Source organism: Trichophyton benhamiae (assembly GCF_000151125.1).
Source record: "Trichophyton benhamiae CBS 112371 chromosome Unknown contig00209.0, whole genome shotgun sequence".
NCBI classification, from domain to species: domain Eukaryota; kingdom Fungi; phylum Ascomycota; class Eurotiomycetes; order Onygenales; family Arthrodermataceae; genus Trichophyton; species Trichophyton benhamiae.
Genome location: NW_003315086.1, coordinates 1 through 65,821, shown reverse-complemented (window position 1 = coordinate 65,821; position 65,821 = coordinate 1). Strand labels below are relative to the sequence as shown.

General features: G+C 49.7%; 26 protein-coding genes across 26 annotated transcripts in view; 12 read left to right on the top strand and 14 right to left on the bottom strand.

Annotated features, from left to right (window-relative positions):
* The window catches only part of ARB_02486 (chitin synthase 1), a gene marked incomplete at both ends in the record, with an annotated part of 3,003 nt that extends 1,143 nt beyond the window's left edge, over nt 1-1,860 (bottom strand). Inside the window, 2 exons of the mRNA XM_003011160.1 lie at nt 1-1,643; nt 1,717-1,860. The exon at nt 1-1,643 is cut by the window's left edge and continues 52 nt beyond it. Of these exons, the coding sequence (XP_003011206.1) occupies nt 1-1,643; nt 1,717-1,860 (1,787 nt within the window). The remainder of the gene's footprint in view (nt 1,644-1,716) is intronic.
* An 812-nt stretch (nt 1,861-2,672) lies between these two features.
* Nucleotides 2,673-3,155, top strand: ARB_02485 (low molecular weight phosphotyrosine protein phosphatase, putative; the record flags this gene model as incomplete). Its single annotated transcript, XM_003011159.1, has 1 exon — nt 2,673-3,155. The coding sequence occupies one exon, from the start codon at nt 2,673-2,675 to the stop codon at nt 3,153-3,155; it is 483 nt and encodes a 160-aa protein (XP_003011205.1).
* A 72-nt stretch (nt 3,156-3,227) lies between these two features.
* Nucleotides 3,228-3,947, bottom strand: ARB_02484 (uncharacterized protein; the record flags this gene model as incomplete). The annotated part of the gene is made up of 1 exon (XM_003011158.1): nt 3,228-3,947. One exon carries the CDS (start codon nt 3,945-3,947, stop codon nt 3,228-3,230), a length of 720 nt encoding a protein of 239 aa, XP_003011204.1.
* A 55-nt stretch (nt 3,948-4,002) lies between these two features.
* Nucleotides 4,003-4,221, bottom strand: ARB_02483 (uncharacterized protein; the record flags this gene model as incomplete). The annotated part of the gene is made up of 1 exon (XM_003011157.1): nt 4,003-4,221. The coding sequence occupies one exon, from the start codon at nt 4,219-4,221 to the stop codon at nt 4,003-4,005; it is 219 nt and encodes a 72-aa protein (XP_003011203.1).
* Nucleotides 4,222-4,544: 323 nt separating this feature from the next.
* On the top strand, nt 4,545-6,741 carry ARB_02482 (uncharacterized protein; the record flags this gene model as incomplete). Its single annotated transcript, XM_003011156.1, has 4 exons — nt 4,545-4,789; nt 4,958-5,718; nt 5,781-5,920; nt 5,974-6,741. 4 exons carry the CDS (start codon nt 4,545-4,547, stop codon nt 6,739-6,741), a joined length of 1,914 nt encoding a protein of 637 aa, XP_003011202.1.
* A 717-nt stretch (nt 6,742-7,458) lies between these two features.
* Nucleotides 7,459-10,529, top strand: ARB_02481 (uncharacterized protein; the record flags this gene model as incomplete). Its single annotated transcript, XM_003011155.1, has 2 exons — nt 7,459-7,494; nt 7,674-10,529. 2 exons carry the CDS (start codon nt 7,459-7,461, stop codon nt 10,527-10,529), a joined length of 2,892 nt encoding a protein of 963 aa, XP_003011201.1.
* A 213-nt stretch (nt 10,530-10,742) lies between these two features.
* Nucleotides 10,743-11,914, bottom strand: ARB_02480 (uncharacterized protein; the record flags this gene model as incomplete). The annotated part of the gene is made up of 2 exons (XM_003011154.1): nt 10,743-11,661; nt 11,727-11,914. 2 exons carry the CDS (start codon nt 11,912-11,914, stop codon nt 10,743-10,745), a joined length of 1,107 nt encoding a protein of 368 aa, XP_003011200.1.
* A 505-nt stretch (nt 11,915-12,419) lies between these two features.
* On the bottom strand, nt 12,420-14,721 carry ARB_02479 (dynamin GTPase, putative; the record flags this gene model as incomplete). Its single annotated transcript, XM_003011153.1, has 3 exons — nt 12,420-12,659; nt 12,712-14,188; nt 14,258-14,721. The coding sequence occupies 3 exons, from the start codon at nt 14,719-14,721 to the stop codon at nt 12,420-12,422; spliced, it is 2,181 nt and encodes a 726-aa protein (XP_003011199.1).
* A 2,960-nt stretch (nt 14,722-17,681) lies between these two features.
* Nucleotides 17,682-19,715, bottom strand: ARB_02478 (uncharacterized protein; the record flags this gene model as incomplete). The annotated part of the gene is made up of 7 exons (XM_003011152.1): nt 17,682-17,817; nt 17,882-18,092; nt 18,151-18,631; nt 18,681-18,793; nt 18,848-18,982; nt 19,032-19,183; nt 19,246-19,715. The coding sequence occupies 7 exons, from the start codon at nt 19,713-19,715 to the stop codon at nt 17,682-17,684; spliced, it is 1,698 nt and encodes a 565-aa protein (XP_003011198.1).
* A 665-nt stretch (nt 19,716-20,380) lies between these two features.
* On the bottom strand, nt 20,381-21,617 carry ARB_02477 (uncharacterized protein; the record flags this gene model as incomplete). The annotated part of the gene is made up of 3 exons (XM_003011151.1): nt 20,381-21,269; nt 21,332-21,490; nt 21,523-21,617. The coding sequence occupies 3 exons, from the start codon at nt 21,615-21,617 to the stop codon at nt 20,381-20,383; spliced, it is 1,143 nt and encodes a 380-aa protein (XP_003011197.1).
* Nucleotides 21,618-21,991: 374 nt separating this feature from the next.
* Nucleotides 21,992-23,188, top strand: ARB_02476 (RNA binding protein Rnp24, putative; the record flags this gene model as incomplete). Its single annotated transcript, XM_003011150.1, has 1 exon — nt 21,992-23,188. One exon carries the CDS (start codon nt 21,992-21,994, stop codon nt 23,186-23,188), a length of 1,197 nt encoding a protein of 398 aa, XP_003011196.1.
* Nucleotides 23,189-27,785: 4,597 nt separating this feature from the next.
* On the bottom strand, nt 27,786-28,904 carry ARB_02475 (uncharacterized protein; the record flags this gene model as incomplete). Its single annotated transcript, XM_003011149.1, has 5 exons — nt 27,786-28,061; nt 28,259-28,421; nt 28,481-28,578; nt 28,639-28,806; nt 28,881-28,904. 5 exons carry the CDS (start codon nt 28,902-28,904, stop codon nt 27,786-27,788), a joined length of 729 nt encoding a protein of 242 aa, XP_003011195.1.
* An 839-nt stretch (nt 28,905-29,743) lies between these two features.
* On the top strand, nt 29,744-32,205 carry ARB_02474 (uncharacterized protein; the record flags this gene model as incomplete). The annotated part of the gene is made up of 2 exons (XM_003011148.1): nt 29,744-30,444; nt 30,513-32,205. The coding sequence occupies 2 exons, from the start codon at nt 29,744-29,746 to the stop codon at nt 32,203-32,205; spliced, it is 2,394 nt and encodes a 797-aa protein (XP_003011194.1).
* A 172-nt stretch (nt 32,206-32,377) lies between these two features.
* Nucleotides 32,378-32,560, bottom strand: ARB_02473 (uncharacterized protein; the record flags this gene model as incomplete). Its single annotated transcript, XM_003011147.1, has 1 exon — nt 32,378-32,560. The coding sequence occupies one exon, from the start codon at nt 32,558-32,560 to the stop codon at nt 32,378-32,380; it is 183 nt and encodes a 60-aa protein (XP_003011193.1).
* A 1,948-nt stretch (nt 32,561-34,508) lies between these two features.
* Nucleotides 34,509-36,835, top strand: ARB_02472 (ZZ type zinc finger domain protein; the record flags this gene model as incomplete). Its single annotated transcript, XM_003011146.1, has 2 exons — nt 34,509-35,372; nt 35,459-36,835. The coding sequence occupies 2 exons, from the start codon at nt 34,509-34,511 to the stop codon at nt 36,833-36,835; spliced, it is 2,241 nt and encodes a 746-aa protein (XP_003011192.1).
* Nucleotides 36,836-37,793: 958 nt separating this feature from the next.
* On the top strand, nt 37,794-38,891 carry ARB_02471 (uncharacterized protein; the record flags this gene model as incomplete). Its single annotated transcript, XM_003011145.1, has 1 exon — nt 37,794-38,891. The coding sequence occupies one exon, from the start codon at nt 37,794-37,796 to the stop codon at nt 38,889-38,891; it is 1,098 nt and encodes a 365-aa protein (XP_003011191.1).
* A 211-nt stretch (nt 38,892-39,102) lies between these two features.
* ARB_02470 (uncharacterized protein) lies at nt 39,103-40,371 on the bottom strand (the record flags this gene model as incomplete). The annotated part of the gene is made up of 1 exon (XM_003011144.1): nt 39,103-40,371. The coding sequence occupies one exon, from the start codon at nt 40,369-40,371 to the stop codon at nt 39,103-39,105; it is 1,269 nt and encodes a 422-aa protein (XP_003011190.1).
* Nucleotides 40,372-41,405: 1,034 nt separating this feature from the next.
* ARB_02469 (uncharacterized protein) lies at nt 41,406-44,046 on the top strand (the record flags this gene model as incomplete). Its single annotated transcript, XM_003011143.1, has 2 exons — nt 41,406-41,723; nt 41,779-44,046. 2 exons carry the CDS (start codon nt 41,406-41,408, stop codon nt 44,044-44,046), a joined length of 2,586 nt encoding a protein of 861 aa, XP_003011189.1.
* A 680-nt stretch (nt 44,047-44,726) lies between these two features.
* ARB_02468 (uncharacterized protein) lies at nt 44,727-45,329 on the bottom strand (the record flags this gene model as incomplete). Its single annotated transcript, XM_003011142.1, has 1 exon — nt 44,727-45,329. One exon carries the CDS (start codon nt 45,327-45,329, stop codon nt 44,727-44,729), a length of 603 nt encoding a protein of 200 aa, XP_003011188.1.
* A 1,276-nt stretch (nt 45,330-46,605) lies between these two features.
* On the top strand, nt 46,606-48,066 carry ARB_02467 (uncharacterized protein; the record flags this gene model as incomplete). The annotated part of the gene is made up of 1 exon (XM_003011141.1): nt 46,606-48,066. One exon carries the CDS (start codon nt 46,606-46,608, stop codon nt 48,064-48,066), a length of 1,461 nt encoding a protein of 486 aa, XP_003011187.1.
* A 1,159-nt stretch (nt 48,067-49,225) lies between these two features.
* ARB_02466 (uncharacterized protein) lies at nt 49,226-49,654 on the bottom strand (the record flags this gene model as incomplete). The annotated part of the gene is made up of 1 exon (XM_003011140.1): nt 49,226-49,654. The coding sequence occupies one exon, from the start codon at nt 49,652-49,654 to the stop codon at nt 49,226-49,228; it is 429 nt and encodes a 142-aa protein (XP_003011186.1).
* Nucleotides 49,655-51,788: 2,134 nt separating this feature from the next.
* Nucleotides 51,789-52,486, top strand: ARB_02465 (uncharacterized protein; the record flags this gene model as incomplete). The annotated part of the gene is made up of 2 exons (XM_003011139.1): nt 51,789-51,797; nt 51,860-52,486. The coding sequence occupies 2 exons, from the start codon at nt 51,789-51,791 to the stop codon at nt 52,484-52,486; spliced, it is 636 nt and encodes a 211-aa protein (XP_003011185.1).
* Nucleotides 52,487-53,440: 954 nt separating this feature from the next.
* Nucleotides 53,441-55,244, bottom strand: ARB_02464 (uncharacterized protein; the record flags this gene model as incomplete). The annotated part of the gene is made up of 4 exons (XM_003011138.1): nt 53,441-54,106; nt 54,172-54,716; nt 54,802-54,910; nt 54,990-55,244. 4 exons carry the CDS (start codon nt 55,242-55,244, stop codon nt 53,441-53,443), a joined length of 1,575 nt encoding a protein of 524 aa, XP_003011184.1.
* A 2,105-nt stretch (nt 55,245-57,349) lies between these two features.
* Nucleotides 57,350-58,775, top strand: ARB_02463 (integral membrane protein Pth11-like, putative; the record flags this gene model as incomplete). Its single annotated transcript, XM_003011137.1, has 4 exons — nt 57,350-57,532; nt 57,569-57,643; nt 57,796-58,284; nt 58,365-58,775. 4 exons carry the CDS (start codon nt 57,350-57,352, stop codon nt 58,773-58,775), a joined length of 1,158 nt encoding a protein of 385 aa, XP_003011183.1.
* Nucleotides 58,776-59,831: 1,056 nt separating this feature from the next.
* Nucleotides 59,832-61,253, top strand: ARB_02462 (FAD-dependent monooxygenase, putative; the record flags this gene model as incomplete). Its single annotated transcript, XM_003011136.1, has 3 exons — nt 59,832-60,215; nt 60,278-60,905; nt 60,973-61,253. The coding sequence occupies 3 exons, from the start codon at nt 59,832-59,834 to the stop codon at nt 61,251-61,253; spliced, it is 1,293 nt and encodes a 430-aa protein (XP_003011182.1).
* A 1,689-nt stretch (nt 61,254-62,942) lies between these two features.
* On the bottom strand, nt 62,943-63,806 carry ARB_02461 (uncharacterized protein; the record flags this gene model as incomplete). The annotated part of the gene is made up of 2 exons (XM_003011135.1): nt 62,943-63,430; nt 63,458-63,806. 2 exons carry the CDS (start codon nt 63,804-63,806, stop codon nt 62,943-62,945), a joined length of 837 nt encoding a protein of 278 aa, XP_003011181.1.
* Between the last annotated feature and the right edge of the window lie 2,015 nt (nt 63,807-65,821).

Here is a 65,821-nt window from a genome sequence, read left to right as displayed (position 1 = left end):
ATGAGCATGAGTTTGCGAGTGAAAGAGTGATTACTCCTGCCGACCTGGTAGAAATGCAGGATAGCATACACAGCAGCAAAGAAACTGCCGTTAAGCCAACGTCTTCGCTGCAGGATGAACTCGGGCATACGATCCGGCACGTCAGTCTCACCAGTGGCACTCTTGACGTACTGCAGGATCCACTGGCAGTTACGCTTGGTGACGAGCTCGAAACATAATATTCGGTCTTCGGCGAGGTACATGTTTGCAGTGAAGACGCCTGCATTGGCGCCATGCATCTTCTCGCCGGCAAAGTACTTCTCCAGTGGTCCCTGACCGTTCTTGTCATTCTGTAGCGCAACATATCGGTACGCGGAGAATGCACCGGGAAGGACAGAAATAAAGCCAAAGGCAGACTCGAGTGGCTTGTCGAGAATATTGGACATCTTGTACTCAAAATTTTGACCGGCAACGAGCGGGTTAAACAGTTTCTTGCCATGGGACAACATGACCTTGATTTCACCGCAGGCACCACCGCACATGGGCTCGAGGTCAAAAGCACGCCAGAGCTGGTATATACTTCGCCCGCCTGGTTTTGTTCCAGCGTCGATGAGAACACAGATATTGGGGTCGAGGACCCGACCAAAGGCTTGGAAGAACCATCTGTGAGAGTTGATCTTCTTCTGGTTCTTCTCTTTGAGACAGAAGAGGAGCTGGACCGGCATTCCCGGCCGCGGCTTGAGGATGACCTGGGTGCCCTTGACTTCCATGCCTATCTGGGTGGTATATTCGTAGATGTGAGCAGTGACGTCTTTGCCGTTAACCTGCTGTTTGGCAATGCCGTCCTGGTAAACACCTAGACCGGCAAGGACAGCTCTAGTACGTGGATTTATCTTTGCACGACCGTCTGAGACGATACAAACGACAATCTTCTTCCAGGCTTCTTTGCCCCATGTCTTGCTGCTGGTGCGCGAGCACATGTACTCGATGTTCTTGAAGACACCGGCCATTGTTCGGGCGAAGAGGAACTCGTCTTCATTGTACATAGTGACAACGATGAACAATTCGGTGTGTCGTGGTTTGGCAAACAGCCGCTGCCGCAGTGTGAACCGCTCTTGGTAGAAGTCTGCCGGGTCGCAGGTTGCAGCCGAGTAGCGCATATGAGTGAACTCGTCTCTCTCCGGGGGTTCAGCATGGTTTATCTGGCTGAGAAGCTTTGGTGGGATGGGACAGTCGAGGACAAGGTTACCGTTGAACAGCTGGACTTCTCGAACGGTCTTCCACCGTCTGATGGGCGCCGGACTGGGCGTGGGAGCCACATTCAGTGCCATGTTGGGGTCGTCTGTGTAGCCATCTGTGTCTACCGGGTGAGGGGTATGCGAGAGATCGAAGTTGCTCGGTGTGTATGAGGGTTCATGGTGCAGGATAGGCACATGGTCGTCGTACTGTCTGGGAGGATAGCTCTGGTGCTGACGGTCGTAGTCGTCTGGGGGAGTGGCCGCGGGCTCGTACGGCTGCGTATAGTAGGCATCATGATGGGCCTCCGGGGACAGGGCCAGGGGACCCGTACCTGCAGCAACCGGCCTGGGAGACGGTCTGTATGGATGCTGCTCTTCGTAGGCTTCGTTGTGGCCGTATGAGTTTTGTATGTTTTCAACGGAGTACTATATAGAGCAGCAATGTCAACATCACGAACTACCAACCATGATCAAAACCGGCAAACGAAAACAAACTCACGGTAGGCTGGTACTGCAGTCTATCCGCAGAGGGCATCTCTAGGTGTGTCATGGGCTGCTGCACCGGCTGATGAAAGGGGTTGTCTTCGAGCTGGTATCCGCCCTGGTAACGCCTCGACGGCGACGCGGGCTGGTGAGGATTCATCGAGGGCGACAGCGGCTCCTGCTCGGGCTCTGGAAATCATGTCAGAGAAGATGAAGAAGACGAACGAACGACGAACGGGAGATCGCAGGCCGTTAAATACGAAGCACCAAGCTGCGCGAAACAGCTTGCGACGACTTTGTTCAGGGATTTGGGGCAAGGGAGCTCACCGTGAAGCCGGTTGTAGGCCATTTTTTGCCGGTGGTGCAGATGTAGCTAGTTCAGCAAGACAAAGCAGACAGCTCGGAGGAGAGGAGAAGAGAAGATCTATTTAACGAGGGACTAGAAACGATAGTAAGCGAGCGCGAGGCTTGCTCTTCGTCTATCTCGCGGTCGCAGTGGCTGTTCTGCGTCTGCGTCTGCGTTTCTGCGTTGCTTTCGGCGTCTTCACTGCGTTTTCTGGCTCCCACAGCGCAAAAAAGCCTTCGGCTGCGCCAAGTTTGCTGGTCGACCAAGCAACGCGCAGCTTGTGGCGCAGGATCTAATTATATACCTACCAGACACCGGGTCGTCGTCTAGGTTCTTGGTACGAAGATAAGCAGATAGCGAGCAGGTAGTAGCCGGTGAGTGAGTGACTCTGGGGGGAAGATGGCAGCAGGCGGATGGCTGATGTTTCGTTGACAGGTGGTTGCTGGCCAGGTAGAGACGGCGACAAGAAAGACATCTACAGAGACAGCCAGCGTGTGACAAGCAAGATGACAGACGTTTCGGTGCTGTTCGTCTGCCTGGGGAACATCTGTATGTGACAGATCTGCGGGACAACGATAACTACGTCGATTGTGGACGGTTTGACTGACAGGACAGGCCGGTCACCCATGGCCGAAGCCGTCTTCAGGCACATCGCCAGCAGCAGGGACGGCAAGACGGTGACCTTCTCGAAGCTGGACTCTGCGGGGACATGTGCAGCGCATCTTCACGACCCTCCGGACCCGCGGACGATGTCGACGCTGAAGAAACACGGCATCACGGACTTCACACATGCAGCCCGCCGAGTCAGGACGTCCGACTTCACCGAGTTTGACTACCTCATCGCCATGGACCAGGAGAACTACGACTCGCTGATGTACTCCCGCAGCAGAGTCAAGGAGGAGGGGAAGCTCGCCGAGGTGAGGATGTTTGGAGACTTTGACGCCGACAGGCTGGCCGGCGGCGGCGGCAGAGGGGAGAGCGAGGAGGTGCCTGACCCTTACTACGGAGGCAGAGACGGCTTCGACCGTGTCTATGACATGGTCACCCGGCTGTCCAACGGGTTTATAGACTATCTGGAGAAGAAGCATGCCGTTGATGCCGCCAATTAGAAAATCATTCATGTTTTTCCCCGTATAATATCTTACAACCCCATAGCATCATTCTACATCCTTTTTAGACGCTTATACTCGCTGCGAGATCTGAATGGCAGCTCGACAACCCAGCCTGATGACCCCTATAAGCGGTTCGTATGGTCTGGCTTCCTTTGCATCGTTCTCGACCGCATGATCCAGGTGCTCCAGCTCCTCGTCCCTGATCCGCTTCAACGTCTGCACCAGCTGCTTCAGCTCGTCCGGAACCACCTCCCCGCGGGCCTCGGCGTCCTCCATCCAGCCTGCCAGAACCCGTATCTGGTCGTTGTAGTGCGTCCCGATCTCTGTCTCTACGGCTTCCGTGCATGCCATGGCCGCCTCCCGGCCCATCACGCCTGTTGACCACCCGAGAAACGTGGCTGCGGCCTGCCAGACGGGGTACATGGCCGTTGGGCGCACGCGGTGGGATGCCAGCATCTCGGTGAAGACTGAGAAATGGCCGGCTTCCTGGTCGTACATGTGTTTCATCAGCGGGCGGAGGTGAGGGTGCGAACGCAGGACGGGGGGGCTCTGGGCCGCGTAGATGAGGGTTGCGGCCAGCTCGCCGGCGTGGTTGACTCGGAGGGCGCTGCTCAGGTACGCCTTTTGCGATTCACTCAGCTCCATCATCTTCCTGCCGCCATTGTCGTTGTCTTTGTTGCTGCTGCTGCTGCTGCTGCTGCTGTACCGAGCTTGTATCCTGTATGTTGGCTGCGCGCTCGACAGACACCTCCGGCACGCCGGCCGCACGCGGGACACCAGCCCAGCCATTTCTCCTCCAGTCCGCCGTCTTACGCCCTCTTTTGCCTTTCCAGCGTCTCTTCTTCTATCTCTCGTCTTCTGCCTCTTCCTTTTCCTCTCGTCTTTCTCGCTTGTTTTGCTCTGCTTTTTCTTCTCCAGCTTTTTTTGCTTTGCTCGACGTCAAAACTAAGCTCATCACGTGATCCATCCTTTCAACTGCAACTTTTTTCGTGGCGAAAAGAAAGACGAGAAGGAAGCAAAAAAGGCGAAACGAGCGAGCGAGAGTAGCATCAGCAGCGGTCATCGCCATCAATCAGCAGGCAGAAGTCGGCGTATAACAAGAGGGACGCCAGAAGAAACGCGCGGGAAAAAAAAAAGACTGGAAACGAGGCCGCTCTCTGTGGTAGTCCAGCGGGCGTCTCCAGCTTAACTAGCAACACCGCAACACCTCAACAACCGCCCTTTGACCGGCGTCCTCAGCAACACAGCAGCAGCAGGCAGCAACACACGCCCGGATATCCTCCGCCTAGCCAAAGACTTCTCGTGTCTTCTGCCTCGTTCGGTCGGCTTACGGGCACAAAGGAACACAAGACAGGAAGCAAAAAGAGGAACACTCGCGCCTTCGCCATGGCTGACCTGGACGCTGAGCTGCTCGCCCTGGCGGGAGGCGATGATTCTTCCGACGAGGAATCTCCCGCCATCTCGCAGCAGAAGGACAAAGATAAAGAGCGCCAGGCCTCTCCTGGCAGCTCATCTTCCAACGACCAAGACGACGACGCGGACAACATGGGTCGCAAGGGGGTAGCCCGGCCGGTCAAGCGCCAACGCAAGAGAGCCAGAGCATATGACGATGAAGAGGAAGAGGGCGAGCTGTAAGTCAGCTCCTTTTTTTCACTGTTGTTGCAGGTCAATCGATATATCATACAGGCCTCTCTACTGTCAGCTTTTTCACGCTGTACCCTTCTACCACGATACCCCTCAGCCCAGCTGCCTACAATACAATAAAAGATTCTGCAGACTGTCAGCTAACGAGTATATAGATCCTCTTCAAGCGTTCACTCTCGCCGCTCCCTTCGATCAGCATCCATGTCCGAATCAGAGTCAGATACCTCTCCTCCTCCCGAAGAGAACCAGGGCCCCATCTTCCCTTATGAGAAGCTATTCTACTCCGCCAAAGACAAGAGTGAAATCATGGCCCTGCCTGAAATCCAGAGAGAGGAACTGCTATCAGAACGAGCTCAGCAGGTCGACCGCCATAACCAGGACATTGCCCTCCGTCGTTTGCTAGCCAACAGAGAGCGAGAGGAAGCCCGTGCCGCGGCCAAGAAGAAACGCAAGGCCGGTTCAGCTGATTTGGAGGACAGCCAGCGCAAGAGCTCACGCAAGAAGACGGTTCTCGGCGGACGCAAAGTGGGTGAGCCCTCAGATGCGATTGAAGCATACAAGCGTCAAAGAGAGCAAAAGGGGAAGCGAGATGAGCAGCGTCGGCGTGATGCTTCTTCACGAAAGAATAACAACGCCAGCAGCTCTCCTGCTCGAGAGGCAGATGATCGAGACGCCAGTGGTGAAAGTGAGGTCGAGTGGGATGATAAACCCCAACGCAGGAGTGTCTCACCCCCGCGTTACGATCCCCCAGCTGAACTGCGGGAGTTACAGCGTGCCAGAATTGCACGCAGCAACTTTGCCCAGGTCTGTTTCTATCCTGGCTTCGATCAGGCTATCAGCAACTGCTACACCAGAGTCAGCTTGGGACCAAACCCGTCAACCGGAAAACCGGAGTACAGAATTGGTCTGATCAAGAGTATGTTCATATATGTCCCCTCCTAGCTCTCTAGCTCGTGACTCTTTGCTAACATTGCTTAGAATTCACCGAAGGACGCCCGTATGCTATCGAGGGGCCAAATGGACGCAACTTTGTCACCACTCAGTACTGCCTTCTGGCTCATGGCAAAGCTGAAAAGGAGTTCCCCTTTATCGCCTGTTCCGAATCCCCCTTCACTGAGGTAGGTTATATAACGAAACAAGGTCCTATCGAGGGTAAAACTGACATTATTAGGCTGAGTTTAACCGCTATCGGAAAACCATGGCAGTGGATGGCCTCAAGATGCCCACAAAGTCCGCTGTCGACAAGAAAGTAGCAGACATCAACCGCTTGCTGGCGCACGACTTCACTAAAGAGGAGCTCGAGGAGAAGCTTCGTCGCCAGGGCACAAACGACAACAAACAGCTCATCTACAACCGCATCCAGCTTGAGCGTCGCCGCAACGAGGCCATTGCTAACAAGGATGAGGCAGCCATCGCAGAGTGCGATGCTGAGCTCGCCCGCCTGACTGGCCCCAAGCTCGCCTTTGGCACCACACTGGTCAAGCCACGCCCTAACGAGAAGACGCAGCAAGAACGTCTCGCCGAGCTGAACATGCGCAACCAGAAGCTCAACACCGAGAATGTGCGCAAGGCCCAGCTGGCCGAGCGTAAGGCAGCAAAACTAGCCGCCGCAGCCGTCGCCCGAGGAGAGGCCGTCGCCGACCGCTTTGCACGTGTCAAGACCAGAGCGAGGACGTACTACGAGTCCACGGATGGTCATCTCGTCCCCGTCAAGCCCGAGGCCGCCATTGCTGATCGCAGCCGCGCCATCACCCCGACCACCGCCAGTAACAACACCGATGCCACCAATACGCCTGCCAACGGAACCACACCCCGCAGCGTTACTCCGTCCAAGCCAGCCACTCCAAAGGTCTACAAGGGCGTCCCTGTCATTCGTCACCGGCCGACAGACGAGGACAACATCGCTGCCCTGGACTTGGACATCGACATCGAGATCTAAGCTTTCATACGCTAACTACCAACTCTTTCACACCTGTATCACCATGATCTTTCTTCTGCTTCTACCCTTGTATCTTTTTCTTTTACATGCGCGCTCGGAGTTATAGCGACGGAGAGGAATCTGGCTGGGTCTTTCTACACATCTCTTTATGCTTGTCTTTCTTCTGCTTTTTACTGAATAAATAATTACAAAAATGACCTAAGTATTTTGATGGCTTCTCGTTCACTCGGCCAATCACTTCATCACGTGATAGAATAGATGTCACTTTTAGGTTTATTAGTAAGCCATGGACCCACTTTAAAGTCAAGTGGTCTGTGCATGATGATCGAGGCCCAAAGAGGAAATAAAAGACGCCGATCGCCAAAAAGCTACATCAAAACATCGAAAGGAACAACGCAAAGGCAAAAGGCAAGCGAAAGATACAAAGCAGACAACTCGATATACAAAATACGACGCACCCTCAGACGCCGGTCCCTGTACACAACAAGGCTACCTCAGCAGTCTCGACGTGGGCGCTGGAGCCTGGCTTAGCTTGCGCGCATCCCTGTCCAACTATATATAACACGAACTGCTTACCTGTCCATTTCAACGACCGGGATGGCCGGATAATCTACCGCGGGCTTGTCGACCTTGCTTGACCCGTGAATAAGAACGAGAAACCAGAGATCCCAAGTCTACGTCGCCCATAACATACTAGCTGGCTGCTTTTGTGCGAAGATGGCGGGCATGGAAGAATTGGAGATACACAGCAAGGTAAATAAGGGCCGCACACCCCCTTTGCAGCAGGGGGAGTCCTGGATGATTCACGATATCCCCTCCGTCGATGTATCCATAGCGGCTAACGTCTACTATTATGTTCCTGTCTGTCTCAGTCGTATCTCGTCCGCTGGATAAACGTCAGCGCTGAACATACGATATCGTGGAGCATCCAGCCACATAAGAAGTCCCTCAATTTCGGAATCTTCAAGCACCCCGGCGCCTCGGGGCTTGCAGTCAACAGCGCTGCCTCTACGTATTCGCAGACTACGGGAAGTGATATCAACGATCTTTCGAAGGAGAATAACGGCCCCGCCAAACAGACGGATTCCTCGCTTTTAATCACCGAGAAGCTCAAGGGTGTTGGGCTGAAACCGATCGAGTGGATTGGGAAATGTGAGGCCGACAAGATATCTCAGGGGACGTATGATGTGGGCGCCAGCGAGGGAGGGAACTACGCACTTGTGTTTGACAACACATTCTCTAAGCAGATCTCCAAGACCGTTACGTTCGTCCTGCTCACGTATCCTACCAGCTGCCCGCCACGATCCGGACACCAGGTCCATCACACTCAGGCCATAGCAGGTCCGATCGGATCACAGGCCCCCTCACGTCCGAGTCCGAAACTCAACGCGACTGAGACAGAGGCGGAAGCAAAGGCTCGGGCTCAACAGCGCGGACGGCCAGGGTTCGGCGCTGCTGCTGCAGGCAATTCGAACGGACCACTTCCCACCACAGACTCGTCTACAAGCATCGCACCATCAGTACACACTGGTATACTGTCAAAGAGACGTCGTAAGCGACACCAGGGCTATGCCAGGCGCTTCTTTTCCTTGGACTTCAACTCATCAACCCTATCGTACTACCACGATCGCAATTCTTCTGCCTTGAGAGGTGCCATCCCGTTATCTCTGGCCGCTATCGCTACCAATGAAAATACTAGAGAGATATCAATCGATTCAGGAGTGGAGATATGGCATCTTCGCGCGCTGAATAACGTTGACTTTCAGGCCTGGAAGGAGGCTCTAGAGAAAGCCTCGAAGCAAGGTGATACAGCAGGGGAAGAAGATGGTAGCCTCAAGGTGCCTACGTTGATCACCAGGAAACATAGCGTGAACAAACCCAAGTCCCAAGATTGGAAAACTATCGAGCGATTAGTTGAATCGGTATCTGCTTCGAGAGAGAAAGTGCGTCAGCTAGCCAAGGATACAGACCCAAAATACCTCATGCCAACTCCAGACTATGAGGGTAACCAAAGCCAAGCAAACGGCGTACGTCGTGTCTCACAGCCTGGAGATGTCTCTGAAAGCAAGGAGAAACGATCGTTTTGGAAACTCAAGGGTAAAAGTGACAGTGGCAGCAGCACTCCAAACCAACGGCCGGCTCTATCCCCCCTAGGACCACAACAAACTCCTCCACTCAGCAATGAAGGCTCTTATTTCGACGGCAGTTCATTTAAATCTGGACTTGGAGCTGGCGTTCATGATGACTTGATGATCCTGCTCCATGATCTGAACGCAGTTGTCTCCGAGTTTAATGCCCTGTTAAGCGATAGAACCCGGTCCAGGACCCCGATAGCAATACGGCCTGCCCACTCTGTAACAGCTGACTCTGATTCAGAGGAGTTTTTCGATGCCGTGGATGGAGGAAACGTCTCTCCCTTGTTAACAATTCACCAGGATAGTGGCGAAGAAGACTCAAAGAGCGTCGTGACTGCTGTTGATGACGACGCCGCGTCGTCGTCTGGAAGCGACGTGGATGATAGAGACGAATTCCTACGAGGTGACTTCAAACTTGACTCCTCATCCTCACTATTCCCGGTGAAAGCACGGTCACTTGCTCCCTTGCCTATGGATGCACCGCCCCGCAGATCAAGGATAGAACCGCCAATTGGCCTGCCACCAAGTTTGATCAGCTTTATGCGGAAGAATATCGGCAAGGATCTATCAACTATATCAATGCCTGTGTCTGCCAATGAACCCATTTCATTGCTTCAACGAGCGGCAGAGCAGTTTGAATATTCCCAGCTTCTTGACAAGGCAGCCAATGCTACCGACGCACTGGAGCGGTTGATATATGTAACTGCCTTCGCCCTCTCGCAATTTTCCAATTCACGAATCAAGGAGCGGACTATTCGCAAACCTTTTAACCCCATGTTAGGCGAGACTTATGAGCTTGTTCTGCCAGAGAGAGGTTTCCGTTTCATCGCTGAAAAGGTCTCTCATAGGCCTGTCCAGCTAGCCATGCAGGCAGATTCGCGTGACTGGAGCTTCATCCAATCCCCCAAGCCTACACAGAAATTCTGGGGCAAGTCCGTTGAGATTATTACAGAAGGCAAATCTAGGCTAACGCTGCACTCGAGTGGGGAGCATTTCAGCTGGTCTGCCGGCACCCAGTTCCTGCGTAATATTATTGCTGGCGAGAAGTACGTTGAACCTGTCGGTGAAATGTGTGTCCTCAACGAGACCACAGGCCAAAAAACAATCGCCGTATTCAAAGTCGGTGGCATGTTCTCTGGTCGTAGCGAAGAGGTCACAGTCAAAGCCTACGATACACATGGTGAAGAACTTCCCCTTGGCCTGCAAGGGACCTGGACCTCGTCTCTCCAGCTGACGGAGCACGGGAACCTGACAAACAAGACTATATGGGCTGCCGGTCCGCTGGTCGACAAGCCACAAAAACACTACGGCCTGACTGAATTCGCAGTGGCCCTGAATGAAATTACGGCCGTTGAACAGCGGAAGCTACCACAAACAGATAGTCGTCTTCGACCTGATCAACGTGCATTAGAAGAAGGCAACGTCGACGAAGCGGAAGATATCAAGGCACGACTCGAGGAAGCCCAGCGTTTCCGCAGAAAAGAGATGGAACAAAGTGGCGAAACATGGCGTCCTAGGTGGTTTACACACGTTGACGTCGATGGTCTGGATGGAGGAGACGATATATGGAAACTCCGTACTGGCAAGGATGGATACTGGGAAGAGAGGGCAAAGGGCGAGTGGACGGGCACCACGCCTATTTTCCAGTTATAATTAATTAGACAAATGGAGGTATAGACGCAGTTTTTGGGTGGTTTTTGGGAGGAGTATTTGCTTGCTTGTCATTTTATGCTGTATCATCAATCGATTTCGCTTTGGCTTGCTTAATATGCCTCGAGATACGAGTCGATGTCTAGGCATCTGCATATAGAATGTTTGTGATTATTGGTATGGCTATTTGAAATAATTGTCTCCAGGAACTAATCATTAGGGGCCCCGGCTCAGGACAGTAGCTATAAGCCTGCTCGCCTTTTCACCTCCAAGATAATACCGGCCGTCCTTGCGAGTACTGCCCTGGCCGTCATCTCCCTCCATGTCACTATCCTCTTCCTCGTCATCCAGAGCCAGGCTAGCTTCATAGGCCTTCATAACCGTCTCCTGGTCGACCTTGACTCCACCCTCGACTAGAACGCGAATACATCCAGCGATTCTGGTAATTTCCTTTCTTGTGGCCAGCGGGATATTATCGTTCTGACTCGAATACATCGACGTGCTAACCATATCTTCCAGTCGCGTGAACGAGACCTTCGACTTGAATCCGCTGCTATCTTCTTCCGAAGGGTCGCGAACATGTTTGGAAATCCAAATATATCCGTTCACGCCGAGGATGACATCAATTGGGCCACCGTATGCAGTTTCAATAGTCCACACCTGCCTCCTTGACCTGACTACACCTGTACCTCTGGCCGTTCCGCTACCACCACCCATACCGCTCACGGCCAAAAACAAGCCGTTACGTAGTTTGCCATATTTCAACGATCTGGTGTGTAAGGATGCAGCGCCATCTCCATGTACCGTTTGTACTTCTGCCACCACGAGATCACCTTCATTGAAGAACGAGCGAATCTGTAGCTCGTCTGCAGCTGTACGCTTGCGTAGGATTCCACCGGGCAAGTTGATCGCTGATAGAGGTAATTGTGCGAGTAACGGAGCTGAAACGTCAACCTTCCATCGCTTTGATTGCACTTCGACTATTCGGCCGACGACCAAGTCGCCGATTTCAGGTGTGTAGCGAGCGCGCAACGGGTAGACAGAGAGAAGCTTATTGGTCTTGAGCACTGTTCCAGCTACAGTCGCTATTATATTTGTTGTCGCCGGTACCGCAGGTGTGAACGTTCCATGGCCTCTGCAAAAGGTTCATCCATTAGTCTAGGACGTCGAAGTAGAGCGGTATATTGAGACACCACCTACCTCATCCATTGCGGGTCATCTGTAATTATCTCTCCAGGGGTGACAATGGTATCTGTTATGCCAGACAGACGAGCTCTCTTTGCTGGCCTGTTTTCATCGCCCATGTCCATGTCTTCATCCGAATCTTGTACATCCCGTGCTGTATTTCGAAAGTCGTCAAACGTCGGTGGTAGAATAGTAATGGCCATTTTATCGGTGAATACAAGTAAGAAGGCCTTAACGAGCTAAGATAGTTAATTCAAGCTAAGTGAATGGGATGAGGTGTGTTGATTCGAATTGTTGTTTCGCTGATGAAGCTGTGGAAAGTCGAGATTGTGAAGGAGAAACTTTTTGGTGCGGGAAACTCAAAGTCTTGGCATTCAAAGGTTTCTCAAAGTTCAACTTTGCATCTTCAACTACAAACTACAAAGTTGGCCTATTCTATAGCTGTCATTATTTGTGTCTCCATATTCAGATAAACTTGGTGTATGGAAGAATATCGACTATTCAAGTACTATAGCCGAAGAGATGCACTACTAACTATCAAATCTTGAGAAATAAGAAATAGTTCCATTCTATTGCATATCTATACCTCCTATCTAGTCCAAAGGCCCACGAATTTCACATCCTCATAGCTTCTGACTATTCGTCATATTCCAAGACTATTCTTCTCCAAAGTAACTCCTTGACAACTGATCAATTTCACATTGAAAATTACTCACCCTGCCCCATGGCCATGTAGAAGGCTTCTTGGCCCTCTTTCAGGATTTTGTATCTGCTCTCCAAGTGCTCACGCCGGCGTATCATATCGATGGTCTCGGCTGCTAGAAAATGTATCTGTTTGTCGCTGTAGCGTGCTAGTACCCTGGGTGCGAAAATTTCATTCAGGGGTGCAACCAAATGACGCTCAACGACTTGTTTCGCAATCACATCAATAAAATATTTCCGCTCGGTCTATACATGCACGTTAGTTACTCCAGATACCAGAATCATTCCAAGCACATACCTTGTAATAAGCGTTGAGAGTATCAAGCGCTTGTTCCGCAGCAAACTTATCCATGTTCTTCTCAACAAGACTATCGATACCGGATAGAAACTTGTCAGGTTTGAAGTACTCCTTTGTTTGAAACTTGGGCTCACCGGTACCCGTTTTTTCAGAAACATGTACCGCTGATTGCTTGGCTAAATTCCGGACTTTATCCACCCAGTATTGAGTCCGAGTCTTCTGCAGGGTATCCGTGAAGTAGTGGTTGTATGTGATAGGATGTCTCTTCCTGTCGTCGTTGATTCGCTCAAGCTCATTCAAAGCAGCCTCGTGGGCAGCTCGGAGAGCTGGAACCACTGTCAGGGTCATGATCCGGGACATCAGCTCGGGAGTTGCGGTATACTCTAAAACTTGGACTAGGAAATCCTTGCATTTAAGAGCAACGTTGTTGGCATGGTCTTGCGCAATGGCTTTCCATCCTGAAGACTGCTCCCAAAACAAGTGGCTTGTTAACATCGGGTTGAATGTCCCAGGGAGTTCACGGCCGCGATTGCGTTTAATGACCTGGACGATTCGTTTAACAGCCTCTTTACGAGTGAGATTCTCGACGGCTCCTAACGATGATCTCACTGCTGGTGAAATAAAATCATCCTCTGGTGATCCCTCTTCTGATGACTTGTTTTCACTCTGGCCGTCACAGCCATAAACATAATATTTATGTCCCTTCTGGTTCATGAGGTCTGCAAACCGAGAGTTCAGGTATTGTACAACAGCTCTGAGGCGAGAAGAATTTTCTTTTCCGTCAATATTTTTCGTGACATTGACCGCATTGAAAAATTTCTCCTCATAATTCCCATTTATTCCCATCGCAACGAGGTCATTAGCAGATCCAAAGAAGTCCGCCAGGTACGCCCGTTGGTCGGCTATCGTAGCACGGCTCCTTCCAAGGTGTTCAAGTTCGATGTGAACGCTGTTTGCCATTTTGTCAAGTTCCTCTTTCAGGATTGGCAGCTCCCTTTTTAGATGGTTAAACAAAAGCTCACTTAATCGTTGACGAAGAGAATCAATCCCTTTGACGCTTTGTGGGAGTTCATTGTAATTCCCAGTGTTGAAGAATACACGCTCTTTGCTATTGCGCTCAGCAAAAGACAATTGGTGTTCGTCGTCGCTGCGATTCTTCAACAAGTGCCATCCTAGTTCGAAATAAATATCTCTGTTCCTCACTAAGTCAAGCCATGATTTCTCATTTTCTGACCCTGGGCGTAAAAAGTCCGGTTTCGTTACCACACCAAGGGTTCGTGCGCCATTCGGGTCAAATAAACGACAATTCTTAAGAATGACTTGGTTAGCATAGTCGTTCTTTGCCGAGATCACAGCAAGGATGATAGTTCGTTTCTGTGAGATATAGCTCTCAACTAGGGACTTGATAAGCTCTACATCTTCGTCTGATTGCGTCTTGTTGGCCGAATGAATAAGACCGGGCAGATCAACTACTGTCCTAGTTAACCAAAAAGTAAGCAAAGACGAACCGGTTGCGTTACATCAGTAATCGGCTAATAAAACTCACAATTGCGGCAAATCAGGTCCACATATTTCAACGCTGAGCACATCCCTTGAAAATGCTACTTTATCACCCAAACCCATAGCATTAGTAGCATCGTCAATTATTGAGGGAAGTTCTGTAAAATCATGGATAGACTTCGAAAATTTGCGAAGTTCGAGCTTTTCTTCCTCAGTGCGCCCCGTATCCGGGTTTATCTTGCAATGGATTGCGGACTCCACATCTCGTCTCATAATAATCTCTGTTGCAAAGCGGGTACAGAGGTTCTCTTTCCGTGGAAAGGGAATCTCCGTGATGGCTTCAAGGACGGAGCTTTTGCCAGAAGATTGATCACCACAGACGACAATCTGTGGCAGCTGCAGAACCGAGCTTAGCCCTGCACGCCGAAGACGGTCAACCAGATTCATCAGATCACGTTGTTCGATACTTTGAAGCCCAACTAAAGACTCGGTTGCCATTATAGCTTCCATGGAAGGTGCCGTGCCATCAGTAGCTAACATAGAGTAAGTCTCTGCCTCTCCCTTTCTCTACCTAGCTCGTTAGTAAACGCCATTGTCAACAGGTAACGGGTTAATAAACTTACGGGGTCACTGAGAGTTCTCATTCTTATTCTCGGAGATTCGGAAGGATACTTTGGCAGAAGAGTTCCGTAAAATAAGTAGTATCTCCAACAGGGTGTAAGAAGCAGTGTAGACGAGATCATGAACCTCATGGGTATAGCAGGCACTCTATATCTCTGGGGATATGGGAAAATTATGACATTCTGTATCACTGAGCTGAACGCTAAACAGGGTAATGAACATGTTGTGGAACATATAAAAACAAACAGAAAAGCCACGTAATATGATGGATGAGACAGAGGCCTCCTTTCTGGGCCTGTCTGTCCCGTATTTTCCTAAATTCCCAAAGAATATGCAAGTTTGAAGCCATCTTAGAAAATCAAACAGGGGTATGCATGGGTTAGATGCGTACATAGAGACGTTCGCAGATCTAGGCAGAGGATAGATGCATCTCATAAGGTAACAGAAGTAAAAAAATATCCACCTGCTCCGTACCTCCTATGATCTCTATAGTTCCAGTTATCTTCATGCAGGCGTAAAAAGGACGCCTCACTTCTCACCGCTAGTTGGTAGAGGTAAAGAGTTGAGTTTGTTTCTAGATGCACTTTCCAGTAGTTAACTAGTTAACTACAGTAATTCCTGGGTCAAGTGAAGAGCAATCAGGTGGTTATCAAAAATATCAAACAGCTAACTAGTTAGCTAACTAGCTAGTTAGCGTACTCGAGTCCTTGGATTCATTGTTGCACAGTTCCAGTTCCACCAGTCTGCATTTAATTACGTAGTCAACAGGATACCCTGGGATGTCTATTCCTACCGCAGTCGTAGCCGAAGTGGAACCCCCGATTGTCGCAGTTGTCACTGATGCGGTAGTTAGTTATGGGGCATCTAGACAAAGCTCACACGGCCCAGATTGATATCACAGCTGCAGAATCGCGGCGTTTCGCCTCGCAATCTACACCACTCTGGCCAAAAACTTTCCCTTGTCTTTGATATATATATGTTGTCGCATCAAAAATCCTCTCTCTATACCTATTTTGATTAAGTTAGGTACAGTAAAATACCGCATAAGCAAAGACCGTATCTATAGTCAAGTACTGACCATTTCTCCATTTCTTAAACGCACTTTATTCCCAGAATCAAGGAAACAACATGAACTTCTCATCTGATAGGAAGCCCTAGTATATTTCAACCTACCAAAAACAGAGTATCTTGAGTGATCTGCAGCCTGTGCAGTAACATTGGTCCATTTGTGCTGAAGAATGATATTGTTAGTTTTATCCATGCCATATCAGCTCGACGGAGGGAACAGAACTAGATCTTCCGACAAAAATATAGAACAGACAAAACTGGCTGCAGTGCCATACGCGCAAAATCAACTAAAGAGACGCTAAAATATTCCTGATCTTATTGTATAACTATAATGGAATAAGATGAGTAAACTTACGTTTTTCGCTAGCCTGAGACGATAATAGACAGAGCTTGTTTACGTATATCCAATGGTGGCATTTCGAAAGCGTGTCATGCCGCCAAGTTTTCTTGTAAGTAGTAAGTTAATACTGCGATAAATTGAGGAAATTCTAATGTATGCTTGATACTTGCCGGATCAACGACGGCCTGGATGACGAAAGCCACTTGCGTGTCAACACCAGCCCTAATGCCTAGAAGCGCTTCTAAGCCATAAATCAACCGGGGGAGGAAGCGATATTGATCATCAGGTATGCCCAAATATGATAGATTTTCCGCTCCTTTGTGTTATGTTTGTTTTTGTGAGGTTCGACAACTTTGACTTCGCGATTGAACTAAAATAAGCTCCCGGACGGCTCGAGCCCGCAAGAGCTAAGTTGAGCCGCATCGGTCGTAACTAATGGAGAAGTGTATACAATTGAACTTCGTCTAGCTTAATATAGATAGAAAAATACAAGCAACCTTGAGTCAAACCTCCCTACGTCAACCCCCAGAACTTCTTGGAACCCTCGGGTGTCGTTAGCCACGCTGCCTTTCTTTTACAAAAATACTCCAAGTTTGGTGGGCCCCAACTCTCTCCCTCCGCGAAGTCTATGGTACCACCCGACACAATCACCACACCAGGAAGCTTGCCCTTGTTCTCACTAACGACTGATGAGCCGCAAGTTACGCAGAATGATCGTTCGATAGTGACTCCAGAATCCGTTGAATTGTCGGAGTATGTCGCAAGATTGTCTTTGCCTTCGGTAATCTTTAGTGCCTAGTTTTATGTTAATATAACTAGTTTCGATGGTAGTATAGTTAGAGAGAGACGGGAGCCATATTGCACAGTATTGGCAAGGGGCACATAAGAGTTTAGGTGCATTACCTCCTTTTTATACCAGCTATTCGCCATGCCGACAGAGCCCGTTGCTTTTCTGCAGTTGTCACAGAAACATAAGACAGAGTTGGTCGGAAGTCCTTCGAGCTCATAGCGTACTTTGCCGCAGAGACATGAGCCCGTGGTCTTTGGGTTAGAAGATGCCATTATTTGCCGCTCGTGCACCTTTTATGCAGTTATGAAGCCCTAGTTATCAAAGTATTTGAAGTGCTCGGGGGGTTATAAGTTTGTAGCGAGGAATGAAATTCAGAGAATCTACTCCGTGCTGGCCAGGTTTATAACCCCGCATGTCTCATCCTTCACGGCTCAGGATCGCAGTTCTTTAGAGCTATGTGCGGATGACGTACATGAATAATCCCTGGAAGTATTTGGTTAACTAGTTAGGGTTGAGTTACGGCTCAGTGGTTTAGAGATGCATCGAGACAAACTGGATTGTATTATGTATAGAACTAATGCAGATGCAATGAAGCGTGTTTCTATATACAAGCAAGTAGTTATAACGGTTAAATTTCAAGGCAAGGAAAGTTCAAGGCTCCAAGATAATGTCCGTTCCCACACAACGATTGCATACAAAGAGGTTCTTTGGGTCAATTCGCCGTTTGATGGAGAGAAGACGGGCGTATTTGTCTCCCCAGAAGGCGTTTTGCCAGTCGGGCTCGTATCTATAATGCGGTCAGTATGTATAGCCAAGCTTGGGACATCTTTAAAAGGGGGCATGTGACATACGGGCTTGCCTCGTTGAGGTAGGTTCCAGTCTCCTTTCCAACAATTTCAGCGAGCCTCTTAGAGACTTCGGCGGAGGTCTTCTTGGCTGCCTTCTTTTCCTTTTCAGAAGCGTTATCCGCCCAGTCAACGCTGAAGCTGATAAGTGCTCGGCTGTTCTTGAACGAAGAGTGAACTGCGGTGTTATCTCGCTCATCGGAGTTGACTTTGACAACTATATCAACGACATGTTAGTATCCAGACTTTTCCCCTGGTAATAGAGGGAAACTCACTTGAGTTAAACCCAGGACCGGTGGTAGGATATTCAAACATGAGATCGACAAGGTCTCTAGCACGCTCCGTGAGAACTTGGCGGCTTACCAACCTCGAGGCATCAATGACGTTGGTAGCGATGTTGGGATCGCGAAGGAAATTCTTGGAGTATTCCAGGAAATCCGGGAACACGTAGGATACAGCCCCGCCTGTGACACCTGGTAAGGTTGCAATCTCGTTCATTGGTTCGAAAGTCTTGTTGAAGTTTTCCATGGTTGCATTGGGCTGAAGGAAGATGACTTGGAAGGCTGTTGGGTTGGACTTCTCGGTGGCATAAACGCCATATCCTACCCATCCGGCTTCAGTGATGTCGGGGAGAGCCTGGAGGGTCTTTTCGATGACTACCCGGCGGGAATCTTCGGTGGTGATATTGAGCTGGGCGATTCCAACTCTGATATGAGTTGGCTTTGGGTGTGTCTTGTAGGTCACAGAGGTAATCACCTAGGAGAAGTTAGAATTGGTCTACAGCATGAATTTAAGGAGAACTTACACCCCAAGCACTACCGCCACCACCGCGGAGGGCATAGAAATAGTCGGGATCAGTGTACTGATTGATAGTCTTTGCTTTGCCCTGAGCAGTAACAAGATTGACCTCGAGTACATCTAGTTTCTTTGTGAGTTAACTGCAATTTTCCAATTGATGCTGGACGCACTTACTGTCGACAGCAAGTCCATAGAAATGAGAAAAGGGACTGACTCCTCCGCCGGTCATGAAGCCACCAGCAGCTCCCACAGTTTGTGCAGAACCACCAGCGAACGTAACCCCTTCAGCTGCCGCAGCCTTGTAGACATCTATCAATCTTAATTAGCAATGTTAAATAAAAAGATTAGTTCAACATACCGAGCAACTGCTCTCCTGCCTGAAGTGTAACAGCCGGAATACCGCTAACATTGGATGGAGCACCCTTTGGCTTGAACGACTTATGCCACTCTTTGCCCTTGAGATTGTGAGTCCAGATGGAAAATGCACCGCTGCCACTTGACCGACCAAGGCTTTGAAACAGATTGTTAGCTGCTATCTGTTAAATAGTAATGTAATGATAGGGAAGTCTCACTGGTCATGACCGGTATTCTTCACAACAAGGTAAAGATCATGCTTATCCGCAAACTTGACTGCCTTCTCAATATCCTTTACACCGCTGGCAGAGACAGAGTAATACGGCACAATGCCCTGGTCACATCTATCCTCTTTGGGCGTGTTGATGAAACACTGTCCCTTTTCACCAAGCTCCCATAGGATAGCAGAGTATGCACCCGTCTGGTTTGTCCGCCAGAAGCTATCCGTCCAGCGCTCCTTTGCCACAGAGCACGCAGCGGCATCGTACTGGGCTGTATGGCACACAGCAGCTGCCGGGAAAGTGCGTATCAGACGGCCTGAGATGGTTGAATTGAAGTCCTGCCAGACATGCTCCTTGGGCCAGCATGCGTCCCCGGCAGAGCATCTGGGGTGTTTCCCGGGGTAGCTTTGAGCCGGTGAGGCGAGCAGCGGGAGAGCCAGCAGGACTTGCTGGCTGGGGATTTTCATGATTGATTAGAGTATTATAGTTAAGGATTGACTTATTAAATGCAGTAGATGGATGAGAAATGAATTGATGTCCTGTCTATGGAGGATAGACGGGAGGAAAGAAGTAGAGGTATATATACTATTCGCCATAGTATATACAGGACGCAGAACACGGCGAATCTCCCAGTTAAGCAATTCATCGTTCATGAGAGGCTTTTCTCTGCGCCATCCAGCGTGACATGGATCAAGTCGGGTCTGGCCAAGTTCCAGAGTCTCGTTGACTGGTCAGTTCGAAGGTTGAGGCTCGAGAAGAAGAAACGAAGAGTCGAAGATACGCAGATTTGCCTAAAGGGGAGATCGGCGTGGCTGAGCTGGGTTGAAACAACACGAGCAACTCAGGGGAATACGACGATTTTACTCTTCATAATTAAACGAAGATGGAGATGGGATGATGAATTGGACTCTTTATGCTTATAATAGTTGGTTCTGTGGAGGTACTCCGTATACGGTGCAGATATTGATGGCATTGCTATGGATAAAGACTCCCTAATGATGATAATAACACAAGGACGGATGCCCATCAAGTACATACAGTAAGTAGATGATTAGTAGTCGGTACCAGTAGTAATACAAACAAATGAAATATCTTCGTAGCCGTGTATAGATAGTTAATGGTAGTAGACTTGCTATGATGCGGCCGCAGTGGACGCCGTGGACGGTCTTTTGGCTCGTTTATCGTCTCTCTTTTTCCTCCCTCGGTTCCCGCCCTTGGGATGATACACGCCGTCTTCCTCTCGCTTCCGCTTGGCCCTGCTGCCTCCGCTCCCGGCGTTGGCAGCGGGCTCGACGACGTCCACCAACACGCCGTCTTCATCGTACACCTCTTCCTCCTTGGGTGCCTGCGCCGAAGCCCGTTTGGAGCGAGTAGAGCTCGGCCGTGATGCTGCTGCGGGCTTCTCAGACTGAGCGGAGCCACCGCCGGCTGCGTTGGCAGAACTGGTGCCGGCCGGGGGTGCTTCCGGGTCATGAGCGAAGACCTGGGGCTTATTCTTGCGTAGCCAGTTGTAGACTGACGATGGGTTGCGGATGAGCAGTGCTTTCTCCCTGTCTGCTACGGGGAGATGTTTGCTGGTTGAGCGGGCATTCGTAAGGTCTATGCGTCGAGGTTCGCTGGGGATGAGATAGTCCACGTCGTCCTCGGGATGGATGAAACCGAGAGAAGCCTCGAGATCATTGTCCTGAGCAGTAGCATCGTCGGAGGACGGGGTGGTATGCGGCACGTTCTTCAGCAGCGAAGTGATGCTCGCGGTTGGCGCAAAGGTGTTGCTTTTCAACATGGACAGCTCGAGTTCCTTGCACTCGTCTGCGGTCATCTCACCAGCCAGAAGCTTCTGCTTGGCCTCGTTGAGCTTTGCGCGGGCTGTCTGGGCGTCACACTCGACGATGGGGATGGAGTCTGGCTGGTCGGACATGGTCGTGTGTAGCTGCGAGTCCTCCTCCTTGTTGAGATCATACCGTAGAGATCGGGGGATGTGCACCGTATTGTTGAGTTCGAGGAGCAGTTCCAGCAGTTGGCTATCAACAGTCAGCATCAAAGCAGTCAAATACCGAGCAATAATAATAGGATGTCGACGCACTCGTTCTGCTCTCTCAGACGCTTCGAGAGGTCGTGAATCCGCATCTCCTCGCGGGCCAGCGCCGTGCTGTCTTTCATCACGGCCTCGAACTTGATCTTCTGCTTGCCGTACTTGCGCCTGGAGGAGTCAACAGTCAGTATCATCCAGTCTATGTCTTTTCTATGCCTTCTCTCAACAAGGAGCAGCCTTACTTGAAGGACTTGAAGGACCGAGTGACGGCTGGCGACGCCGGGGCAGCAGCAGCAGCAGCAGCAGCAGCAGCAGCAACAGGCTCCGCGTCGGGCATGCTCTGCGTCTCGGCCATGTCGAGGGACTCAGTATCGTTCGACATGCTTATCAACTCGTCGCAAGGTCGTCTTCAGCAGCAGCAGCAGCAAGTCCTCTCTCTCTCGTCGTCGTCGTCGTCGTCGTTCTTCCGCGACGTTTCGTCTTCTCCGTCGGTTTCTTCCTGGTTTTTCGCGTCGTCGAGATTTCTTCCGCTTTTTCTTCCTTTTCGCCCGCCAAGCTTCCCGCACAAGCTTTTTGTTTCTTTTGCATCTCCGGATTTTTTGGACTTTTTTTTTTTTATCTTCTGTTCGTTCGCTTTGACAGCTTCGAGAGTGCTGGTCTCAGCCATTGAATAGGGATATAGAAGAGAAATAGATACCCATTGAGAGAGAGATGTCAGATAGCAGCTCCAGTTCGCGGACACCGTCTCCACGGCCGTCGCGGAAGCGCAAGCATGTGCCTGATGAGCCACCGCTCGAGATCGACCTGAACGCACCGGAGCCGGCCTCGAAGAAAGCCCTGCGGAAGGAAAAGAAGGCGAAGATAAAGTCGAGCTCGAGTGGAACGACAGTGCCGGCAGTCAGTGAAGGCACAGAAAAGGGCAACGAGACGCAGAAACCAGAGAAGAATGACAGCAACAAGAAGCAGAGGACAGGCTTCGGAGTGTGGATTGGAAACCTGCCCTTCACGGCCACAAGGGAGACGCTGCGGACGTTTCTGATGAGCAAGAGCGGGATCCTCGACAGCCAGATCACTCGCGTCCACATACCGGACAGCGGGACGAAGCGGAAGGGCGTCAAGCAGAACAAGGGGTTCGCATACGTCGACTTCACGAGTCAGGAGATTGTCGAGCGGGCCATAGCGTTGAGTGAAGAGCTCGTTGGTGGCCGAAGGGTGTTGATCAAGGATGCTACCAACTTCGACGGCCGGGTGGTGAAGGAAGCTGACGGAGACGACTTGAAGGCGGCCGGAGGAAATCCACCATCAACCAAGATATTCGTGGGCAACCTGTCCTTTGACACCACCAAGGAACACCTAGAAGAGCACTTCAGTCCCTGTGGAAGCATATCGAACATACACGTCGCCACGTTTGAAGACTCTGGGAAATGCAAGGGCTATGCGTGGGTGGAATTCGAGTCTACCCAGTCCAGCCAAGCTGCTGTACGCGGGTTTGTCAAAATACCTGATCCAGACGATGAAATAGAGGAAGCAGAAGAAGAAGTGGAAGAGGAAGAGGAAGAAGAAGATGGAGCTGAGGGAGCAAACGGCGCGGGTACGAAGAAGAAGCCCAAGAAGCGGCGTATGAAGAAAGTATGGGTGAACCGGCTTCAGGGCCGTAACCTACGCATGGAGTTTGCAGAGGACTCAACGACACGGTACAAGAAGCGGTTTGGCAAGGAGAAGACGGAAACAAAAGAAGAGGCTGGCTCTAATAATAAGCCTGCGAGTGAGGCTACGCAAGGAAATGCCAATCTCAAGCAGAAGAGCAAAAAACCTATCAAGTCCTACGGCCAGTACTCTACGGAAACTGTACAGAAACTGTCTGGAGCTATAGTGGAAGCAAAGGGGACCAAGGTGACATTCGATTGATTGAGTACTAGAATACATAAGATGCATTATCAGTCAACGATATCAATTCCCGCTACTTTTTTAAATGTTGACCATTGATCTTGGTGGACAGGCGCAAGCAGTAGAAATGATAAGGGGTTAGCAGTGAAAAGTCGGAGCTCTTTCGTGACCTTCCGGGTAGAGAGACGACTTGTGCCAGCTGAAAGGTATACCAATCCGAGTGCCTGAATGGTCTTTCCGAGTCCACAAGTTGACTGTTTAATTGAACCCTGGGTGCTCTTGAATAGGGAGACTCGGAAAATTTGCTTGGTCCGAGAGGAAATTATCTCGACTCCAAACGAAGCCATCTCGAGGACCTTTGATTGAAACCAAAAGATGGCATGCTCCCAATGCAACGTGCGTTGGCACGTTTTAACGTCAATTGAGGTTTGAATGTGCTTGATATAGGGTTAACTGGCTGTCTGTCACGTTCGACGTAGTTAGTTGCAGTTAGTTACCACTGCTTTTAACGGCTTCTCATAATCAAACAAGGAGAAATGGACTCGAACTTACTTGCTTCCTCCCCCAGTGTTTCTCTGCCCTCCTGGCCTGCACCCAGACTTCTAAGGTGCCTTCAACCCGGCCAACCCAACGGGTCCCAAGGGCGAACAACGGGCTTTCTCGGTCATCAGGATTCTTAGGCAATGGTGCTGTGTGGCTTAAAGACTCAAGGTACTTTCTTCTCTTGTTCTCATGGAATTGGACATGATATCAAGTTCAAGGATTAAGCTGTAGGTGAGTTTGCTTCTTAAATAGATCCATGGCATAACATCATGGTATAGAAGGGAGCTGGCAAACATCCTCGCTGGGAAAGACCGTTCTCAACGACGCATAATATTTGCTTATGCCATTTAAACGCGTTGATTCTGTCAACTGAGATGCTTCTTCAACGATGAACATTTCTGGTTTGAAGCTCCGGAGTGACTATTGACTTGCTGTCGAAGCAGTGCAGAAGAAAGTATTCTCAGGTGTTAATATCGATATGCCTGAAGGCTGTCGAGTCCCCCGGTTTGGCGTAATTATTTGGTGTAATAAGGGTACGAGATAAGTTCCCGTGCATGGCCTGGTTTCAGAACGACATCCAGCCACGGCTCGCTCCCGGTGTATCCTGATATGGCCTTCGTCAACGAAAATCCGATGGAATGCAGCTGAGAATCGACCTTCCATGTATGTCGATGATATAACGACTCTCTCTGTGGCCGATTAGGGGGCCTTCCCTTTTTGGACCAGTGGTTTGGCCCAGTATAGCTTGTAATTCCAGGCAGGATAATATCTTTATTCCATTAACCTCTCCATTCATCTCCTCCCTTTCCGAGGCTACCCCAGATCCGTGATGTCGCCTCGAACTAGACGGCCGAGCGTGCTCCACGCCGCGGGGCCATGATCTGACGGTGCAGATCATGCAATTCCTCGCGGCACGAGCGGTGGAGCTCGCCGGTCCTGGTCTCGAAAGCCCAGATTTCCAACCTCAAGAGGCGGAGCCGGCGAAGCTCAGGGGAGTCGGGCTCCTAATGCACCGTCAGTTCAATCCTATTTGATAAAAAACCTCAAATTCCTGGGAGTCACTTACCCTTTCGCACCCGCGGTGCACCAGGTGGCATTGCGCACACCGACGGCCTGGGCCAGGCTCACATTGGAGCTCTGGCTCGCGAAGACAGGGCAGGCATCGGCGGCAAGGGACATCACTATTAAACAACGCACCACGGGTTAGCTAAGCCTATCCTATTATCATAGCCGGCAGAGCCAGAGCCTTTCTCGATATCTTCGTCCTGTGCTTTCTCATTATTGCGGCTCGGGTTGGAGAACCAGTTATCAAACTGCTGAGCCAAATAGGCTAGCCAGCAAATTAGAAGCAGTAAGGGCAGTTATTTGAAAGCGCTATAGTAGCTGACAGTGTAGACTTTTATACCGGGAGTTTATTGCGTTTGGTGCCACGTTATCCATGAGATACCATAGTATCAAGAATAACTTCTGGGTTCCCTGTAACTCGCTTTCTCTCAGAGACCATTCTGAGCTCCCTTATTTGCGGAATCTTGCAAGTGGCTGTTCACCCACCGTATGGCTAGTGAAATCCGGGGTATAGCAGATTGAGAACGTATGTCATATCTTTAAACAGGAGGATAAGTACCTGACCACCAAGGCTTTAGCAGGATTGGCATTGTCTCGCCTTCTAATGATGGAACTTGTCCTAAGGCTGCGTCTGTAGACACCTAGGACCATAGAGCAGTTCTGGCCAAGTGCATCGTATAGTGTGGGATGATTAAATGTAGCAATCTTGGAAGGGCCTGCAGGCTTGTCAGGTAAAGACATATATAGATAGGTATTGGCTTTGCAATCAGCTGTAACTTACAACCCAGAGGTCTAGGTGCATTAGATGCACATCAATTAGCAAGTAATACTTCCTCAATTGATCTAATTATTTGCCCTATCTCGAAATGTTTAGTCAACGCAGCGAAACTGGGAGGAAAGGGAGAAACCTACAAGATCCCAGACATAGGGTCCCCAGACCGGATGCAGCTGAACAAGCCTGCAGACACTCATATTCTTTAATTCTGCCAGGGCTAAGGTGCACTGTAGACAAGGCGAAATGGGGTTGTTGAGTGGGAAGATTTTTAACACTCGTAGTTTGTCTGACGTCCGGTACTCTAGTCCATCCCTATCCCGGTGATTCCTGAAGGAGCAGCGAGCTCTATTTGATGGCAGTTGAAGAAAAGTGACGTCGATTGATCAGTAGTGTAAGTGGCCACCACCCCAAGTGCAGCCATTGCCAGACAACGGTGTATTATGCATTGGAGTAGGCATATCATCGTATTGCCTAGTTAATCCCGTCTAGTAAGCCACCTCGGCTGCCATTCATTGTTCGTTCTCCTCCACAGAATATCCGTTCCCCCTTTCCGAGGCCCTCTGTAAAGGAAACCGGCCAGTATAACTATCATTTCTGCGCTCTTGTCGGAGTGTCAAACCAAGTCGTACCTTGCCCTGTAGTACATATCGAGACTAAAGTGAGAGCATAAATTGATTTTTTTTCAAGTAGATTCTGAAAACTATTAAAGAATTGGTTATTAGTAACTTTAGTTAAATCCATTAGACAGCTGCTTTAGAAACTTACCACCATCCAATGGCATTACTGTCGTTATTCTCAGAATCCTTATCCATAGTAATTGCATACTCGTCCACATCAATAAACTGGGCCACTTCATCCGGAACCTTGATATCGAGGTCTTTCATTGGCAAGCTCTCAGCCTCATGTGTCGTATCACTCGAGGCATTATCGCAGCCGGTCAATAACGAATCTAGTATAGCTAAAAGAGCTAAACTAATCGATGAATGCTATTCTTCCAACACTGAAGAACGTCTTCTCAGCAAGCGGAGAATATATCAGAGACAAAATTTCGTCGTTTAGTAAGAAAGACATTCAACAAGGCGGGCTTCAACCCTTGGAGCTTTTGGATCCCACCTTGTTGTCGCATCTTTTGACGGAGCAAGCGACCTTTGTCTAGCGATTCAGTTAGGCATCCTATACAGGAGGGATCCTTCGAGGGGGCTCGATTACAGAGTCTCTTCCTACTTCTGTACTGGAGGATAGCGAGAGCTTGACTCGTCCCCGCCACACATTGATATACCCAAGTAACCTCATCGAAAGCGTGAAGATTCAGCGGGTGTTGATGGGATGACGATGGGAATATAGTCAAACTTGAATGGTGGGCCATGTTGATTTATGGATCAACTTTAGGAACATGGAATGGGGGTCCGGTCGGTGTTGAACCCGCTGACATCTTCGTCGGTCCACATCCCAGCAGTGATTTTATGGACATGATCATTGGTGGCACATCCTCTCTCGCCGACACGTTCCCACCTTGAATTCGAGTAGTTCAAGACAGCTTGGATGAGTGGTGTATATAGACGTTTATATCTGGGAAGTACTTGCGGACTTCCGTAGTCCATACCCCCAAGACTGTGGAACTGATGACAACAAGCGTTGGTTTAAGGGTATCTCGGATTCGATTGGTAACTTAAGCCAAGGCCCTGGACTGTCTTTCCTAGGCCACAGCCGTCGGGTCACCCAGAGCGTCGGGGGCAATCAGGGTCTTCTTTTTGTCGGCATCTCGTCAGTTGCATGGCTGCTGGACGATGTCCTTTCTGTGAGTCACTCAACTTACCCGCTGGTCGTCCACCCCCTTTGTACCGGGAGAATGGACATATCTCCGCTATCAGAGGGGTGTATATGGGGTAGCCTTCGCTCTAGGTAATATGAGCCAGAGGCATAGTTATGGTATAGATATAGAAAGGAAGATAGAAAAGAAGATGAAGATGAAGAGGGAAGAGAAGAGGAGGAGGGAGAATATATAGACTTGGGAGACCTTGAGTGAAGGGACACCACAGTGACTGGGATTCAACTGTCTCACTGGACCAACTAGGTACATGCATGATTCACTTTGGTTTTCAAACGCCCAAAGCAAACGGCCACGGGAACATGCATATATGTATGGTATGTACCCTGCAAGTAACCCGAGAGAGACCGGTTAGACCAGACCGCCTGCGAGGTCCCGTAGGTGCATCTATACGTGTACAAAGACCCTCAAAGATCCATCAGCCAGTCAACGCCCAGCCATGCTGCTGTCCATGCTTCTGCTGGTTCTGCTGTCGTTTGTTTGCAGCACACCATGTTGCTATTGCTGCTGTTGCTATCCATGTTGTTGACTGGTGGTACTTGTGCTGCCGTTATTCGTTTGCAGCACGCCATGTTGATGGCGCTGTTGCTGCTATCCAGTTGGTCGGTATATTTTCTTTTCCATGCAAGCAACCAAGTCAGACAGTTTATAGCAACCTTCGTGCCGTTTGGATCAGCAAGTTTCTAGCCCCAAGGTTGGCTCTTACTCGTAATGTAGCTAATACCTTAACCGGATTATACCTTTTTAGTTCGGGTATTTTCTTCAAACAGTCGGATTATCTGTTCGACTATCCTTGAGCTTGCTTTTAACTTTGTGTCTCTTCTTCCTCCTACAACCTAGCTTAGCAAGTATTAATATATAACAAGTCACATTCACTTACATTCTCAATTTCTCCTGTAATATTATGCAGTTTCAATGCTATGAAGAAACTGCTTGATTGATAGTAGTAGAAGTAGTGATTGTAGTAGCAGAGAAAAGATTCAGCAGTCAGCCGTGTGTATGAAGCGTCTTCTCTCAAGACCCGGCTGGAGTCTTCAATGGGCCTGTAAACAACGTTAGAAGCAGGTCATTGGTAGAGGAAGAGCAAGACGGGTGTACTGACTCTGGTCCTTTTTCCTGAGCAAGGAAGCCCAGAATACATCCCAAGGTTTTTCTGAGGTTGTCAAGGCCAAGGAGACGATATAAGGATGGCTGGAATAACTAGTTAGTTACTTTGTCCGCCAGAATGGATGTTATCATAGTAAACAGTCAACAGTAAACAGTAAACATTGAAGAGAAGAAGAAGAGAAGCAGGGAAGAAGAGAGAAAGTCCAGCTGGAGTGAAGAAGCCAGCGAGAAGCCAGCAGCAAGAGCGAAGTCAGGCAGAAGCAGTAGAAGTAGAAGTACGGAGAGCAGGCAGAGAGGACTCCCTGCTGTCTCTTCGACTGTCTATGGGTATGGAAGTTATCCTCGTTATCTGTCTGGCTACCTGGCTATCTGGGTATCAGGGTATCATGGTATACACTGTCATCATCTATCATCATCATCTTCTTCTTCTTCTCTTCTTATATCACGGTGATGTCGACGTCTGTCTGTTCAGATGACTAAGCAGAATAACACTCAGCTCTTCTCGCCGACTTCATCTCCATCTTCGACTTCATCTTCAACCTCAACCTCAACTCATCGCGACGTCAACTCAACGTCAGCGCATCTTCGACCTTCTCTCGCCTTCTTTGCTTCGCTGCGGTGGCTCTGCATGGCTCGCCTGCAGGAGGATCCCTGCTAGTCTCAACTCCAACGTCCCTAGCTTGTCTAGTCCCCTCTAGTCAACCAACGGGCACGGGAAAAAAAATAGTCCACCGCTTCTCGTCCTCCCGTCGAACATTCTGCTGGAAATCCATCCCGATGCTGGACTGCAGACACTCGCTGCCTGCTGTGTTCCACGCTTCTGCCGCATACGAGCGATCAGATTGACTCAGGTACGTCTGCTCCCCGTGCGTCCTGGCCCTGTATTCAGCGTTGTTTTGGTGCTGCTTGAGTTGGGGTGGTTAGTTTTTTTTCGCCATCTGGTTCGCCCCGCCGGGGATAGGCCCAGCGTGATGCCAGCAAGCCCAAAGACCGAGAGCAGGCAGGCAGACAGACAGTCGAGTCACCGAAGGACAACAAGGTCCAGTCAATAATGGGCAGTGACTGGAGAGCTCGGCCCTGCAGCTGGCATATATGTACCTGGTTGATGCCTGTGCTACTCTGCTGCCTGTCTTGACACCCACCTGCTTTTTCTTCTTTACTTTGCGGCCTTTTTACCTTTCTGTTTTTTACCACTTACCACTGCAGTGTGTCTACACAGAAGTGTGTCTACGGTAGAGACTGACTCTCTAGTGTATAGATGGCACCACATCATCGCCGCAGGATCGGTGCGAGCCGAAGGACGGTCGATGACGAGGGCGAGGAAGACGGGTTCCCAGGTACAGTGGACGACGACTCGCTCAGCGAAGGCACGGTCAGCTCCCAGTCCCACGACGAGGACGACGTATGCAGCGAGATCACGGAGACAGAGGGCGGTGAGAGGTCTCTTCTAGACGGCGGAAGGTTGCCTCTCAGGTCCAAGAAGTCGTCCTCGACCTCGACAACGACGCCTCGAGGGCAAGGTGGTGGTGGTGGTGGAACAGGAGGAGGAGGAAGGAGAGGAGAAGGCAGTGGTGATGGTGATGGTGGCGAAAGGAACAGCCTGTTCAATGCGCGGACTTCGGAGACGGATAACATGGCGAACGGAAGCACAGAGACGGCATCGAAGCCGGTGCAGGAGATTGGGGATCTAATGACATTCGACGACGAGGAGGAGGAGGAGACAGCTGCTACGACTACTGCTTCTCGGCCTAGTAGTGGTGGTCAGAGGGAGCCCTTGGCCGAGAGGAAACGAAGAGAGCAGGACGAGTACTTCCAGAAGAGGAACGACCCTTCGTTTGTGCCTACGCGAGGCGGTTTCTTCCTCCACGACAACCGGTCTGGCAACGGGAATGGCAGTGGACGGCCCAAGCAGATAAAGAGCAAGCCTCACGGCCTTATCGTCGACAGCAACGTTTCACGGTGAGTTTTGTGCTTTGTATTTTTTTTCTTTGCGTTTGATGATGACGTACTGACTGGCAAACATGTAGAAAACCCCAGCCAGACATTACACATGCTCCCTGGCGTCATGATCTACATGATATTGTCAACCAACCGAGTCGACCGCCTCAGGGTACCACAGCTGCTACCACCGCTACTACTACCACTGCCGGTAGCACTACTACAAACAACAACAACAACAATGTCAATACCAGCTACCAGCCTAAACCTGTACCTACGGCTCCTCGCACCTCTCCACAAAACCGATCCTTCTCTACCACTATACTCATCGGCAATGTCCCCGTTATCGTCTTTCTTCCTGGCATGGAAGCCCCGATACCCTTCTCCGCCGTCCCCAAAAGACAGCATACCCGCCTCCCGCAGCACCGCCCTCCGCTGCGTCGTGACAAGCCCGTCCGCATCTCCCTCCCGGGCCAGGCTCCTCGGTACATATTCCCTTCGACGGAACGGTCATTTATCTTTATTCCCCGGGCTCTCCGGCCCAACCAACAAGCTTCGTACCGCGGCCGAGGTCGGGGCGGAGGAAGTGGCGGCGGCGGATTTTACTCGAGCCGACGGGCCAGTGTCTACTCCGGCAGTGCCTACAGCCATGCACCAACTCATACTCCCAGCGTCAGCCTGAGCATGAGCATGTCTCGGCGCTCGTCAATGGGGCGGGACATGAGCGTCAATGGCGCCACTCCGCCGCTGGGATCGACCATGACCATGGCCCGCCCTGTTGTTCCCCCAGACTCGAGGCCGGTAGTCCGCCTTCCTCCCCAGGTCACGCCGGTTCAGCAGCCGGCACAATTGCAACAACAGCAGCAGCAGCAACAGCAACAGCAACAGCCGCCGCCACCACCACCGACCTCTGTGCCTCCTTCGACCACGGGTCCGTACTTTGCGCCGCAGAACCCGACCTACCGGGAGAACCGGCCGCACCCGGCCATTCCAATGCACCAGCCCCGTCCACAGAAGACAGTCTCGGTGGCGGATATCGAGTCTCCCGCTGCATCGGCCGCTGCTTATCAGTTTAGTCAGCAGCAGCAGCAACAACAACAGCAGCAGCCAGGGGACCAACCATTCCACCACCAGGTCCCTCAGCAGCCGTCTCAGCCAATGTCTATGAACGGTTATGCGCCGACACCGGAGATGAACATGCCAATGGCGATGGCCGTCCCCATGGCCGTCCCCATGCCCATGCCAATGCCGATGCCGATGTATCAGCACCAGAGACACCTGTCCCATCCTCCGCCGACCTCAGCCACTCCGCTGTCCCAGATCCCCGAGCGAGCCATCCATGCGGCTCCCTTCCAGCCAGTGACGTACCAGCAGCCGGGACCGGGACAGCAGCCAGCTTACTACGGCCAGCCCTACCACCACCATCACCAGCATCAACCACAACAACAACACCCTCCTCACCACACTCACCCGCACCACAACCAGTATGCTGCTGCTGCTGTCCCTCCGGCCACCGGAACAGAGTACCCTTATACTCCTGGCGGCGCTGGCCCTGGCACCGGCCCGGGCACCGTAGCCCACGAGTCCAACGGGACGGTGTACTACTACGATGCCTCTCAGGTCTCTGCTCCGGGCTCCAGCTCGGGCACGACCAGTGCAGCAGCCGTCCCACCGGCCGGCGGTGTCCTCGGCATGGGCGGCATGATGACTCCCCCCGGCGCGACGACCTACTACTATCCCCACCCTCCGCACGTCCAAAACGGCCCCGTCTACTACCAGTGATGCGTCTCCCACCTTATACTTTTTTATCTTCTTGGCTTAATGGCGTTATTGTTTACTCTGTTCGTCCTGTTTGCCTTGTTTGCCTTGTTTGCTATCTCTCTTGCCTCTTACGTAGATCTTTCTCTGTCCTTTGCTCCTTCCTTCTCCTGCATCTTAGCGTTCTTTCCTTTCTCTAGCTTGCTCTTTCCCTCTTTTGGCTCGGTCTGTCTTTATTAGTCATCATCTCATCCCTGGTTTGTTTCTTTTTTATCTTTTTTATCTTTTTTCTCTCTTTTCTCTTTCTCTTTCTCTTTCTCTTCTTATCTTTTCTCTCTATTTCTCTCTCTCTCTCTCTCTCTCTCGGAATGCTCAGCATGCAGGCGAATGGCTCTGGTCTCGTTCTCGTCTTTGCGTCTTCGCGTCTTCTCGATACCTTATTTTAACTCGCACCGGCTACTGGCACTAGCTGGTGGTCTTTATCTCTTTCTGCACGCACTCACATATGCTCCCTCTTTTTCTCTGATATCCACCGTATCCTGTCGTCGTCTGTCGTGTCTGTCGTGCCTCTCGTGTCTCTCGTCCTTTGAGCGTGTATCCTTACTCTACCTCTTCTTGCACTGTATTAGTCTTATCTATGGCTGTATGTCTACATAACGCTATGTTGTCTGCCACAACCATGCTTGCTCTACGGAGTCGTCTCCAACCTTGCTATCATGCTCTACGGAGTACACAAAGTATGCACAGTACAACCAACCTTTTATATAGCACGGCCACCGCCGCCGCCGCCGCCGCCGCCGCCAAATCTCCTTAAACCAACGCCCTTATGGCCATCAGCCGAGCCCATCGCCAGTCTTCTGTCTTAACTTCCTCTGACATGATGCAAACTGCCGTCATCCCGTCAGCGTCATCCCGTCACCTCTCGCCTTTCTTATAGTCTTACTAGGCTTGCTTTTGCTTTCTCCGCAATTCGGGTGGCTAGCGGCAGCGACTAGAACGTCGCGATGGAGTGTCGTATGACGTAAGGACAGGCCTCTGCGCCCGCTGATTGGCTGGATCCACCACCCTGCAGCCTCACCCCCAGAAAAGCAGCTCGACCTGCCTTCTTCCTTTTCCTCCTCCTCCTCCTCTTCTTCTCTTCTTCTTCTTTTTCTTCTTCTTCTTCTCCTCCAGTGCCAGTCACTCTCACCAGTCCATCATTTGTCATTTATCACTTATCACCAGCACCAGCACCACCAGCAGTCAGTCACCTGTCGACGTCGACTTAGGGTTTTCCGCGGTCGACGCAGGGCCTCGCGTTCCTTTGGTTATATAGACTGGCTCACCGCCGGTTCCGCGGTTGCTGCCTGTTCCTTCAACGGTGGTGACGCTATCGACTCTCTTCTTGCAACGTCTCCCCCTCCCTCCCAAACCACTACATTCGCTACCACCAAGCTACACTCTAGCACATCGACATACGCAAAGACAACGCCTGCTCTAGGCTGCGTCGTTCAGCCCGTCGCCGACAACACCCATCGAATACGCCCTTGGTGGCTATCGAAAACGCCCCCCTCGAGCAGCAGCTATGCCTCCAGCTCACAGCGGACCGGTTAAGCCGGACACCCTCATAACCGTCAAGGCTCACTTTGATGGAGAGAACAGACGCTTCAAAGTGCCCTTGAGGGACATGGGGGCCACTACTTTTCCCCTGAGAGTGAGTTATTAGGATCTTCTCTTCATAGATTGCTGTCCCTTTTCCTCTCTTTTCCTCCCTTTTCCTCGCTTTCTCGCTGTCGTCCTCGTCCTTCTCGTCGTCGTCAACCTTGCTGCCTGGACTGGCTCACCGCCACCTCCCGAAACGGAAGTTTAGTCAGCCGGTTATGCAGCTTCGGCATTTCGTGGAACCTCACGACATCGACTTCCGATTTGGCCTCGGCGTCTGCTTCAAGTCATATATATATCTGGATAGCACCACGGCTATCACTCCCTGACCCAACTCGACTTCACTATCAACTCGACTTTTCACTCAACTCAACTAGTTTATTCACAACTTCTCTCTGCCTTTGGACTACCATAACTCTTGACTGGCTTTGAAATCACCTACTTCATCCATCCCACCCACCGAAATAGTGACGAGTACCACTCTTCGGCTTGACTTCGGTTTTTTACTTGTATATATCTTGCAAGACAGGCCCGATGTCGCTGCTACTCCTCTTATCGTCATCCTACTACCAACACCAACAATACTGGCTAGCACTACTATTATCACTCTCCGACCTGAACAACCTAGCTAACCCCCCTTCTAGGTCCGCCAGTTCCTCAACATCCCCTCTCATACTGAGATTATCATGCGAAGGTACTCAGACAGCGCTGGAGAATATCTCACTCTCGACAGCGAACAGCCGGCTGGTTACAAACAGCTTTACAGAGCCGCCAAGGCCAAGCTGAAGCTGCGTATCCAGGTCGATCGTGTCTATACCGATGCTCATGATGAACCAGAAGAGGAGAACCCAACGGAGCCTGCTGATGATAATATTATCAACGATCATGGCATGGAGACCAAGCCTGAGGAGTTGTCTGAGCAGCCACAATCTGGATTCGAGTTCGCGATCGAGAATGGACCTCTCCCCGAGCCCAGCCAGACGCTGCCAGAAAAGGTCAGCAGCCCTCGTTCTAGCTACCTTGACACGGTTCTCGAACACCGTCCTGCAGAATCTCCTTCGGCCACCAGGATGTTGGGCAGCAGATCTGTTTGTCGTCTTCCTCCAATCCTGCCTGCAAATACCTCTACGGCTACATACAGCTGCTCCATCATGATTGACTGCAACCTGTGCAAGGCCTCCATCCCCAACGAGCACTATCACTGCTCCGTCTGCGAGGGTGGTGACTATGATCTATGCCAGGAGTGTATTGATGCTGGAAACCTCTGTCCTGCCGGTACTCACTGGCTCATCAAACGATCTCTCAATGATGGGCAGCTTGTGTCCAGCACCACTGAGATTGTTGGACCAAAGTTCTTCAAGCCAGTGGAGGAGGAGGAGGGAGAGAAGGAGGAATCTAAGGAGGAATCCAAGCCGGAACCAGAAGCAACCTCTAAAGTCGAGTCACAGCCAAAATCACAGGAGCCAGAGGTGCCCGAGATTATCAGAGATGCCGACTACCGACCAAGAGAGCCTGTCATCCATAGAGCTCTCTGTGACATGTGTGACTGCGTACGTATACTACTCAATTACGTCATTGCCTCTCCCTTTTCCCACTTTCTATTGTGCATTATTATTCACATTTTTTTTTTTACTAGCAAATCATCAACGCGAGATACAAGTGCATTGACTGTCCCAACTGGGACGTCTGCGCTAGCTGTGTTGGTGGCGCCAAGTACTCGCATCCAGGACACAGGTTTGTACCTTTGTTTTTGCCCCTTCCCCCTCGGGCCTCACAGCATGTGGTGCACCCAGGTGTGTACTGTGATGGCCGCCTCTGCCATGACAAATTCAATGCCCAATACATCACCGGTGTCCGCTACAAGTGTGTTGTCTGCGACGACACCGACTTCTGTGAGACCTGTGAAGCCGATCCAAATGGCACTCACAACAGCACCCATCCATTGTTAAAGTTTAAGACTCCAGTTAAGCACGTCACTGTCTCTGCTTATGGAGAGGACGAGAAGGGTCAGGTATTCGAGAGGCTGGGCGACAAGGATGCCCCTGAGCCTGCCTTCAGATCCACCGCCACTGAGACTACGGCCCCCTTCATCACCAATGCTGCCACACAGGTGCATCCCCCGATGTCGCTTGATGCCTTCTATGAAAATGAGAAGGAGATCTCTTACGAGACGCAGGAGGTTGTCGAGGAGGAGGAAACCCCAGTCGTGCAGCAGGGGTCGGTGACTTCAGAGTATGAATCTGTTGCCTCGTCTCTGCCTCATCCTCATCCAGATGATTCAAATTCGGTCACTTCCGGTCTGCACCCTGAAGGCCTTCACACCCGTTTCCTGGGTGAAACCATTCCAGATGGCACGCACTTTGCTCCAAATGTCCGCTTCACCAAGACATGGACAATGCAGAACATTGGCCCCAATGCTTGGCCTGCCGGTTCTGCTGTCCGCTACCAGGGTGGCGATCCCATGTTCAATATTGATACCTCCCACGCCATTAGCCTGGCCAGCTTGGTTAGCGCCATGGAGAGCATGCCTCTGAGAGAGCCAGTCTATCCTGGCCAAAAAATGGATTTCACCATAGAGATGAAGTCCCCTGCTCGGATCGGAACAGCAATTTCCTACTGGCGTCTGAGGACCGAGGAAGGAACTCATTTCGGCCATCAGCTATCCTGTCACCTTGAAATCGATGAGCCAGAAACTGAATCTCAGGAGAAGAAGTCAGAGATGGTCTTCCCCACTCTGGAGAAAGAATCTCCTGTAACCAGCATGCATGAGGATGAATGCCAGGCCAAGCCTAGTGAGGTCGCTGTTACAGACAATGTCTCTGACTCTGCTTCTACACTGAATGAGGATACTGATGCAGTCGAGGTTACCGACCTGGCTGCGGAAGTCAACAGCCTGAACCTCGAAAGCGAGTGTCCGGATGACGAGAGTTTCCTCACAGACGAAGAGTACGATATCCTCGACGCCAGTGATGAGGAGTATGCCGAGATTGCCAAGGCTTCGCAGAAGAAGTAAGTCGACATGTCGATGTCGAGGGCATAGTGTTCCCGAGGACGGGAAACCATGTGGAGGCGTGTGCGTTGAACCACGCTAGCGGGGAAAGGAAGCTGGAAATTGCATTACTCTCTGTTCCCTTTGTACTTTCGCCTTTTCGGGCCACCCGGCATTAACACACGAGGCCGTTTTGACCGTCTCTCGTCAGCCGTCAACATCTCTTTTCGATATGTTCTATGTATTCATTCGATCGGTGTTTCTTTATTTCCTTTCTCTCTTGGACTATGCCGGATTCAGCCTATTTCTTTTTCTCTCATTTATGTGCTGTCTCTTGTCGAACTATTTAGGGGAAATATCATATTATCCAGCATCGCGGAGAACCGGACGCAACCATAGCTGGCTCGGTAGTTGGTAGTTTTACGCACCTACCCTATGATTTGATGCAAGATACAAGCCGTGGCAATACCAACTCCCCCCACACATCTCCAATCTTCTCAACTGGACCAAATCTCTCTCCTACAACACCAAATTTTAAACCAAATAATAACAAAAAAAAAGGAGAAAAAACCACAAAGCCAACATTGTCTCTTCACTTTCCTGTTGTGTTTTCTGTTACGCTTTGTATTTATGCTAACATCTAATGACCGCCTACTTCGCAACCAGTTTTCTCTCATTCTTCGACTCAATTTGCTTGGGATAGACTATAGAGGTTTGCTTGACGTTGATATTAAGTAAGCATGGCGCACGGAACGGGAAAAAGCTTGGCATATAGACCCACTTGTTGCATTTTGACTTTCTGCCTTTCGTTTTTATCTTTTGGACATAATTTTTCTTCCGGCATTTTCAATCTTTTGCAATAGCAAAGCAATTTTTCCTTTCTTTTAAGAACGTCTCATCTCCAGCTTGAACCTTGGCGGTCATTCACTCCTTTCATCTTCCTTTTTTTATTCGTATTCTGTGCTATGCGTACAATATTACAATGATATCGACACTCCCTCGAAGCGGCAATATGGCTGCTGCCTCCTTCAAGCTCAGACACACTTCTCCACGAACATCCATAATCGGCCTCCAATGCCTCTACCCATCAAGCAGGACCTTCAGCTCCAGCACCGCTCGCTTCAACCTCCCACCGCCGTATAACTCCAAACCAACATCCTCCTCCTCATCCGCCGCCGCCACCACATCCGCCTCAGAAACATCCATATCCTTCCCCGTCAACGCACCCGCGAGCACCCGGCCCGCGTTCCTCGACGTACCTTCAAAAGACAACCCGCAGACTTCAGGCACATTCTCGTATTACTTTGCTCTGGGCAAGGCGTACCTACGCTTTTACAAGACGGGTCTCAAAAACGTTTACGGCAATTACAAGGCTTCCATCCCGCTGCGGAAACAACTTGGTTTACCAGTGTACATACCGCGCTCGCCATGGACAGATATATCCACCTCTTCCGCCAGTGGTAAAGCGGACGTCTCGTCACTTACAAGAAGCGATTTCCAGCTCGTTCGACGCAGCGCATATGATCTCCGCAGAATGATTCCGTTCGGGTTCATCTTGCTTATATGCGGCGAATTTACGCCCTTGGTTGTACTTGCGATAGGCAATATGGTAACGCCAATGACGTGTCGGATGCCTAAACACTTGATTAAGGAGCGCAGTAAGAGAGTTGAATACAAGATTGCTGCGCTGCAGGGTCTATCGGCCAGTCAGCGGGAGGTGGTTGCCCCATCCTCACTGCGTGGAGTCAAGGATGTACATGCTCTAAGTGCCGAAGAAGTCCTGCAATCAAGCGTTGTGTTCGGGTTGAGCAAACGACATTCTTTGTCTGTCCCGGAATTCCTGCAGACAATGATTGTCAACTCTCTGTATAGACCTCGACTGCAGCGGTGGATGGAGTACCTTGCTGCAGACGATAAGTTGATTATGAGTGCTGGTGGGATAGAGAATATGGTTGCCGAAGAGGTGCGGTTGGCCGTTGATGAGAGGGGTGGTGTGGATGTTGGTATGGGTCTTAAGGAAGGCGTGAGAGAGGCTGCTGAGCGGAAATGGCTGGCTAGGTGGCTTGGGCAAAATGATTAGACATTTCAAGGCTGGGGGGATGTCTGGTTTTCTCGGAAATATCTTCTAATTAATTATTTATCCCTCTGGATTCGAGGGCTGTATAATAATACATACGGATTTGGAATGGAATAGACCAGGCTTTTTGGGATATGCCCTGACTTTTCGAATGATTTGAGATTTCTTTCCACTGTTATATATATATGAGTGAGATGAGATATCGCATCCGCTATCATGAACATTCAAACAGGGCTTTATCCCTTAATACCTCTAGGTGGTCATAATTCGACCCTAGGGCATATCTCAATAGGCTAGGTCTCTCCGACTCTGCAGCCTCAACATCGGGACCGGCCTTGGCATCAGATACCAGCTCTTTACCCGCCTGAGCCTCTCCATCCCATGCTTCTGCTTTCTCCAGTATATCATCGTAGACCTTGGCAAAAACACCCTTCACCTTCGGCATGTCAAAGCTCGACATGCCCAAATCGTTCATGAAATCAGCCGGGTCCTGTAAACATAACATCTTGTCACCTCTGGCGATTGACCTTTTGGCAATGCTCTTCTGTCCCCTAACATGTGGCAGCGGCTCTGTACCATGAGCCCGAGCATGGGCTCTCTTCCTGAAAAGAGCCGGTGGTTCCACAGATATTCCATAACGAAGGAGATCGAGATCCTTATAAAAGCGAAGAACATGCAAGAATTGCTTTGCGAGGTCTGAACGGCCGAATTTGCCTTCTCCCAACTTCAGCGCTGCTACAATCATCATTGTAAGCCCGTATGCGTCGATGGTCCGGTTTTCCATGCCAAACATTCCTCTTGTCTCCAGAACCATTCGTAGAGCAAGGTATAATGATCGTAAAGTAGGGAACTCGGCCTTATAGCCCAGGACATATTCCATGCTTGAATGGGGTTTGAGACCACAGTATATCCGTGAATTTCGGCCCGTAGCTGAATGAACAGCAGAGACAAAAGGGACATGTTCCTTCTTAACAGTGACACTAGAGAATGTTCCGGTTGCACGTAGGAGACGTGCAGATTGGACCAGAATGCCCATCTGTATTGCAGTGATTTTGGGACGAGTCACGCTCGGTCCACGTACGCTGGTGGGCAGCCCATCGGGGTCTTCCATGGGAAGCATAAGGTCAACGTTCGAATTTCGCGTTTCCATGCCTGTGTACCGCGATCCGACGAGAATCGGCCTCCGGTTGGAATCACCGCCAATAGGTTTTAACATCTCCTCTATCTCTCCTATAACCTTCCTCACCGCTTCCTTCTCTTGACGTATTTCAGACATGTACAGCTCAAACGCTTGAAGTTCATCACTCAGCCGCGTATATCCATCCTTCGACTCCTGCCTATTCATGTACTCCAACCAATTGCACTGTACAGGACTTTGATGTTCTGTCCTCGGTGGAAGCGATTTCAGGTCCGTGGGATACAGCTTCTTCATATGGCGCTCATTTAGCCTTTCCAGCTCCCTCGTCAACTTCCGTAGCTTCATTAACTCCCGTTGCGTGCTGATGAGATGTTCCGGCTCCAAAGGCCCACGGCGCCTGACTTTATTGACTTTATCGCCGCCATGGCTTTCAGGCAGCAGGTTCGGGGGGCTTCGCACTTTAATCCTGCGTACGACCGTCCGATTAGCAAATCTATGCTCTTCCAAGGTCTCCGTAAGACTATCTGGGTTTATCTTCGGCGTGGGAGCGTGTCTCCCAAGAGTCGGCGAGGCATGGAAGCGTCTGCTATTGCTAAAGACTGGACGAGCTGTGTGGAACAGACTGCTGTCAGCGAGGAGCGGCGCACGAACCGAGGCCATGCACGAGCAAACCGACATCTGGCCCTCCCCTGCTGGCGTCTCGTCCTCGTCGTCATCCGCGTTGCTTTTGCCGCCATCAAGACGACGTCGAATTTGAGGTTTTCAAAGGGCCTTATCGTCCCTTATCGGGGAACCCGCTTAGTCAGCAGCCAACTTTATCCAGACTTCCTTTTTTTCCTTTTCAACTTCTCGAACAATTTTTGCAAAATATTTTTATTTTATATTCCCCGTGAATTATTATATTATCTTATATATAGGAGGACTGCCTGTCGCGTGAGGCTCGCCGGCCTTTTGTATCGGCTACCTTCAACGCCCTGCTGCTCGTCTGTCGGGTTTAAGGAGCTGCATATCTAGGCTAACCACCCAGGAATGACGACAGCCTGCTAATCGGCCGCCAACAACCCTTGTCAAAGCCCACTTCCGCCCTGCTTGGCCACTCGCTTTGCCTGCAACCTCCCAACCCATGGACTTCCTATAACTGAGGATATTAAATACGTATAGCTCTCCACATCCTCTGGTCTCCTGCCGTGCTTGCCTGCCAATTGAGCGTTTGTCAAACGCGGGTAGCGGGTAGAACAGATCATCTCGGCCCGCCAACCAACCATTTCTCCCCTATTTCTACCCCCCCAGCCGCCCGACCAAGTTCACTGTCGCCTGACCTTCCGCGGAGAACATTGGCCAGTTTCTAAGAGTATACCACCCTTCGGCCTTTACGTTTCATGGCTTCAAATCTCCCCGGAGGCCCTCCGGCTGGGCCGAGTCTGATGTCACCCGGGGCTTTGGATGCCTCAGTGAATACTCCTATGCAGAGAACCCCTTCTCTCGTGGGAGATAACCCCAACGGCGCTCAGAATAACTTGTCCGCCGATGCTCAGATGAATACAGATTCTAGATCCGCATCAATATCCCTACCTTTGAGGGAGATATCGGCGTCAACCAAACCTGATCAGCATCCGGATCTAGGCCTATCAGGGCGGATAATAAGCGCAGCATTTTGTATTCCGTACAAGTTGCAGATCCACCATGACGGAGAATGGGTATAGTAAATCCGCCTTCTACACAGAAAGAGAAAACTGCTGACTCTTTGTATAGGAGCTTAAACACCGACCTGGGACTGCGGCGCTCTTTGACTCGTTCGCCAACCTAGCATCCCCTGACTCCCATTGGTCCCATACTCTTGTTGGCTGGACCGGCGAAATAGAACAACAATATCCGCCAGATACTTCATCATATCATCTTCAGAATAATAGAACCGCTTCGTCCACGAACCAGTCCTGGGCTCCGATCCCGGTTAACTCGTCCCAGAAGCCTCAGCCTCCACCTATAGATGGTATTCGTGTAACAGCCGATGATCGCCGTCGTCTCGAGAGTCAGGTCTCCTCGAGCAAGTTTGGAAATATTCTACCAGTCTGGCTGAGCGATGAACTCGATTCTCCGGACCAAGAGATGCAATTGAAGGACCAAGGCCGCTGGCGCCGTTACGCCGAACGAGAGATATATACCCTTTTTCACTATAAGCAACATGGCCCTACCGATGGCCGATCTGAAAGACAATGGTGGCAAGACTATCAACGGCTCAACAGCATGTTCGCGGATCGCATTTTAGAAACATATAAACCAGGAGACATCGTCTGGATCCATGATTATCATCTTTTCCTGCTTCCAAACATCCTCCGCCAGAAGGTTCCAAATATCTATATCGGATTTTTCCTCCACGTCCCTTTCCCGAGCAGCGAGTTCCTACGATGTCTTTCCAAGAGAAAGGATATCCTCACAGGTGCCCTTGGGGCTAACATGATTGGTTTCCAGTCCCATACTTACTCTCGTCACTTTACTTCCTGCTGCACCCGTATTCTGGCATTCAGCTCGACAAAAGGTGGAATTGATGCCTACGGTGCTCATGTTGCAGTGGACGTGTTCCCAATTGGAATTGATGTCCAAACAGTGCGAAAGCTAGCATATGGTGATCCAAATATTGAAAACACAATTTTCAACATTAAAACGATATACGCGGACAAGAAGATAATTGTTGGACGTGATCGGCTCGACTCCGTTCGAGGAGTGACGCAGAAGTTGATGGCCTTTGAGATGTTTCTGGAGCGGTATCCTCAATGGCGCGGCAAAGTGGTTCTCATACAAGTTACTAGCCCTACGAGCATGGAGGAACAGAAAGAAGAGCCGGATAACAAGCTCTCTAGCCAGATATCTCAGTTGGTTGCGACTATAAACGGTCGATTCGGCTCGATCAGTTTCTCACCCGTCCAATACTACCCCCAATACCTTCCTCGACATGAATACTTTGCCCTCCTTCGCGCTGCAGACGTTGGCTTGATCACCAGTGTGCGTGACGGCATGAATACCACTAGCCTTGAGTATGTGGTTTGCCAGCATAAAAACCAAGGGCCCCTGATCCTCTCTGAGTTTTCCGGTACTGCAGGCATTCTTGAAGATGCCATTCACATCAACCCCTGGGATCTCACCGGTGTGGCTAACGCTATCAACACCGCCCTCACAATGACACCTGAAGAGAAGGCAAAGAAACAGTCTGCCCTCTACGAGCATGTAACCACACATACCGTTGTCGAATGGTATGATGAGTACCTCAAACGACTTCTCGCCAATCTTTCGTCCTTCAACAAGTCCATAATCACCCCAGCACTGGACAAACACAAACTCATCTCTCAATACCGCTCCGCACGTCGCAGACTATTCATGTTTGACTATGATGGTACCCTCACCCCCATCGTCAAAGACCCGCAAGCCGCTATTCCCTCGGACCGTGTCTTACGAACTCTCAAGTCTCTCGCTGCTGATCCCAAGAACGCGGTATGGATCATTTCTGGTCGCGATCAAAACTTCTTGGAGGAGTGGATGGGTCATATTACCGAACTTGGTCTTAGTGCTGAACATGGCTGTTTCATCCGCAAACCACGGAGCGAAGAATGGACAAATCTGGCGGCAAAAGCAAACATGAGTTGGCAGAAGGACGTTCTAGAAATTTTCCAGTATTTCACCGAGCGAACCCCTGGTGCCTTTATCGAGCGGAAACGAGTGGCCTTGACATGGCATTATCGTCCTGTGGACCCAGAGTATGGCGCCCACCAGGCAAAGGAGTGTAGGGCGGAGCTAGAACGAACAGTTGCTACTAAGTGGCCTGTAGACATCATGGAGGGCAAAGCAAATCTGGAGGTCCGGCCAGCGTTTGTGAATAAGGGTGAAATCGCAAAGAGACTCATTGACGAGTATGCGGGTGTGCATGGCCATGAACCTGAGTTCGTACTCTGTCTTGGAGATGATTTTACTGACGAAGGTATGTCTCTATCTTCCTATCCTCTTGTTCTACATGTGCATATTAACTAACCAATATGTAGATATGTTCCGAGCTTTGAAATCATCCGATCTGCCTCCTGATCACGTTTTCTCCGTAACAGTTGGCGCTAGCTCTAAGCAGACCCAAGCCAGCTGGCATCTTCGTGAGCCTGCTGACGTGATTTCGACGGTGACACTGCTAAATAACAGTAAGTCGGCTGTCTTGGAGTGACATGTTCCCATCCTGACTTTGATAAACTACACATTGTTGGTACCTGTTGTGTCTTCACTATAGAGGTTGTTCTACCACTGCATACCTATGCATTTGCCCATCAGCTTGGGGTTATCGCTTTGTGGCAGCCGGCTTTAGTATCGAGGATATGCTCTTGTTTTCCTTGTCTTTCGCATGTTGTCTTTGTATTGCTTTTAATACTTACCTTGTGGTACTACCACTCGATTCATTTGCATTGAACCGTTTCCATACTGCAATGTTCCTCCGTATTTTCTTTTAGCTGTTGAGCTATTTTGGCTTATTCTCCTGGGGTGGAGCATTACGAGAAAGCGAATGATATACTGGATGTTGACCAAAAAAATCAAAGGTCTGGTGGCACAGCAAGACGCCAAAGTGCCGTTTCCTGGAATAGAGCATTTAGATGAGAATGTTGAGATCATAACATCAATAAACCAAACCAATATAGACGGCCGTCTATTTCTCTTAACATACCGCCCGTCTATAACTCTAACCCTAGAAATACCGTGTTGTCCAGCGGTGTCTCATAGTATTTATCAATGTCCTTGAACCCCATACTCCTATACAGCTCAATAGGAGCACGCATATGACGAAGAGTATCGAGTCTCATCTCGTCATATCCTCTGTCTCGCGCAACTTGCAGAAGAGCCAATACTAGCGCCTTGCCGACCCCTCTCCCTCTGGTAGAGGGTAGAACATACAACCGTTTCATTTCACAATAACGTTTCCCGTTGTTAGCTGAATTGTTCGCTGGAACGGACGTGACTGTTTTGTCGGACGAGAAGTTTTTGGGTACCAATGGTCTCAAACAGATGCAGCCCAACACTTCTTCAGAGGCATCGTCAATTGCAAGCAGTATCTCTCCATTAGGAGGAGAATACTTCCCCGGGAACGAAGCCATTTCATCCTGAAAGCCTTGGAATGCCAAGTCAACTCCAAGGGATGCAGTATATGCCTTGATCAAGGTGGTTGTGACTTGGATATCTCGTTCTGACCGCGCTGGTTGTATCGTGAAAGCGCCCTTCTTAGATATGGTATTTGCCCTTTGCAGGTAATCATCCGGAGATCCGTCGACCTTGTGCATAGCTGCTGCCCCATATAACGAAATAATATTGCTGCACTCGAACCCTGCGACCTTGCTGTTTGTTTGGCGGCGGCTGTACGGAGTTCTTCGTTGTTCGTCTCGTCTCCATCGACTTCTTCAACCCCAAAAACTTCCCTCGGCAAATGCCAAGAAGCCCCACGTGGAAACCTTATTTTCTCCCTTATTTTGACTTTACTTTTTTTTTTTTTGCTGCTGATAAGATCTTGGATCAACCAACCGAGTTCCAACAATGTGAATACGACAAGCCGGCGGCAAAAACTCCGTGTGTCCAGAAGACGCCCAGAGGTTCGAGTGGCAGAGGAGTCACTATATTGGCATAAAAAGGCTGCCGATAGGGTCATAGAAGATGTTTACTAACTATTCCCCTTGCCCGGCCCTGCAGCTGTAATTAGCTATCTTGGCCAGAACATCCTCTCCAGCCAACTTGATATCAAGCACTGACATCAGATGAATACGGCTTTTCGACCGTGGCTTTTCTCTTCTTCCCGGCGGCCTTCACCCGATTGGGCCACGGCTATCAGTTTGCATTTCGCCTCCTCTGTTCTCGTTCCTTTAGTCATCTCGGCATTAACGATCATCTCTCCCTTTTCTTGCTGCTTACCCGTGCCGTTCGACCCGAAACTTGTCGGTGCTCGAAGGGCGTGCATCTCCTCCTCGTGACGAGGATGAAACGAAAAAGGACGATGGTTAGCCAGAGACTGCGATTTTATAGGAACGGGCCAGCCCCGTTCACGGGCCGGTTTGTACTGCTTACATATCTCCCACCTTGACCCTGGCGAGTCTAACTGTGGGTCGGTTAGAGAGGGTCGGACCCATGGTTGGGGATAAAAATGCACACGCTGGGCTGGGTCATTGACATTGATTCCTGGATGAGTCGAAAATTGCTAACAGTTTCAATTAACAGTTAGCTAACATCCAACTTGCTTTGCATGGAGTTGCAGTAACTATCAAGTCAAAAATACCTCATCAACCAACATTTAATCTTCGCATCTACAGAAGGGATAAAAACAAGTTGAGGTTGCAAGATTTCATTCGGTTCCTGCGTTCGTAATCAGAGTCTGATTCGGTCTGATAAATATTTCCATCGGTACTTAACCTGGTCAATCCATATATGTCATAGAGGTAGTGATCATTGCTAACTATCTGTCTAGACAAGCAAGGCTTTCACTGTCATCAAGTTAGCCATACAATCATAACTTTGCATAGTCATTATCAAACTTGATATACCACCAGATTAAAAGAGGATATCAAGGGGATGGGACTCAGTGCAGAGTCGTCTACGCAGCAAATTGAAGCGCAGGATCTCGAGAAGGCAGTTGAGGCCATTCCTATCTCCTCCTTCGCCGAAATACCTTCTGAAAAAGGTGGTTCTCAGACACAATCTGGGTCATCTTCGGATCATGACCATGATGTCAACCAAATATCTAAAGTACCCACTAAAACGGTAGAACGGCCAGGGGTATTAGAAAAGACTCTCTCCCTTGTTCGAACAAGAGAGTCCAACCGGGATCCTGGTCCACCTCCAGATGGTGGCTACCATGCCTGGCTACAAGTGGCTCTTACACATATGGTTATCTTCAATACATGGGGATTCGTTAACGGATTTGGTGTATTCCAGTCATACTACACTGAAGCCTTGAAACGGTCACCTTCCGACATATCATGGATTGGCGGAACTCAGATCTTCCTTCTTTTCTTTATTGGGACATTTTCGGGTCGGGCAACAGACGCAGGATACTTCAAGGCTGTCTGGTCCGCAGGTGCCGTGATAATTATCTTTTCACTCTTCATGACCTCGCTGTGCAAGACATACTGGCAAACCTTTCTTTCCCAGGGTGTCTGCATGGGAATAGGAAGTGGCCTCATATTCTGTCCCAGTGTGGCTCTTCTAACATCCTATTTTGCTCGTCGGCGGTCTCTCGCAATCGCCATCACTGCGTCTGGCAGTGCAACTGGAGGAATCGTCTACCCAGTACTCGTGCAACAACTGCTCCCCAAAATTGGTTTTGGATGGACCATGCGAGTCATCGGCCTAATAACCGCCGTAACGCTTACCCCTGGCTTCTTTTTCCTTCGTCAACGCATACCCCCTCGTCGAACGGGTCCGTTCTTTGAACTCCAGGCTTTCCGCGAACCTGCCTACTCTTTATATGCAGTGGCCATGTTCCTTAATTTTTGGGCCTTGTACATAGCCTTCTTCTATGTTGGCAGTTTTGGCCGTAATGTAATCGGCTTGTCTCAAAAAGATTCCATTAACCTCATTCTTATAATAAACTGCGTGGGCATCTTTGGTCGCCTAATACCATGCTATATCTCGGATTGGAAATCAGGTCCTATAAATGCCCTTATACCATGCACTGTTGTGGCAGGAGCAACATTATTCGGGTGGATAGGCGTGAAAAGGGAGCCCAACTTATACGCATTTTCCATTGTTTATGGGTTCTTCGCCGCTGGGATACAGGCCTTGTTCCCGTCTGCCCTGACAAGTCTCACAACAGATCTGAAGAAGAGCGGCATCCGATTTGGGATGACACTGAGCATTGTAAGCTTTTCTTCCCTAACAGGTTCACCCATCGCTGGTGCGTTGATTGCATTGAGGGACGGTGACTTTCTATACGCCCAGATCTTTGCTGGTTTGTCGATGTTCCTCAGCCTTGCCGTCTTGCTATTATCCCGGTCAAAAGTAGTCGGATGGAAGCTTAAAGCGAGAGTTTGATGGTTAATCTCTGCATCCTTTTATGTGTTCGAAAATATCATCCGGAGTACAAGGTATGTGGAGGCTTTTCTATGCTGACTTTGCAATGTTAGAGTAACTAACAAGCTTTTCTAGTTTCGATTTCTGCATATAAACGTATATAAAAGAGTGTAACGAAGGTAATGTCTAGTTATATATCAAATATTTAGAAATATAAATCGCCCAGTGTCATGCCCCAGCTGTACCAATATGTACCAGGAGCCTTGACATAATTTGAGAAACCAAAAGATGATAGTTAGCCAATTCCAAGTCGTCACCTTTGTTCATCAGTTCTCAAAATAATGAAGGTTGTATGGTTCGGTGTCCCGTACAACGAATCCCTGCGGTGTCGCCACCGAGGATGTCTCCCCCTGATTAATGCCCTGAACACCATTGCTAGGTAGGAATTTGCTCATCTGACAATTGACTGGGGGCGAAGTTTCTCCGAGTAAGGTATTGTGGCGTCTAATAACTAGCGCTGTCAATCAGTTGCAGGGGCGGGCTTTGTAGAGGCTCGTCCTTAGTAGAAGGCTCGACGTCACTGGTATAGTAGCTCTTAATTTTCCGTTGTTTTTCTTCTATAAAGATAGTTTTTCACTATCGCTGTTGTCTGGATGTGCATGTGAGGTGAGCCTTGAGCAGAAGCTTTCTGTTTTATAATTGATTAGAAAGAGTTAAGGGGCCCAGATTTTTCATGAAGTTATGGATGCGGACTAGAAGTAGGCGGGCAAAAGGGCGTTGGCTAGGGATTTGCAGTGTTGCTGACATCCACACCGCCTCAGGTAGATGCCAATCTGGTGTACATAAGATAAAAACCCGATGAATGAGGCGGAAGAGATATTTGGTTGTAGCTTGAGTCTGTGAGGTCAACGTGAGGACGGGGTCTTCGATGGTACTAGCTGGACTCTGCGGGATAAACGCTCTCCTGGCGATTTGGATGATGCCTGGAAGAAGAATTTGCATCGTGTAGAAAACCGTATACGGCGAGTTAAAGCTAATGGGCCGGATCACGCGGGGGACTGAAAATAGCCACAGCTGGTCGTGCATTAGTTAACTAGCCGCGGCAATACGTTTGGCAAGCAAGTTCGAATTGAGGACAAACGCTGTAATGAAGTGTTTGCCTTCGTTCGAGTTGATTGTGCTATGAGCACTGACAGCGGTGACAACGTCGTTTATTGGGCACGTTCAGAGAGCTTCTGAAATTCAGGAATTTAACACAGTAAAGAAAAGGAGAAAGAGAAGAAATTCCAATCGAGGAATATTCAAGAGGCTCTATTGATTCCATAGGGACTTCAGACTGGTCCTCTTCGTTGGGGGTATTTGCTTCTTGAAATTCTAGCTCTCCTTGATCAGAGGTGAAAGTGGTTTTCTCAGCTGTGGCATATCTCTCATCAGCAGATGTACAATCCCACAGAGAATGTTCTTCGTCTGGGCAGAAATGGCAGGATTCAGGTGAATCTTGTACTTTCCTCAAAGCTCCTGTCTTCACAATGCTGTCAGGAGAAAATGGAACAATATGTGCGACCTCTGTTGCTACTAGAGTGCGTTCACCCTCAGGGACGACTTTCATTGGGCGTGTAGACCGTCCAATTTCTACCTACTTTCTGAGCCACGAGATCTTTACCGGGATGCGTACCACCACTTTGCACAACGAAACACCTTTAGCAACCTAAATCTAAGTCCAACATTTTCTGTGGCAGAGGCTCTTACGAAATGAGCTCTGGAGCCACCTATGAGAAATGAAGACGTTAGCAAAGCAGATTAGAGCTGGGGAAAAAGGATCAATCTACATCTTCGCAGGGTCTGTTAAGGCTCTCATAGCGTTGGCAAATCACTCCTGCTGCATAGTAACAGTCAAGGTCCAGCACACGATCGTCCTCGGGATTAGTCGTAGCGTATAGGTTACCCAGGCATCGCGCACACGGCAAGGGGGCATCAAGGGAAGTAACGTCTGCCATGGTGACGAACAGGAACAAGCAGAGAAGCGATAAGTTAGCAGAGCGGCGATGCAGGAGGCCAGGACTAACAGGAATGAGTGAGGAGTGAGTGGTTGCAAGAGAGAAGGAAGGAAGATGGTGGGAAGAAATCTTTTCAACCATAACAACGCGAGGAAGAAGCATTGCTAGGTAACCACGCCTGCCGAAAACGGAAGCAGGCCAGGTTGATATCACGTGGGGAGCAAGGGAAGCCCTAAGCCCTTGCCCTATCTTGGCGTGTCGTGTAGTTGGTGTAGCGGAAGCTCCTGGTGTACCCGGGGGCGTTAGAACGAAGGAGAAGACATGCTACCACATGTTAGCATGGTACCGTTGGTCAAGGTCAAGATGTCTTCATTGTTGTGTCGGAGTGACGTTGGTCACTCTGTCGATGATATTATACGGTTGACACGATGACTAAGTATATTCTTACTAAGAGGTGGATATATGGATGTGACACGTCCTTCGCGGGGGGGACCGATCCTTAGTAATTGGCTGTTGAAAGAATCCCTTGGTAATGTCCATGGATGAGAAGATGACGGAGCCCCCAAGAGCATCTAGAATATCATCTTGTCGTGGCAGGGGATAAGCATTAGGCATAAGTGCATGAGAACCAGATCCGTTTATATCTCTTAGGACCTTTAGTGGATATGGTAGGGTTGCTGGTCCATTTTAATATATATAACTGCCGCTGTATGCTGCCCGGAATAAGTTTAAGCTTGGGTGCTTCGTTCTCGGATGTCGGAATAGTAGACGCAGTTGCATCTGAGCGACTCAAAAACGATGCTATAATCGGCCACACGGGTACTGTGATGGCATCCCGTTGTAAATAGCAGAGTGCCTACTTATTGTGTATATAGGGTACCACAAGTAGTGGGATATGAAGCAGTGGGTATAACAGGAATCAAAAGGGGAAGAAGAAGCAGGGGGAATTATGGCCCCTTTTATGTCCCTCCATCCGAGCAGTGACTGTGCCTCTGGTATAGCTATTGAATGGGCCACTTCAGGTTGATTCTCCGAGGAGTGAATGTCTCACAGTGACTCTCTTTATTCCTGGATGCTGATGTCTTTGATATCTTTGATACCTTTGATGTCTTTGATGTCTCTCCAACATATGGAATTTGGGGTTGAAGGTGAAGTTCAAAGAAAACTGACGAATCAGAATGTGTAGAAATAATAGCAACTGAGTAGCCAATCAGAAACGTTTAATTAACAGCAAGAGCAAACAGTGCAAACAAGCGGGTACCTCACGTGATGCCCCCTCCAAAAAACGTCAAAAACAAAAAAAGAAAAAACGTGACTCGATTTATATTTTCAATTTCAATTTCGATATTTCGTGGTTTTTTGGTTGAAGTTTTGCTGCTTCGTCGTCTTGTTTTCCTTCGTCTTGCTCGTTCTCTCCTTTCTGTTGAGCCTGTTCTGTTGCTGACAGCGTCGGTGGTGGTTGTTTTGCTCTGCGTTCGGCCCTAATATCGTAAACCGCAGCAACTAACTTATCGAACTACCTACCCCCGCCCACCTATCTTACACATACAGACCACGCGTAATCATGGCGCCTCGCGGACGTGGAGGGAAGTTTAGCAAGCCGACGAGAGGAGGTAGGCCTGTCTGTCCTTGTTATCGCATATATGTATAAGATACGGATGCTAATATTCTAGTTGTGGACGCATAGGGGGCAAGCATTTCAGTCGAGACCTGCAGCCACTGGATAAGAATGGAGACCCGATAGGCATGTGGAGGGTTAGTGATATCTACTACACGCAAGATTCCAGATGCAAGACCGGTGTGCTGACGTATACTAGGAGGACAAGGAGGTAGAGTCTTCGGAAGAGGAAGAGGAAGAAGAGGAAGAGTCAGAGGAGGAGTCCGAGGAGGACGAAGATGAGGGCCCTGCTAAGGAAGAAATGACCCGTGAGCAGCGTAAAGCCGCCGCCAAAGCCAGAAAAGAGGCTGCCATTCGTAAGAAGCGACAAGTGGCAGCCGAGCCAGGCGACCTGCCTCCAAGTGATAGTGAAGAGGATGAGGACGATGATGACATGCCAGCCAACCCAAACCACACTGCCAAAGCCCGTAGCCAGGCGGCCAAAGCAGCAACCGCCCCAGCCGACGGGGCTGCCTCGGCCGCAAAGAAAACAGATGTCTCGCAGCTTTCTCGCCGTGAACGAGAGGCCCTGCAGGCCCAGCAGGCTCGCGAGAGGTACCTGAAGCTACACTCCGAGGGCAAGACAGACGAAGCTCGTGCCGACCTGGCTCGTCTGGCCATCGTTCGCGAGCGTCGTGAAGCCGAGAGGGCCCGTAAAGAGGCCGAGAAAGAAGAGCGTGAAGAACGAGAGCGCGAGAAGGCTAAAGAACGAGAAGCCAGAGAGGCCAAGCTGAGAGCTGCTGCTTTGGGACCAGCAGCTAGCAAGAAGAAGGGGAAAAGCAAATAAACCACTCTTGATTTCCTCAACATAGCCATCCATTTTCCCATTTTGGTGACAGGACGGCATGTTGTGCTTTTTCCCCCTTCCCCTTTTCTTCTAGTGGTTCATAACCGGACTGGTATCATGATGGACTCGCATCTTGGTTTGAATCTGGTCTCTCTCTCTCTTTTTCACTTTTCTCCTTCACATAACGGACTGCTTGGGACATGGTATCTTTTGCAAGCCACAAATATATGCACACCATAGGCTATATCAATTCCACATCAATGATTGTATGCATGTTCCTAGGCCCTGAGTTTCCCCCCTGGCCTGAGGCTCCAGGGATCATCCAGGTACGGCCGCATCGAGTCTTCGTATACACCCATAACCTCCCTTTCCGTCCCTTTCCTGATGCGCACACCTTAAATTCTTCAAACAAACGGCAAAATATCTCTGCTCGCCGTTTGCTCGTCATTTACGTAAATGCCTGCGGTAGATGTGTAATTGCATCCGACTTGGCGACTTCAAGGTCGAAATATCCGCAACACGAGCGCCCGCCTCGTACGGATCGGATGATACTCTACGACGTCGTATATTATAAGTAATAAGAATAACAACGTTTGCATGGAGACCTTCGATGCACATAATTAACGCTATTAATTAGTCTTAATTGCGTGTTGTTGGGTCTTCGTGTTGGTGCTCGTATTTTCTCAGGGGGTCGCAGCAAGCAAAGATAGATTATATCTCCATTTTTACAGTCAAGACTATGTACTTTTTTTCCCTTCTTCGTCGATTCTGACAGTCTGAGGGTCAATCAAGCGAGAAAAGAAAGGAATTAAGCTGGAGTAAGTCTCCAGGGAATAAATATATACAATAAATGGTTCTTTTGGCGCATTGAAAGACAGCTGATACAAAGGACGAAATAAAGCAGCCAAAAAAAGAGATAGATACCTGTAATTAAGTAGATGTAGAATCCCCCTCCTAGTAGACGTATCTGAAAGTCAAGTTCTCCTTGTCAGTCAGGTTGTCCCATTTCTTCTGCTCGGCGGACGTGGTCTGGGACAGAGTAGTATCCTCCGAGACGGGCAGGGCCTGGGAGTTCTGCGCTGCAACCCGGTCCCTCCGCTTGTTCTCCCAGATGTAGTAGCCCAGCAGGCAGATTGCGAGCACAGCTCCACAAGCCTGAGTAGCCAGGACGGCGATCTTGGCTGGGATGTAGCGGGGGGCATCCTTTGCCTGGAAGGTCTGGGGCCCGATGATATTCCCGATGCTGAAACTCGCGGTGACCAGGGCAGCGCTGACAGAACGCTTGGTGCTGCCGGCAACATTGGAGGCCAGCCACTGGTAGATGACAATGAGGGTTGGAACAATGGAGTTGACGAGGTAGATACCAGCCAAGAGAGCTCCTTGGTTGTGCTCTGGCGCAAAGGAAAGCAAAGCACCGCCGATAATTCCAGGGATGCAGCATGCTACAATGCCAACAGAGCGGTACATCTTGTAGCGGATTGCGAAGCCAATGACGACAGTGCTGATGATGGATACGGCACCGCTGGGCATGTTGAGCAGGGCGGATCTAGGGGCAGAGTAGCCAAAGCTCTTGATCAGGGTGGCAGAGTAGGTCGTCACCACTCCGCTCGATACGGAGATCTACAATAATATTTTAATTAGCACACGACACATGCATGCATGAACGATGGAGCATGCCAGCCTACCAATGTAGTGATGATAGTCATGAACCATATCTGGACGTCGAGAAGCGTCTCAATGATATGGGCCATCTTGAAGCTGGTGTTGATGACTCCGGTCTGGTTGCAGGAGACATGCTTGAGCAGGGCGGCCTTTTCCTTCTCGGTCAAAAAGCGCGCCTTCATGGGGCTATCTGGAATGATAAAGTAGGTCGCGATGCCAGCCACGCAAGTGACAGCGCCCAGGACGACAAACATGGCCTTCCAGCCGGTGAAATCGGGGTTCTTGACATGCTGGAAACCGAACGAGACGAGGCCGCCGATGATCTGTCCCAGGCCCAGGCCCGAGTACCAGATGCAGAATCGCGGCGCCTGCTCGGACTTGGTGTACCACTGGCTGCTGATGAGCACCAGACAGGGTGCAATGGCAGCCTCAAAGATGCCCAGGAAGATGCGAGCCGCAAGCAGAGTCTTGTAGTCCCGAGCAGCCGCTGTGCAGGCGGTTGATATGCCCCAGAGCGTGACGTTGAGCGCCAGCCATTTGGGCGCAGATATCTTGTTCAAAATGTATCCTACATGCATCAATTAGCATCATGTCGTCGCAATAAGATCAGTCACACCATTACGGAGTAGCACTCCGCAGTTATAGGGGCCTACCGGTTGGGACTTCGGCGATGAGGTATGCGATGAAGAAGGCCGTGGCGGCGTTTGAGAAGTTGTTCCCCTTGAGCTTGAGGTCCTTGTTGAGGCCCATAACAGCCGCGTACTATAAAACAGTCAGCCCGTCCTTTAATCTCTGCGACAACGCATATGCAAGAAATGAAGAAACAAGAAGATGAACTCACATTGAGCGAGACCTTGTCGATGAACTGCATGGTGTAGCAGACAAACATGATCGGGATGATGTAGAGGTCGACCTTCCAGCGGATGCGCTTCAGCTCAGCAGCGCTGGCCTGCGCACTCTCCCCGGACTCCCCATACTGCTGCAAGAAGCGATACGCCTGGTCGAGATCTCGAGATGCGCCGGAAGAGACCGGAATCTCCTTGTCCAGCCCCGTCTTCTGCTCGACGGGCGACTTTTCGGAGTCTTCGGAGGCCATCTTGAAGCGCTGGCTCGCAGTATCAACACAGCAACAACCAGCAGCAACAACAACAACTAGGGGAAATTCTCAGGACTGAGAGATGGAGAGAAGATGCAAGGAAAAAAGAAACCGACAGAGATTAAAGAAGATGCAGACGGCCATAAACGTGGCTCTGTTTTCTTTTTCCTAGTATCTCCTCTGTTCGTCCTACGCGGCGCCTCCAGCTACCTCCCGGAGTATGGATACCGTCCTGCAGCTAACTATCAGGTCAACAAACGGCACCACAGAGACCAGACGATAGTTATGCAGGTTTCAAAAAGTCTTGCGAAGAGGGACAGACGCTCTGGAGGCACTGAATTTTCCCGTATCTTTATCGGCCATCCCTGGCGTTATCTGCGTGCACGGCGTCCGACCCGGCAGATGATAGGACAGGCCACCATGGAAGCCCCCCCCTGGACTGCTAGGACTGCTAAAATATGCATACATTCTTGACAGACTTCCGTTAGAGGGGCCAGGGTAGCATCTCGAGGAAGACGCAGACGAAGAAGAGCAGCAAGGAAAAAGGCCCGGCGCAATTCTAGCGTCCCCGAAGGATCCCTTGCTTGCCACTACTAGAACGATGCTCACTGGCTCCCATCATCCCTGCCTCCAAAGCAGGCCATGGCTATAAAAGTTGCAGTTAAGCATGCCTAGAGGCTCACCAAGAAGACGCCCCAGGGAAGATCCCCAGGGGCCACTAAACGCTCCCCCTTCCCGTCTAGAGAGAGAACTTTGACTCGCATCTATCCATGCTTGTCCGGACCATCGTCCCCCTTCAGGCCTGCACATGTGGGTTTACTCTAAACAGAGAGCCGTCCCAGGGACCCAGCCCCAAGGAAACTCCGGGACAGTGTTGGTTAACACACTATTTACCTGGACGGACTCGGTCCTTGCTCAACTTAGCTACTGGTCAGAAATCAATTCCACGGGCCCATCAGATACTTCGTCGGAATACGATGGAAGGCCGCCTCATGCTCTAGCCCAAGTCCGCCTTTCTGTGATGGCGTTCTTGGTAAACAGGCCTTGGGCCTCTTCCACAGATACCGACACTTGTGTGCTTTTTGAAGTATAACTGAGTATAGTTATTATTATGCTGAATATCAATTGATATTTGGCCACTGTTATCCAGTCAAGGATGAAGCTTGTCTTGTGCTGCTATTGCTGCATGTGCTCGCTTAGCACGGAGAGGCCGATTGTTTCTGTCTGGCCGTTCATCTTCTCATCCGTCTATACTCCGTAACTACGGAGTAGTCATACTCTCGGTCGTTCGACAATGTGTTACATTCTTCTAGCCGGTGGAGTGTTTCCGTAATACCGACGCTATGGATATCAAACGCCCTTATCTAATGGAGATACGGAGTACTCCGTAGTATTTACTCCCTTGAGTTAGGTAGAAGTGCTCGATGTTTAAGCGAAAGCAACACTGATGCTCTTGATGCCTGGGGAACAGAACGACTTCCTTGCTGATCGACTCCATTTTTAGGACACGATTGACATGGGGATCGCCTCGTATGGACGACGCATCAAGACGCCAGAGAGGTCCAGCTTTTACAATTTGAAAAAGAAAAAGCAAGCAAGCAGAGAAATTAGAAGAGGAAGAAGAAAAAATAACAACTGACAACGAGAATTAAGTCAGCCTATCGAACGACTTCCAGTGTGATTCGCGGATGGGGTCGCACCCAGGCTCGTTTGCAATCTGCACAGTTTGTTCTGAACATCCCCTATCCCGGCCGCTTGATGAGCTCTCCCAAAGCTTCATCAAACCAGATGCCTATTTATGCACCTGGTTTGCTTTTTCTTGCGGACCCCCAAAGACCCTCAAGGCAGCATTGCAGGGTATGGAGTGATGAAGTACAAATATGACGGCCTGCAGGTCCCGCGCCCGCAATGATGGTCGTTCCTTTTCCACTTTGATTGTTCTAGAGTCCCCAGATCTATTCTGTTCTGCCACTAGGCATACATCCTTCTGAGATATATACCTGCCGAGAATATACATCTTGATATTCTCCCTACTCCTCCTTCAAAGGCAAAGAAGACACAGAACAAAGACGGTGTCTGGTGCTATTCACAGTAAAGCCGGCCTGATGCAGCAGTGGGTGTACCATGTCTCACCGGAGGTCAATGCGATTTCGCAGTATCCAACCATCCTCGCGGTATGCATTTCGCTCACCTTTGTCATGACCGTGGTGGTCTGTCTCCGGATCTGGGTTCGTGCTGTGTGGAAGAAGAGCTTTGGTGTTGATGATGCTGTCATTGTGTCCTCGGCGGTATGTATCTATATAACTATGCAGCTATATGTATAGTTATACAGAAATATCCCCTCCATTTATCTTACCCTTGCTAATATCGAGTCCTTTAGGTATGCGGGATCATCTACAGTGCGTTGTGCATAACTCAGTCCCGGTTAGGTCTCGGTCTCCCTCTCAAACTACGACCAAAGCAGAGTCTGAACACATATGCTACCGTAAGTAACGATATTCACTCCATGAGATGACTATAAGCATCCACAACTGAGTGCTTGCTCATGTAGGTCAACTTCGCTGGCCGCCCGTTCTACATGGCCGGCATCACCGGTTTCAAAGTGGCCCTGTGTATCGCATATCTACGCATCATCCGCCATAGTTCAGAGAAGTCCTACCGCCACGTCGTTTGGGGCATAATGATATTCACCATCTTATCACACGTTGCCGGGACTCTCGTTCTCTTCTTCCAGTGCTCACCCGTGCACAAGTCATGGCGGCCTTTGACACCGGGAACGTGTCTGCCAAATCCTGCTGTCTTCTACCCTCTTGCAGGAGTATCAATCTTCTGTGATTTGATTGTCTTCCTCACCCCCATCCCACTATGGCTGAAAGTACGCATCAGCACGCCGCGTAAATTGGGGCTGATGGCCGTCTTCCTGCTCGGCCTGTTCACCACAGCCTGCTCGATTATGCGAGTGGTACAGATTGAGATAATTGCAAAGGACGGAAACTCTACCATGCTTATTCTCTGGGGAACCATCGAGCTGAACGTCGGGGTAAGTCGAACACGAACACGACAGCTTGCCAGATCGCCAGACACAGAAGAAGCTAACATAGTTCTGTTGGAACTAACCAGATCGCCATAACCTGTCTGCCCACTCTCATACCGCTAATCACCTTCATGCGAGGCCGAACATCCAAGAGCGGCCCCATGCAATATCCTCACAGCACCTCCGACGGCCGCAGCGCCGGCACTTCAGTCAAGCTCAAGTCCGTCGGCCTGCACTCATCGACCATGCGATCCCAAACCATCCCGACCGGCAACAACACGCTAGTCAAGTCGGGCAGTTTCAGCTCTCTAGAGGCGATCCTCCCGGTCGACAGCCAGGGGCGGCCCATCCAGCGAGAAGACATGGAATCCAGCAACGGCAACGGATCGCAGAGCAATGTACACCTCTCCAATCCTGGCCATATAACGAAGACTGTCCAGGTGGAGATCACCCGGACGGACAACCGGCCGGGCCCTGAGCAAAGTTGGCTTCATTGAGCTTGTTTAAGCTTGTTCGTCCGTTTCCATGCTTCATTTTCGCGAATAGGGAGAAAAAATAGGTATCTTCAAAAAGGTGTTCGGGCCTTGGTTTCTAGAACGTTTTATTATGTCCGGTCATGGCAGCAATGTGCTTCTCTTTCTCACGATATTATTTATTATTTTTATAACTGTTTTTACGCCTCGATATACCCTGTATATATTATTGATTTCTCTCTTCTTGTTGTTCAATCACGACAGCTACCAAAGTACAACAACCATCTAGTTCACTTCTTTAGTCTTCCCCTAGTCAAGAACTTGGTGGTTACGTGGTAGTTGTGTTGACTACTTTGTTAGTTAATAGACACCAACCCCTGAATAAAATTTCACTGACTTAAAATCATCCCACCATCTCCACCAGCTAAACGGCCAGCTACCAAGACAAACAAGAAGAAAAATCGTATTAATAGCATTACCTTACCTGCAATGCTGCATCGGCGTCGGAGCCATGGTCGAAAATCCACTCTGTGCCTGTTACGAGGTGCAGCAAAACTTCGCCTCCCCACCATGGCCGTGTCAAAGACAAGGCACAGCATAGATACCCAGCTCACAGAGAGCCTTCAGACCACCGCAGACAATCACGAAACATATCGAACGCCGCCCGTTTCAACCATGATAACCTCATAGTTCAGGCCAGGAACTGCCGGGTGCGAGCCGAGAGCGATCCCCCCGGCCCTCTTACTTGAAGGGCATAAGTTTTGCCCGGGGTTCATCCCTGTACGAGGAGAAGTCAAGCTAGTTAGCTACACACATGCTGGATCCTCCGTTACAGCCGGCATCCCAGTCGCCGTTCGGACCTCTTTGCTCCATTGCTCACTCGGCCAGCCCGTTATTTCATCAAAAGCGGCTGCTCTCGACCTGGTCGCTTCACATTCCCACGAACATTGTATATCGCTGCCGGATATCATCTCCAGGCTTCGATCAGAGATCCAGTGGAGCATAAATAGTTAACTACCTACGGACATAACTAAAAAGAAAAACACTGGCGGGTTTCGAGAAGCAAAAGGCCGGCCAAAGATGGGGTCCACGTCCACGCCGCCTCATGTCCTGATCATAGGAGCAGGTATCACAGGTCTCGCTCTCGCTCAGGCATTGCGTAAACACGGAGTTTCCTTTGCCGTCTATGAGCGAGATCCCGATCCTCTGCACCGTGGTAAAGGCTGGGGGCTGACGATACACTGGTCTCTGGATGCGTTTCTTCGGCTTTTACCACAGCATCTAATCGATCGATTGCCAGAGACTTATGTCGATCCAGACGCGGTTGCAAAAGGAGAGAATGGGAACTTCCTACTGTTTGACCTTCGGACCGGAGAGACTAAGTGGAAAGTTCCACCGGCAAAGCGATTGAGGGTGTCAAGAGAGCGGCTGCGTAGATTGTTGATGGATGGAATTGATGTTCAGGTTAGTCAAGGCAATTTTTGTTCAATCTATAAGATTTAGAGACACCGCTAATTGCTTGTCAGTGGAACAAAACTATCTCTAGTATCAGCCAGATATCAGAAACAGCAGTACGCTGTGAGTTTTCAGATAACTCCAGTGCTGAAGGAACCCTGCTGGTAGGATGTGATGGCTCTCGATCAAAGACTCGCTCATTGCTATGTTCTCTGGCTGGTAATGAAACTCCAGTCAGGTCAGAGAATTATCAACTACCCGTCCGTCTCATCGGGGTGAGCGCTGCGTTGCCTTCGCGGATCGCCCTTAAGATGAGAGCCCTAGATCCGTTCTTCTTGCAGGCCGGCGACCCAGCTACCAGTAACTTCTTCTGGTTCTCATTCCTTGATACCCCGATTAACAATGACCGCGAGGACCGTGATACGTATGAGTGTCAGATATTGATTAGCTGGCCGTACCGTAAGGATGGCTCTAACAATATAGAAATTCCATGTCATAACGTCGACAAGATAAAACTTATGCACTCCCTGGCTGATGGATGGGTAGAACCGTTCTGTGAGGTCGTGCAGAGTATCCCAGAAGAAACAGAGCCGAAGATCATCTCCTTGGAGGACTGGCCGACCCCACCGAAGGGTTCATGGAGCAATCTTGGTGGCACAGCAACTCTAGTCGGAGATTCTGCTCATGCGATGACAATGTGTGAGTGTATCCGTCTATTTCCTCTCCAGTGGCCACACGTATTCTAAGCTAATGGCCACTCTTATAGTTCGTGGTGAAGCAGGAAATCACGGTATCCTTGATGTATCCAACTTGCTAGAGGCCTTAATTCCTGTCCTCACATCGTCGCCACATTCTCCCGCAAAGACACAGGAGGAAGTGATCAACGAATATGAAGATGAGATGACCACCCGCACCAGGCCAGCAGTTCTTCGGAGCCGCAAAGCGTGTCTTGATGCTCACGATTACCCCTCGATAACAGCGGACTCCCCACTAGTTGCTCGAAGAGGAGCATTTGAAGACGATGATCTGGAATACCTCCTCAACTAGAAAATTAGAATTCAGGAAAAAAGGGCACTCTGTGTACGGAGTACTCTGAAAAGAATTAAATTGATTAATTTATATGGCACATATTCTCTCTCTTTGGGGTATCAGGCGAGCTTTTCCCAGTTGATGGTTGCATAACGTCTTCTACTTTAAACTTCGATAGTTCCATCCCAGGGAGGCAGGCCGCTGCGCCATCAACTCGCCTCCCCCATAACTGGATAGTTGGCTGGTCGTACGAATACGCTTTAATTAAAGACACTTTGGTCAGCATCAATGTCAGTTGTGCTTATGCCAAGCTGCAGTCAGACAGCTAGAGTTGCAGCGCTCCTCCGAGCAATCCGGGACAATCATCATCCATACACCGCCAGGCACATGCATTTTGACAGATCACACGGCAGTCCCCCAGACTCTTCATCAAACTTAACCTGCTCACTTCGGTTAAATTCATTTATTCCACAGGTATGATTTAAGTATGCATTACGGGCAAGGCGGGGTTTTGCCGCCTCAAGTCACAAATCGATACATCACACCAGTGGAGGCCAAATCTCCGAGGGAGCTGTCTTTTGCTGCACATGCACTGGTGATCCATGATTCGTATATGTACTCCATAGATGGCTTGCAGGTGACGTCTTGACTTCGTACAAGTACACACTCATTTGCATTCTCTCCAGGCTCATATGAAATCAACAAGGTCAACGCTTTTTATCATGGAGTGGGGGTGGTAAATTAGTTATAGAGATGATCTGTGGAGATGTAATAATCCGCGCCCTGACCAGGGTGGACAGGGCTCTGTCGTTTTTCTAGGACTCCAGCTTTGCCGCTCCCTGTTATATGATGACAAACTTATAGCCCATGCCCTACCCTGCTGACCAGGATTTGGCTTCGCTTATAGTCCCTCCTTGGAAAATTTTCCCTGTAATGCTATAGTCATAGTTACTCCGTAATAATTGATCCATTTAACAGATTGTTGAACTGGCCAGATATTTTAGCTCACACTGTTTCTAAATTAAAATGTGACGTTCATATAAACTACACTACGGCTAAATAATCAACAATGAGGTCGCTCCTTCCTTTCCTGATGCAGATTCCTCAAGTTGATCGTTATAACACGAGACAAAGAAGGCACGTGCGGACGGGCCGGTCCTTCCAGGTTTAAGCTTAATTTTCCAAAGTATATTAATTCCCTCGACGAGAAGGCGCGCTTTCTGCTCCTTCCCCGCTGAGATTAAAATAAGTTGAAATAAACAAAGGACATCGCTAGTCGGGCACAGTTTTGTGGGAGTGTCAAGGAGGATCGCTTGTTATGAAACAGCAATACTGCGTATACTATGCATGCCCCATTGCCGTTAATCCGCGTGGCGCCCCATAGGTTAGTACTCCGTACTAATAAACACATATCATGCTACACGGACAGTGATGCCATCATATTGCATGCTGTTTCAGGAGGACCGCGATTATTATCTATTGTATTGGACGACTCTATGCTCATATAACTATAGTCTTACAGGATGATTTTAAATATTAATACAGTGGATTAGAGTTCGAAATACAGAGGAGATAATGCGATACTTCCTTCGCTCAAACACAGTGGGTATTAAGCGAGCGAGGAAACTGCTAATAGTGTAGAGGCTGCCAATAGTACCTCAAAGTACAGCTGAGTTTTGGGTTTTGTGAATATGAGTATCCTCTAAACTAGCAGAGAAGCCTCAGTGCGTCGGTGAAAAGCAGTCTGGCATATATCTGATGGAAACCCGACAGCATTGTTACGAGACGCGATTCTTCTCCTCTTGGATTGCAATGGAAACATGATAGACGAAATTCTATCATATCATCACGATCGTCTGCGCATTTGGTAATGGAGTTAATACCCTTTGAAGAGTCATTCCTGTGAACGGACAGTCTATGGCATCCGGCAAAATTTCCATTCCCAAAGCCGAAGTCGATATATGAAAATTTCTCCTCGGTGGATTTCCATTTTGTCAAGCCTTCAGAAGTAGGGTTCAACCTTGTTTTATTGACCAAATGCGAGTGTGTCACCTGAAATGCGCCAAACAGTATCGAGCCCAGGGGAAGCAGTGTTGCCTTTGGGATTTCAGTGACTTTCCATATATTCTTTGGCAGTGATAACCCAGGATTGGTCGGTTGTGTATTTGACAATAACGGAGTCTGTTGAGTTAGGCCTGTTGATACCCGTTAATGAAACCTACACAAGATGAGGCACAATTCTAGCGGAGACTCGCCTTTGATTTGCACTGCCATTAGCTTCCACCCACCGGATGCCAGAATGAATCTTTCGGCAGCAAATATGATTCCACCAAAGAACCCGCGAGTGAATCTAGCCAGGAGTTCTTCATCGCTTAGCTGACCTAGTGGTAGTTTTTTCCCGGGGAACAATGTACTCTGCACGAGTGTGTCAGCTTTGACTCGCGCAATCAAGCAGTCTTCGACGATTGCATAACCATGGGGGTTGATCAATGCCTCAGAGCGAGTCTCATGGAAAGATGTAAGAGGCTGTGGAGAGTAGATAATCCGGCGGGATCGAGAGAAAAAGTCCATGAGGAGGTAGTTGGTTGTGGGGGCGTATGGGGGCGTGGGTTACAGTGTTCTTGAGCATAAAGTTGGGTATACAATTAGCGGACGGTGTTTTGCGTACGGGTTAGGGCCATATAAATAGTTGGCCTTCCAACGGCTGTCATCAAGGCGTATGTTCCAATGCTCAGCTGTAAAAAGAAACGGATGACGTAGGAACGGGAGCAATCGGGACAGCTCGGTGATCTTGATACTCAAAATAGGATCTCCCAACACAATAATCCTCGTATTTAATGGCTGCCGAGCGACTGAGTCACTAGTTAGTTAGTTATAGCTGTGAGGCGGCGGCTACGCCGGATCATAGACCACAAATTTTCCTACACATATTAACAAATTGATAACTCGAAGAAATGCAAAAAAAAAAAAAAAAAAAAAAGGTTGAGCATTATGCATAAAGACAAGATCTATCCATATTCCGTATATGAAATGCCGCAGCTCTCGTAAAGTATCCACAAGACGTTGTAGCTTCTCTGATGCTACTAGTGGCTCTTGATGTAAAAAGCCGGGAGGTAAAAGCCATTCACGCCTCTCTTCAATATTAGAGGTACATCAATTTTGCCAAGTCAAGGCCACAATAATAACCAGCTCGCAGCACCACCTTGCCTAACAATCCCCCACCCTAAGAACAAACTTACAAACCACAAAATGCCCATGATAACAATGGGTAGCAGAATCAGCTCCGTATGATACAAAAACGGCAGGTTGCTATACCCGAGGAAGGATATATATGTATAATATGAGAACGCAGAGAGGTATAGAGTATTTCCTAGAAGGGTGGCTAGAAAATTGGAGGACGTTCCCGTACCACGAGTGAGAACAGGAAGGAGGACGAATTGTAGAACGTATAGGTGGAGGTAGAGTGTGAAGAAGGCGCGGGCGGATATCTATGTGAAAGCTGTTAATAACTTGACGTTTAGATTTCAGCGGTTGAAAAGCGGGCTCACATCGAAACAATATCCAAATTCAACGTGCTCCTTATCCCCCGATAACCCAAAAAGTCCTTGTGCAGGTGCACGCCGTCTCATGCGACCTAAGGACGACCGTGTCCGTCTCCATTCACTAATTGTGGCAGCGGGCCCGTTGGGACCAAATATGCGGCCCACAGTGAAGTACATGATCGTAGAAATAATGAGGGAGGCCCCGAAGTAATGGAGAAAGACGAAAGCTATGGCGAGGCCATTCATAGAGAGAAAAGACGGTTTATAGGCAAAGCCCCATGCTAGGCCGGCTAAATATAGGAATAAGGAGAACAGGTAGCTGAATGACGGGTCGGGGCGGTGCCAGGTGTTTTTTGTTTCTAGACGGGTATTAGGTCGTGAGCAGGAATGTGATGAGTTGCGAGGGGAGACTAACGTTTCTAAGAACAGTCAATTGGTTAGCTTTAGCTTCCTTTTCGTGAAGTACTATAAAGATATCGGCCCACAAACATGATAATACATAGATTTAAACACCTTTTTAGGTGCAATCACAAGAGACGTCATCTCCCAAATGGCCATCTCGAAGTCCATCTGTGAGACTTTGAACAACCTAGGTCACTGGCATCAGCATGTGGATAGCTCACAGAGCGGAACAGCAGCACCTTACCGGCCAAAAACCTGCGGCATTCGTATAAACGGGTTCCTATTCTGCGGCGAGGTACCGCCGAACTGTGCTGGCCCAGCATGTTGCCGGGGGACGGATATATGGGGATTCATTGGAGAAAGATGAGGGCAACTCGCCCGGGCCGAGGTTGAACTACCGCAGCATTAAAATCAAGAGGAACAGAGAAGAAAGCCCAGACCGTTTCAGTGTGTAGAGGCTCTGCCCATCCGTCTCCTTTGCTTGCTGTTGGGTGCTTGTGATCAACTCGAACTGTCGACTTGTTATGTTTGAAGCTCGAAGCAGGTTGACAGCGTTGGAGAAGCATCACGTGACCGCGATTCTACCATACCGGATAAAGTATGTTTTGCAGCACTACTATCTTCTATAGCCTAATAGTATCT